The 72,089-nt window shown below is 43.6% G+C and overlaps 3 protein-coding genes across 3 annotated transcripts in view; 2 read left to right on the top strand and 1 right to left on the bottom strand.

Annotated features, from left to right (window-relative positions):
* Positions 1-24,128: 24,128 nt before the first annotated feature.
* Positions 24,129-30,238, top strand: LOC125511013. The gene is made up of 2 exons (XM_048676298.1): positions 24,129-24,844; positions 29,708-30,238. Exons 1-2 carry the CDS (start codon positions 24,339-24,341, stop codon positions 30,117-30,119), a joined length of 918 nt encoding a protein of 305 aa, XP_048532255.1. The 5' UTR covers positions 24,129-24,338; the 3' UTR covers positions 30,120-30,238.
* Positions 30,239-57,201: 26,963 nt separating this feature from the next.
* LOC125511011 (protein argonaute MEL1-like) lies at positions 57,202-65,942 on the top strand. Its single transcript, XM_048676296.1, has 22 exons — positions 57,202-58,005; positions 60,125-60,330; positions 60,424-60,573; positions 60,675-60,808; positions 60,906-61,015; positions 61,123-61,229; positions 61,597-61,735; positions 61,812-61,928; positions 62,104-62,211; positions 62,296-62,367; positions 62,678-62,797; positions 62,891-63,059; positions 63,147-63,268; positions 63,374-63,514; positions 63,659-63,801; positions 63,884-63,946; positions 64,025-64,088; positions 64,196-64,331; positions 64,440-64,513; positions 64,602-64,696; positions 64,779-64,810; positions 65,530-65,942. The coding sequence occupies exons 1-22, from the start codon at positions 57,316-57,318 to the stop codon at positions 65,715-65,717; spliced, it is 3,180 nt and encodes a 1,059-aa protein (XP_048532253.1). The 5' UTR covers positions 57,202-57,315; the 3' UTR covers positions 65,718-65,942.
* A 1,221-nt stretch (positions 65,943-67,163) lies between these two features.
* The window catches only part of LOC125511012 (cactin-like), a 7,781-nt gene continuing 2,855 nt past the window's right edge, over positions 67,164-72,089 (bottom strand). The window contains exons 4-13 of the mRNA XM_048676297.1: positions 71,988-72,059; positions 71,837-71,899; positions 71,607-71,747; positions 70,481-70,576; positions 69,833-70,111; positions 69,400-69,541; positions 69,161-69,312; positions 68,389-68,562; positions 67,710-67,976; positions 67,164-67,625 (exon numbers count right to left, since the gene is read on the bottom strand). Coding sequence (XP_048532254.1) covers positions 67,506-67,625; positions 67,710-67,976; positions 68,389-68,562; positions 69,161-69,312; positions 69,400-69,541; positions 69,833-70,111; positions 70,481-70,576; positions 71,607-71,747; positions 71,837-71,899; positions 71,988-72,059 — 1,506 coding nt within the window. The 3' untranslated portion in view covers positions 67,164-67,505. The remainder of the gene's footprint in view (positions 67,626-67,709; positions 67,977-68,388; positions 68,563-69,160; positions 69,313-69,399; positions 69,542-69,832; positions 70,112-70,480; positions 70,577-71,606; positions 71,748-71,836; positions 71,900-71,987; positions 72,060-72,089) is intronic.

The following is a 72,089-nucleotide window of genomic DNA, read 5'->3' as shown; positions in this document are numbered from 1 at the left end:
GGGCTCGCAGTGGTTTATAAGCGCTGTTGCGCCCACCCACTCGAGCTCCTCTCAACTGCAGGCTTACGGGCTTAATCTATGCACTGCTATGCCTGTTGGGCCTGCTGGGCCTTCTGCGGGCCTGAATCCTGGCCCATGGAAGGGTTTCTAGTCGTATTCAGGCCATGGAGGCCTAGTAGGTGGCATTTTTTGTTTTCTTCTTTTGTTTTCTTTTTTGCTTTTTATTTTTTTATTTGTACTAAATAGTTATAGTTTTTTAGTGATTTCTTTTTGCTTTTAGGTCACAAAAATTATAAACTTTCTATTAGTGCCATTAGTTTTAAAATTTGAATTTTTTTTGTTTTCTTCTTTTTTTTATTTTTTGCTTTTTCTTTTCTTATTTGTACTAAATACTTATAGTTTTTTAGTGATTTCTTTTTGCTTTTAGGTCACAAAAATTATAAACTTTCTGTTAGTGCATTTACTGATTTCATTTGTTATTTTCAACCCTTTCAACCCTTTCTGACTTCATTTGTTATTTTTCATGCATTTACTGATTTTTTTTGAGCTAAAAGACCCTGAAATTGAAAAGCATTTCAAATGAATTCCAAAAGAACTCCGAAAATTATAAACTTTCTATTAGTGCCATTAGTTTTAGAAAAATTATAAACTTTTTGTTAGTGCCATTAGTTTTCAAATTTGAATAGTTAAAATTTGAATTCTTTGAAATTTGTGTGAATCACAAGTTTGTGATTAACTTTACTAAAAAATGAACATAGATGCACCTATAAAGAAAATTCGACCTAAATTCATAGTTTTCAAATGAACTCTGAAAAGGTTGGCATAGCATACTCGTGTGTTACAAAGTTGGCATGGTATCATCATAATAGTTGCGGGAGAAAGTCTTCACTTTTTCTTCGCTTGTGTCATTTGCTTATTGCGCCGTAACCATGGATAATCTTCATCGTTTATCAGGATGCTTGGGTCAGCCTTGACATTGAAGGGAAGAATTTCATGAAACTTTTCATAATCTTCAGACATGTCTGTCTTGCCGTCCACTCCCAGGATGTCCCTTTTTCCTGAAAGAACTATGTGGCGCTTTGGCTCATCGTATGATGTATTCGCTTCCTTATCTTTTCTTTTTCTCGATTTGGTAGACATGTCCTTCACATAGATAACCTGTGCCACATCATTGGCTAGGACGAACGGTTCGTCAGTGTACCCAAGATTTTTCAGATCCACTGTTGTCATTCCGTACTGTGGGTCTACTTGTACCCCGCCGCCTGACAGATTGACCCATTTGCACTTAAACAAAGGGGCCTTAAAATCAGGTCCGTAGTCAAGTTCCCATATGTCCACTATGTAACCATAATATGTGTCCTTTCAGCTCCCGGTTGCTGCATCAAAGCGGACACCGCTGTTTTGGTTGGTGCTCTTTTGATCTTGGGCGATCGTGTAAAATGTATTCCCATTTATCTCGTATCCTTTGTAAGTCAATACAGTCAAAGATGGTCCCCTGGACAACAAGTACAACTCATCACAAACAGTGTTGTCACCTCTGAGACGTGTTTCCAACCAACTACTGAAAGTCCTGATGTGTTCACATGTAATCCAGTCGTCGCACTGCTCCGGGTGTTTGGAGCACAGACTGCTCTTGTGTTTATCGACATACGGGGTCACCAAGGTAGAGTTCTGTAGAACTGTGTAGTGTGCTTGAGACCAAGAATATCCGTCCCTGCATATTATTGAGTCACTTCCAAGAGTGCCTTTTCCAGTCAGTCTCCCCTCATACCGCGATTTAGGGAGACCTATCTACTTAAGGCCAGGAATGAAGTCAACACAAAACCCGATAACATCCTCTGTTTGATGGCCCATGGAGATGCTTCCTTCTGGCCTAGCGTGGTTACGAACATATTTCTTTAGGACTCCCATGAACCTCTCAAAGGGGAACATATTGTGTAGCAATACGGGCCCCAGGATGACAATCTCGTCGACTAGATGAACTAGGATGTGGGTCATGATATTGAAGAAGGATGGTGGGAACACCAGCTTGAAACTGACAAGACATTGCGCCACATCACTCCTTAGCCTTGGTACGATTTCTGGATCGATCACCTTCTGAGAGATTGCATTGAGGAATGCACATAGCTTCACAATGGCTAATCGGACGTTTTCCGGTAGAAGCCCCCTCAATGCAACCAAAAGCAGTTGCGTCATAATCACGTGGCAGTCATGAGACTTTAGGTTCTGAAACTTTTTCTCTGGCATATTTATTATTCCCTTTATATTCGACGAGAAGCCAGTCGTGACCTTCATACTGAGCAGGCATTCAAAGAAGATTTCTTTCTCTTCTTTCGTAAGAGCGTAGCTGGCAGGACCTTTATACTGCTTCGGAGGCATGCCGTCTTTTTCGTGCAAACGTTGCAGGTCCTCCCGTGCCTCAGGTGTATCTTTTGTCTTCCCATACACGCCCAAGAAGCCTAGCAGGTTCACGCAAAGGTTCTTCGTCACGTGCATCATGTCGATTGAAGAGCGGACCTCTAGGTCTTTCCAGTAGGGTAGGTCCCAAAATATAGATTTCTTCTTCCACATGGGTGTGTGTCCCTCAGCGTCATTCGGAACAGCTAGTCCACCGGGACCCTTTCCAAAGATTACGTGTAAATCATTGACCATAGCAAGTACGTGATCACCGGTACGCATGGCAGGCTTCTTCCGGTGATCTGCCTCGCCTTTGAAATGCTTGCCTTTCTTTCGACATTGATGGTTGGTCGGAAGAAATCGACGATGGCCCACGTACACATTCTTCCTGCATTTGTCCAGGTATATACTTTCAGTGTCATCTAAACAGTGCGTGCATGCGTGGTATCCTTTGTTTGTCTGTCCTGAAAGGTTACTAAGAGCGAGCCAATCGTTGATGGTCACGAACAGCAACGCCTTTAGGTTAAATTCCTCCTGTCTGTGCTCATCCCACGTACGTACACCGTTTCCATTCCACAGCTGTAAAAGTTCTTCAACTAATGGCCTTAGGTACACATCAATGTCGTTGCCGGGTTGCTTAGGGCCTTGGATGAGAACTGGCATCATAATGAACTTCCGCTTCATGCATATCCAAGGAGGAAGGTTATACATACATAGAGTCACGGGCCAGGTGCTGTGATTGCTGCTCTGCTCCCCGAAAGGATTAATGCCATCCGTGCTTAAAGCAAACCATACATTCCTTGGGTCCTTTGCAAACTCATCCCAGTACTTTCTCTCGATTTTTCTCCACTGTGACCCGTCAGCGGGTGCTCTCAACTTCCCATCTTTCTTTCGGTTCTCACTGTGCCATCGCATCAACTTGGCATGCTCTTCATTTCTGAACAGACGTTTCAACCGTGGTATTATAGGAGCATACCACATCACCTTCGTAGGAACCCTCTTCCTGGGGGGCTCGCCGTCAACATCACCAGGGTCATCTCGTCTGATCTTATACCGCAATGCACCGCATACCGGGCATGCGTTCAGATCCTTGTATGCACCGCGGTAGAGGATGCAGTCATTAGGGCATGCATGTATCTTCTCCACCTCCAATCCTAGAGGGCATACGACCTTCTTTGCTGCGTATGTACTGTCGGGCAATTCGTTATCCTTTGGAAGCTTCTTCTTCAATATTTTCAGTAGCTTCTCAAATCCTTTGTTAGCCACAGCAGTCTCTGCCTTCCACTGCAGCAATTCCAATACGGTACCGAGCTTTGTGTTGCCATCTTCGCAATTGGGATACAACCCTTTTTTGTGATCCTCTAACATGCGATCGAACATCAGCTTCTCCTTTTGACTTTCGCATTGCGTCCTTGCATCGACAATGACCCAGCGGAGATCATCATCATCGGGCCCATCGTCTGATTCCTCTTGATCTTCAGCAGCTTCACCCATTGCAGCATCATTGGGCACATCGTCTGGTTCCTCTTGATCTTCACCAGCTCCCCCCATTGCAGCATCACCGTATTCAGGGGGCACATAGTTGTCATCGTACTCTTCTTCTTCGTCGTCTTCCATCATAACCCCTATTTCTCCGTGCCTCGTCCAAACATTATAGTGTGGCATGAAACCCTTGTAAAGCAGGTGGGAGTGAAGGATTTTCCAGTTAGAGTAAGACCTTGTATTCCCACATTCAGTGCATGGACAACACATAAAACCATTCTGCTTGTTTGCCTCAGCCGCATCGAGAAACTCATGCACGCCCTTAATGTACTCGCAGGTGTGTCTGTCACCGTACATCCATTGCCGGTTCATCTGCGTGCATTATATATAATTAAGTGTCCAAATTAATAGAAGTTCATCATCACATTAAAACCAAAGTGCATACATAGTTCTCATCTAACAACATATAGCTCTCCACAGCATCTAATTAATTAAACCATACATTGAAACTATGTAAAACATTTCAATGCGAAAACAAATGCGATCATAATCGCAACCAAGGTAACAATTGATCCAACGGCATAATGATACCAAGCCTCGGTATGAATGGCATATTTTCTAATCTTTCTAATCTTCAAGCGCATTGTATCCATCTTGATCTTGTGATCATCGACGACATCCGCATATGCAACTCCAATATCATCTTCTCCTCCTCAATTTTTTTTATTTTTTCCTTCAACAACTTGTTTTCTTCTTCAACTAAATTTAACCTCTCGACAATAGTGTCGGTTGGCATTTCCGATTCACATACATCCTACATAAATAAAATCTATGTCATGTTGGTCGGCATAATTTTCATAAACAATAAATGAACCAATAGTTATAAAGATAATATATATACCACATCCGAATCATAGACAGGACAAGGACCGACGGGGGCGGATACCAAAACCATCGCACTATATAAGATGCAATAATAAAAGTAAGAAAATAATACAAGTATCTATGTAAACATACAAGTAAGAATATTTTTCCTTTCAGAAAGAAGATAAGAACAAGAGGCTCACCACGGTGGTGCCGGCGATGAGCTCGGCGCGGGTGATCGACGATGCTGAAGACGGGGACGGGGCGTGATGGACCGCTAAATCTAGACAAATATTGAGGAAAATGGAGCTTGGAGGTCGAGCTTGGAGTGGAGAAAGCTTAAGTAGTGTGGCTTGGGCATTCCATCGAACACCTTGTGTGCATAGGAGGTGAGCTAGAGCACCACCAAGCCCTCTCCCCCTCGGCCAGAAAAAAACAGAGCAGTGTGCTCTGCTCTTACGCGAGGGGGTATATATAGGCACCTCATTGGTCCCGGTTGGTGGCATGAACCGGGACTAAAGGGGAGCCTTTGGTCCCGGTTCAAGCCACCAACCGGGACCAATGGTGGTGGGCCAGGAGCGAGGCCCATTGGTCCCGGTTCGTCCCACCAACCGGGACCAAAAGGTCCAGATGAACCGGGACCAATGAGTTGGAAATATGCCCTAGAGGCAATCATAAATTGGTTATTATTATATTTCCTTGTTCATGATAATCGTTTATTATCCATGCTAGAATTGTATTGATAGGAAACTCAGATACATGTGTGGACACATAGACAACACCATGTCCCTAGTAAGCCTCTAGTTGACTAGCTCGTTGATCAATAGATGGTTACAGTTTCCTGACCATGGACATTGGATGTCGTTGATAACGGGATCACATCATTAGGAGAATGATGTGATGGACAAGACCCAATCCTAAGCCTAGCACAAAGATTGTGTAGTTCGTATGCTAAAGCTTTTCTAATGTCAAGTATCATTTCCTTAGACCATGAGATTGTGCAACTCCCGGATACCGTAGGAGTGCTTTGGGTGTGCCAAACGCCACAACGTAACTGGGTGGCTATAAAGGTACACTACAGGTATCTCCGAAAGTGTCTGTTGGGTTGGCACGAATCGAGACTGGGATTTGTCACTCCGTGTAAACGGAGAGGTATCTCTGGGCCTACTCGGTAGGACATCATCATAATGTGCACAGTGTGATCAAGGAGTTGATCACGGGATGATGTGTTACGGAACGAGTAAAGAGACTTGCCGGTAACGAGATTGAACAAGGTATCGGGATACCGACGATCGAATCTCGGGCAAGTATCGTACCGATGGACAAAGGGGAATTGTATACGGGATTGATTGAGTCCTTGAAATCGTGGTTCATCCGATGAGATCATCGTGGAGCATGTGGGAGCCAACATGGGTATCCAGATCCCGCTGTTGGTTATTGACCGGAGAGTTGTCTCGGTCATGTCTGCATGACTCCCGAACCCGTAGGGTCTACACACTTAAGGTTCGATGACGCTAGGGTTATAGGGAAAGTATGTACGCGGTTACCGAATGTTGTTCGGAGTCCCGGATGAGATCCGGGACATCACGAGGAGTTCCGGAATGGTCCGGAGGTAAAGATTTATATATGGGAAGTCATGTTTTGGTTACTGGAAAAGTTTCGGGGTGCTATCGGTAAGGTACCGGGACCACCGGGAGGGTCCCGGGGGTCCACCAGGTGGGGCTACCTGCCCCAAAGGGCTGCGTGGGCCAAGTGTGAGAGGGGACCAGCCCCAGGTGGGCTGGTGCGCCCTCCACCAAGGCCCAAGGCAAAGAGAGAAGAAAAAAGGGGGAAACCCTAGGCTCAGATGGGCCTAAGGCCCACCTAGTGGTGCGCCCCCCTCTCTCCCCCTTGGCCGCCCCCTAGATGGGATCTAGGGCTGGCCTCCACCCCTAGGGAGGGAACCCTAGGTGGGGGCGCAGCCCCTCCCCTCCCCCTATATATACTTGAGCAAAGGGGCAGCCCAACACACGATTCAATCTCCCTGTTGGCGCAGCCCTACCCCTCTCCCTCCTCGACTCTCGTAGTGCTTGGCGAAGCCCTGCTGGAATCCCGCGCTCCTCCACCACCACCACGCCGTCGTGATGCTGCTGGATGGAGTCTTCCCCAACCTCTCATTCTCCCCTTGCTGGATCAAGGCGTAGGAGACGTCACCGGGCTGTACGTGTGTTGAACGCGGAGGTGTCGTCCGTTCGGCACTAGGATCATCGGTGATTTGGATCACGACGAGTACGACTCCATCAACCCCATTCACTTGAACGCTTCCGCTTAGCAATCTACAAGGGTATGTAGATGCACTCTCCTTCCCTCGTTGCTAGATTACTCCACAGATTGATCTTGGTGATGCGTAGAAAATTTTAAAATTCTGCTATGTTCCCCAACACAATGGCCCACATGGCCCGGCCGGCCCCCTGGGCTCACGAACCGGGTCCAATGCCCCCATTGGTCCCGGTTCTGGACTGAACCGGGACTAATGGGCTGACCCGGCCTGGACCAAAGCCATGTTTTCTACTAGTGAACGGATTGATTGGAAAGAATAACTTTGAGGTGGTTTCATACCCTACCATAATCTCTTCGTTCGTTCTCCGCTATTAGTGACTTCGGAGTGACTCTTTGTTGCATGTTGAGGGATAGTTATGTGATCCAATTATGTTAGTATTGTTGAGGGAACTTACACTAGCGAAAGTATGAACCCTAGGCCTTGTTTACCATCATTGCAATACCGTTTACGCTCACTTTTATCACTTGCTACCTTGCTGTTTTTATAATTTTAGATTACAAATACCTTTATCTACTATCCATATACCACTTGTATCACCATCTCTTCGCCGAACTAGTGCACCTATACAATTTACCAATGTATTGGGTGTGTTGGGGACACAAGAGACTCTTTGTTATTTGGTTGCAGGGTTTCTTGAGAGAGACCATCTTCATCCTACGCCTCCTACGGATTGATAAACCTTAGGTCATCCACTTGAGGGAAATTTGCTACTGTCCCACAAACCTTTGCACTTGGAGGCCCAACAGCGCCTACAAGAAGAAGGTTGTAGTAGACATCAAGCTCCTTTCTGGCGCCGTTGCCGGGGAGGTGAGTGCTTGAAGGTATATCTTTAGATCTTGCAATCGAGTCTTTTAGTTTCTTGTTTTATCACTAGTTTAGTTTATAAAAGAAAACTACCAAAAAAATGGAATTGAGTTTGTCTCATACGCTTCACCTTTTTAATATCTTTCGTGAGTATGATGGAAAGGATAATTGTGCTCAAGTGCTAGAAGAAGAAATCTATAAACTGTTTGGCACTAAATATTTGAATGATGAGCATGATTGCAATGTTGTTAGTACGAATTCTTTGAATATCCATGATGCTAATGATGATTGCACTAGTTATGATGAAAATGCCTCCTATAAACATGTCAATTTTTGTGGAGTAGACTGGGTTTGCAAGTACACACCAAATAGGGAAGATAGATATTGCAAGAGGCATAAGTACTTAGAAACCAAACTATTGCAAGAAGAGCTAGATGAATGTGCTGAAAGATTCAATATTTTTCGTGCTCCTTGTGAACTTTGCAATGAACATGGTCATTTAAAGCTCCAATGCTATTTGTTTCATGATCAAGTCGTGTCCAAATATTGTGATTATTTGATTACCCTTGAGCATCATAAAGAGCTTAGCCTTCTTTTGGGTTATGAAGTGTAACATCCCAAATTTTCAATTTGGAATGTTATACATTAGATCATCATTGCATATCATAATTTATTTTCTTTTGGTTTTGATCCTAGAAATTCTACGCAACTCAAGGACCCACGGAGAGAGTTGGGGATTTCGTTATTTTCATATTTGAGTTTTCTCAAAGTTTTGGGGATTTCCGACGGTTTTGTTCATTTTTTTTAGTTTCGGTTTTTTTAAATAGATCGGTTTTTCCGATTTATTTAAATAGCGAGTGTTCGTTCGTTCGTTCGATCTAGCGAACGTTCATCCTTTTTTTCTTTTCTCGGAATAAATTCGTAATTTTTCTGATCGCGATTTGTGATCCGATTTTCGTTTTAGTATAACTTTTCGCTCGTTTATCGAAATCAGGCGATTCAAGCGCCTGGAGTTTCGTCTCGAAACCCTCTATCCGTTTAACCAACTTAAACAAGTTTTTGCCACTGTAAAAATTGCCCTAGATCCAGAATAGAAAATGAAGCTTGTTTCTTTTGCCATTTGACTTTCGTTGCTTCGTTTGATTTGATTCTTTTTGCAAACCGGAGTTCTTAAGTTGAACTTTCTGGTTAGATCTCTTATTTGAGTTTTACCTGTGCATTAGTTGAATACTTATTGTATGCTTGTTTGTTTGTCTGCGATAGAATACCCGGAATGCGCCGCCTGTTACTTCGAATCTCTAGGTTTCGCGGATCATCAGCAAGGCAAGTAACACTTTGATCATATCTCCTACTACCCAGTTTTATTGCATTAGATCAATCCTCAAACATTGCATGATTAGGATCTAATTAAATTGTGGGATGGGAAGTAGTTGAGGTAGTACCTATTACCTGTTGTATTATCAAACCTTTGGGAGTTACTTCTACGTTTGCCTATTATGCCATGCTATGCTAGTAGACGTGGATTGGGTGAGTGATATCCATGACAGATGTGAGTTTGTTAATTAATGGTTTATCTAAGGTGGCAACTTAAATACACATCTGGGTGGATTGAGGTACCTGGGTATTCCAGGATTGCCTGTTTTTCTTTATGGACCGCCACCCAGGCCCAAAGGGATCATGAAATTTTTCATACTAGAAACTTCCGTGTGCAGCCACAAGCTATTATGGGCTCTAGCATAGTTGATTAAGTCGTGCGAACTCTTACAGGGTAGACTAGCAGATGTAGGGGAAAGTAGGTGTAGCGGTCTATCCATCGTAAGGTGCTAGCGCTTCTGAAAGACTATATCTCGGTCATCCGTCTTCTCAAACACTAGGAAGTGCGAGAAACCAAACGGAGGCGATCGAGTCTTGTGGGGAAAAGTGCACAAACCTCTGCAGAGTGTATAAATTAATCATGGTTAGCCGTGTCCCCGGTTATGGACATCTTGAGTATCTAGTACTTGGATTATCATGTGAATCTCAACATGTTACTCTAAAATTTAATTTTGATGGGTTTTGTTTAAAGATGATGCTTAATTGGGATTGAGAATGCTGTCAACCATTCTCAATGTTTAACAACTACCATGATATTTAAATAAAATTTATTCCTTTGTAGTAGGGAAAAATTAGCTTTACGCAAAACTATAACCATAGAGCTTTCCACCAGCCAAATATGCATATAGTATAGCTATTTCATTCCATTACTCTTTATGTGTTACTTTGCCAGCATATTCCATGTGCTGGCCAGTTTCAGGCTGCAACGTTAATGTTGCAGACTTTTCAGACGACGATTAAGGAGGTTTAGGTCGTGGTTCTATATTCAGTGATGCTGTTGGAGTTGATGGACTCACTTATCTTCCAAGCCTTCCGCTGTTATCGTTATTAGATGGCCTTAAGCCATATTTATTGTAATAAGTTCTCTATTGAGACACTCGATGTAATAAGAGTGTGATTGCTACTCTGTTATAAATCCTTCAAGTATTGTGTGGTGTCGGCATTACTGATCCAGGGATGACACCTGAGCACAGAGATCAGACTGTTTGAGGTCTGGTCGCTACATGAAGAAATGAAACGTATAACTAAGGATATTCCAAAATTTGCCCTTGATAAAGTTCTTCGTTTTGATCTAGAGAATATTTATATGTATTGTGCGGTGAATTGCATTGAAAATCCTTATATTGCCAATTACATAAAGAAAAGAAAACAAATAGAAGATGAAGAGAATACTAACGAAAGGGAAGAGACTTCCCAATATCCTCCTATTATTTCTTATGATGAATCAGGTAACGAGGAGGAGCCTCCTATTCAACCAATCTCATTAATAAGGAGCTCCAAAAAGAGAATTGAACCCACGCATGATGTGGTGAAGAAGAAGAAAAGAAAAAGGAAGACAGGTAAAAAGATATCTCTCCCAAATAATGTTGCTCCTATCAATATTGTGCCTCATGAAAATATAATTGTGGAAGATAATGATACTTCTTATGATCTTGAAAATCTTTTTGGCACTTGCTTGGAAGAATATAATAATTGATATACTATTGGTGCTATCCATGCTATTAATGATGAGAGTGATTATGCTTATGATACGAAAAGGCCCAAGCTTGGGGAAGCTATGCTTGATGAGGATGACATATTTGAGAATATATTTACTGCAATTAATGTTTGTCCCAAGCTTGGGGATGCTACGCTTAATGAAGATTATATTTTTAGTCTACCAAATTTTGATATGAAAAGTGATTATGATGAGAACAAAGTTGCTACTTATGATGATTATTGTGATGAAACTTATGCTATAAAAAGTAGTGATGATTATATTTATAAAACTTGTCATGATTATGATTACCCTTTTTCTGAACATTACTCTTTTAATGTGGAAACAATTTATAATATTCAAATCTCTTATGATACTCCCACTATTATTCATGAGAAGAATTTTGCTTATGTGGAGAGTAGTAAAATTTCTATGCTTGTAGATCATGAAAAGAATGCTTTAGGTGCTGGTTATATTGTTGAATTCATTCATGATGCTGCTGAAAATTATTATGAGGGATTAATATATGCTTGTAGGAATTGCAATAATATCAAGTTTCCTCTCTATGTGCTTAAAGCTTTGAAGTTATGCTTGTTTTACCTTCCTATGCAAGTTGATTCTTGTTCCCACAAGTTGTTTGCTCACAAAATCCCTATGCATAGGAAGTATGTTAGACTAAAATGTGCTAGTCATATTCTTTATGATGCTCTCTTTATGTTTCAATTCTTATCTTTTTTGTGAGCATCATTGAAATCATCATGACTAGCTAGGGGCGTTAAACGATAGTGCTTGTTGGGAGGCAACCCAAGTTTATTTTTGTTCCTTGCTTTTTGTTCCTGTTTAGTAATAAATAATTCATCTAGCCTCTGTTTAGATGTGGTTTTATGTGTTTAATTAGTGTTTGTGCCAAGTAGAACCTTTGGGAAGACTTTGTGAAAGTCTTGTTGATCATGCTGTCAAAAACAGAAACTTTAGCGCTCACGAGAATTGCTGCCATTTTTATTTGGAGAGTGATATTTAGTTAATTATTTTTGCAGATTATTAATAGATAAATTCCTCAGGTCCAGCAATTTATTTGAGAATTTTATGAGTTCCAGAAGTATATGTTTGATCTAGATTACTACAGACTGTTCTATTTTTGACAGATTCTGTTTTCATTGTACTTATTTTAATGAATCTATGGCCCGTAAAATAGTTTATAAACCATAGAGAAGTTGGAATACAGTGGGTTTAACACCAATATAAATAAATAATTAGTTCATTACAGTATCTTGAAGTGGTGATTTACTTTCTTATACTAACGGAGCTTATGAGTCCTTGTTGAGTTTTGTGTGGATGAAGCTTTTGAGATTTAGGGAGACCGAGATATGAGAGGAATTAAGGAGACACAAAAGCTCAAGCTTGGGGATGCCCAAGGCACCCCAAGATAATATTTCAAGAAGTCTCAAGCGTCTAAGCTTGGGAATGCCCCGGTTGGCATCCCACCTTTCTTCGTCAACAACTATCGGTTAGTATCGGTTGATCCTAAGTTTTTGCTTCTTCACATGATGTTTGCCATTCTTAGATGTCATTTTATTTTGTTTTTCTTGCTGTTTGAATAGAATATCAAGATCTGAAATTATTAAATGTTAGAGAGTCTTCACATTGTTGCATAATTATTCGACTACTCATTGATCTTCACTTAAATCTTTCGGAGTAGTTTGTCATTTGCTCTAGTGCTTCACTTATATCTTTTAGAGCATGGTGATAGTTTTATTTTTGAAGAAATATATGAACTCTCATGCTTCACTTAGATTATTTTGAGAGTCTTAAATAGCATGGTAATTTGCTTAAAATCCTAATATGCTAGGTATTCAAGAATAATAAAATTCTCTTACGAGTGTTGAATACTATGAGAAGTTTGATACTTGATAATTGTTTTGGGATATGGAGATGGTGATATTAGGGTCATGCTAGTTGAATAGTTGTGAATTTGAGAAATAGTTGTGTTGAAGTTTTTGATTCCCGTAGCATGCACGTATGGTGAACCGTTATGTGACGAAGTCGGAGCATGATTTATTTATTGATTGTCTTCCTTATGAGTGGCGGTCGGGGACAAGCGATGGTCTTTTCCTACCAATCTGTCCCCCTAGGAGCATGTGTGTAGTACTTTGTTTCGATAACTTGTAGATTTTTGCAATAAGTATATGAGTTCTTTATGACTAATATTGAGTCCATGGATTATTATACCCACTCTCACCCTTCCACCTTTGCTAGCCTCTCTAATACCGCGCACCTTTCGTCGGTATCATACACCCACCATATACCTTCCTCAAAACAGCCACCATACCTACCTATTATGGCATTTCCATAGCCATTCCGAGATATATTGACATGCAACTTTCCACCGTTCCGTTATTATGAGACACTCCATCATTGTCATATTGCTTAGCATGATCATGTAGTTGACATCGTATTTGTGGCAAAGCCATCGTTCGTAATTCTTTCATACATGTCACTCATGAGTCATTGCACATCCCGGTACACCGCCGGAGGCATTCATATAGAGTCATATCTTGTTCTAAGTATCGAGTTGTAATTCTTGAGTTGTAAGTAAATAAAAGTGTGATGATCATCATTATTAGAGCATTGTCCCAGTGAGGAAAGGATGATGGAGACTATGATTCCCCCACAAGTCGGGATGAGACTCCGGACGAAAATAAATAATTAAATAAAAGAGGCCAAAAAAGCCCAAATAAAAAAAGAGAAAAGAGGCCATAAAAAGGAGAAAAGGCCCAAATAAAAAAACTAGAAAATGAGAGAAAAAAGAGAGAAGGGACAATGCTACTATCCTTTTACCACACTTGTGCTTCAAGGTAGCACCTTGATCTTCATGATAGAGAGTCTCCTATGTTGTCACTTTCATATACTAGTGGGAATCTTACATTATAGAACTTGGCTTGTATATTCCAACGATGGGCTTCCTCAAAATGCCCTAGGTCTTTATGAGCAAGCAAGTTGGATGCACACACACTTAGTTTCTTTTTGAGCTTTCATACATTTATAGCTCTAGTGCATCCGTTGCATGGCAATCCCTACTCACTCACATTCATATCTATTGATGGGCATCTCCATAGCCCATTGATACGCCTAGTTGATGTGAGACTATCTTCTCACTTTTTGTCTTCTCCACAACCACCATTCTATTCCACCTATAGTGCTATGTCCATGGCTCACGCTCATGTATTGCGTGAAGATTGAAAAAGTTTGAGAACATCAAAAGTATGAAACAATTGCTTGGCTTGTCATCGGGGTTGTGCATGATTTAAATATTTTGTGTGGTGAAGATGGAGCATAGCCAGACTATATGATTTTGTAGGGATAACTTTCTTTGGCCATGTTATTTTGAGAAGACATGATTGCTTAGTTAGTATGCTTGAAGTATTATTATTTTTATGTCAAAATGAACTTTTGTCTTGAATCTTATGGATCTGAATATTCATATCACAATTAAGAAGAATTACATTGAAATTATGCCAACTAGCATTCCACATCAAAAATTATCTTTTTTTATCATTTACCTACTCGAGGACGAGCAGGAATTAAGCTTGGGGATGCTTGATACGTCTCCAACGTATCTATAATTTTTGATTGCTCCATGCTATATTATCTACTGTTTTGGGCAATATTGGGATTTATTATCCACTTTTATATTACTTTTGGGACTAACCTATTAACCGGAGGCCCAGCCCAGATTTGTTGTTTTATGCCTATTTCAGTGTTTTGAAGAAAAGGAATATCAGACGTTGTCGAAACGGAACAAAATCAACTGGAGAAGTTATTTTTGGAAGGAAACACACCTGATGGACTTGGACCCCACGTTAGAAGATACGAGAGCTTCCCACGAGGGTGGGGGGCGCGCCCACCCCCCTAGGGCGCGCCCCCTGCCTCGTGGGGCCCTCGTGGCTCCCCTGACGTACCTCCTGCGCCTATATATCTCCATATACCCTAAAACTTCCAGAATGCAACATAGATCGGGAGTTCTGCCGCCAGAAGCCTCCGTAGCCACCAAAACCCAATCTAGACCCGTTCGGGCACCCTGCCGGAGGGGGCAATCCTTCTCCGGTGGCCATCTTCATCATCCCGGTGCTCTCCATGACGAGGAGCGAGTAGTTCTCCCTCGGGGCTGAGGGTATGTACCAGTAGCTATGTGTTTGATCTCTCTCTCTCGTGTTCTTGATTTGGCACGATCTTGATGTATCGCGAGATTTGCTATTATAGTTGGATCCTATGATGTTTCTTCCCCCCTCTACTCTCTTGTAATGAATTGAGTTTCCCCTTTGAAGTTATCTTATCAGATTGAGTCTTCAAAGATTTGAGAACACTTGATGTATGTCTTACCGTGGATATCTGTGGTGACAATGGGATATCACATGATTCACTTGATGTATGTTTTGGTGACCAACTTGCGGGTTCCGCCCATGAACCTATGCATAGGGGTTGGCACACGTTTTCGTCGTGATTCTCTGGTAGAAACTTTGGGGAACTCTTTGAGGTCCTTTGTGTTGGTTGAATAGATGAATCTGAGATTGTGTGATGCATATCGTATAATCATACCCACGGATACTTGAGGTGACATTGGAGTATCTAGGTGACATTAGGGTTTTGGTTGATTTGTGTCTTAAAGTGTTATTCTAGTACGAACTCTAGGGCTGTTTGTGACACTTATAGGAATAGCCCAACGGATTGATTGGAAAGAATAACTTTGAGGTGGTTTCGTACCCTACCATAATCTCTTCGTTCGTTCTCCGCTATAGTGACTTTGGAGTGACTCTTTGTTGCATGTTGAGGGATAGTTATGTGATCCAATTATGTTAGTATTGTTGAGGGAACTTACACTAGCGAAAGTATGAACCCTAGGCCTTGTTTACCATCATTGCAATACCGTTTACGCTCACTTTTATCACTTGCTACCTTGCTGTTTTTATAATTTCAGATTACAAATACATTTATCTACTATCCATATACCACTTGTATCACCATCTCTTCGCCGAACTAGTGCACCTATACAATTTACCATTGTATTGGGTGTGTTGGGACACAAGAGACTCTTTGTTATTTGGTTGCAGGGTTGCTTGAGAGAGACCATCTTCATCCTACGCCTCTTACGGATTGATAAACCTTAGGTCATCCACTTGAGGGAAATTTGCTATTGTCCTACAAACCTCTGCACTTGGAGGCCCAACAACGTCTACAAGAAGAAGATTGTAGTAGACATCACCCCCCCCCGGCGTGTATCGCCATTTCAGTTTTGAAAAAATCAAAAGAAAATGATAAAAACTTCAGAAAATAAAATGCTTCGAGAGGTAGTTATATTACTACACCTACTAGTTATGAAAAATTGAAAACTTAAATTTGTACACCTACTAGTTATGAAAATTTGAAAACTTAAATTTGGACATGTTTTGCAAAAAGTGTAGGGAAAATGTAAAACGGTTATAAGTTTTGCATACAATGTTGGAAAAACGTATAATATATCAAAAAATTCAGCACGAAAATCCGCATCCGATTTTGACAGCCTACGGCATGTTTGCAATTTTTTAGAATCCTCAAATTCCAAAAGGGAAAAAAGATATGCTCAAATTTCAGTTTTTTTAATTTTGGTCAAACTATGGTCAAACTACTTATTCAAGAAGTGTTAATGTTACTACATAATTATTCAAGAATATTAGTGTTACTAAATAATTATTTCATTTTTTGAATTTTGGTCAAATCTGGTCAAACTGTGGTCAAACTATGGTCAAACTTATTCAAGAAATATTAGTGTTACTGAATAATTACTGTTTTTTAGAATAATAGTTTCAAACTCAAATGGTGAAACGAGTGACCTAATGCTCAAGCTAAACTGCTGAGGGTTGATAGGGTTGACAGCTTACATTTGTCAGGAAAACAACAAGTGCAGACTTGGAAAGTAGGGGGAATAGAACTCCGAAGTTAAGCGTGCTCAGGCTGGGGGAGTGAGAGGATGGGTGACCGATCGGGAAGTTAGACGATTTGGAATGAGTGATCCATACTTGAGCAGTTAAGAGGGGTGATTAGAGACTAAATCATCAAATAATTCAATTCAGGAAATTGAAAATCAAAAAAAATCCCAAAAGTTTCAAAAAAAATCAAAAAAAACCTTTAGTACCGGTTGGTAACACCACGGCGCGAGCTCACGCCACGTGGTGGGCATTTAGTGGCGGTTCGTGCCGAACCGGTACTAAAGGGGGGGGGGCCTTTAGTGCCCACACTTTAGTGCCGGTTACAGAACCGGCACTAAAGGCCCTTACGAACCGGTTTTAAAGCTCCGCTTTCTACTAGTGAGAGGACACAGAAGCTCAAGAATTCCTCTCCTCTAAGCAACACATGTTGGAAGAAATCAAGGAAAACTTGCACAATGCGCAACATAGAATGAAGCACTATGCTGATATGAAAAGAGTGGAAAGAACATTTGAAGTGGGAGACCTGGTCTATCTAAAAATGGCACCATATATGTTAGCTGCATTTGGGTTCAGAGGAGCTCTCAAACTACAAAACAAGTTCTATGGGCCGTTCATGATCAGTCAGAAAATTGGCAAATATGCTTACAAGTTGCAATTTTCTGAGGAAGTAAAAATACATCCAGTTTTCCATGTGAGCCAACTCAAGAAGCATATTGGACCAAAATCAATTCCCAGCCCTTATCTCCCAATGGTCAATGAAGATGGCACTATAAAAATTGGGCCAGCTGAAGTTTTGCAAGTTAGGCAAGTGCCTGGACACAACATTCCAGTGGTTCAATGGTTAATTCAGTGGCAAAACTTATATTCAGCAGAAGCAACATGGGAAGATGCAGATTTCATCAAATATGCATTTCTGGAGTTCTCCAAGGAGACCACTCAAGCTTGGCGTGCTGCAGAGCGAACAACGTGAGGACACGTTGTGTCTCAAGGAGGGAGCAATGTCAGGCCCTGATATGTACCCGTCATAGTTCAGTAAGTCACCAGGACGATTCAGTTATCCAACGGCTAGGATCAAATCCGTGACGATAGGATCATCTAGACCGTTGAGCGTTATTACCGTTGTAACAGTAGTAACAGAGAGTTACTGTTCTTTCCGTTCGGGTTAAAACCCTTCCCTATAACTAGCCGGGTTGTGGCTGGATGGAATATGCATTTTCTAATGAATTCTTCTATCGCCGTCATGGCTAATACACTGGAACCCTAGCGTTCCTCTTACTCACACGAGATCCGTCCAATTTTCCTTTACAATTTCATAGATAGATCCCAAATTACTGTCTGGGTCCTAACACTACGTCCGGGCAATCGACAAGGACCTCGTCCTCTTCCACGTCTCCATCCCGAGCCGGACTCGGCACCGCATCGTCCCGCCGGATCTGTTCGTCTACACGGCCGCCGGTCCTTCCCCGTCGGTGCAGCAGCTCCCTCTGTACACCAAGGACAGGAGGCGGCGGGTCCTGATGAGTAACTTCACCACAGGCATCCTGCGGCGGCATGACGACCACTACATCGTTGCGGACCTCATCCTCTACAGGGAAAAAGAGGACACCGGCAGTTATTCCATGCGTGCCGAGCTCTGCGCCTTCAACTCCAAGTCACGAAAGTGGAGGGTCTTCCTCAAGGATGCCCCGCGGCCGCAGGACCAGAGCAACGGCGGCCGGCTCCCCACGCTCCGGGCAACCAACCATGTGCTCGCTTCAGAGGGCCGTTTCCTGTGCTGGGTTGACTACTTCAGCGGCGTCGTGCTGGCCGACTTCTCCGGCACGCGCCCGACCCCGGCGCTCCACTTCGTGCCTTTCCCCGGAGAAGAGGAGTACAGCCCGGAGGTACGGGCGGATAAGTGCTTCGGGGAGAGACACCGAAGCGTGTCCATCAGCCAAGGCAAGATGCGCCTCGTCCACATCGACAATGACCTGCACATCGGCTGGCAACGAGGGCAGCAGCCTCGCCAAAAAATCACCATTTGGACCTTGAACATGATGGATGGTGGTATTGGTGACTCCTCCGGGTTCAAGTGGGAGCCACATCGTGTGATCGACCTGGATCGTCTTTGGGTGAGTAATCCTGGTATACCTCGGTATCTTCCCGAGTACCCAATCCTCAGCGCCCATGACGCGGACGCTCTGTGCTGCCTGTTAAGGAAGCAGGCATTTCATGGCGAGGCCTCCATGATCATGGTTGACATGAACCATGCATCTCTGCGGTCATGTACTCCATATATCAATCGGCGGTCTGTGGATGTGAAAGACCACAAATGCGAGTTTTTCAATATGCCCCTGCTTCCAACCGTCTTCTCCAAATACTACCACTACCTTGAAAGGCCATCAGGTAATTAAGCTCTCTTAGTATGCACTTACTTATACACTGTATTACCAAAAAGGCTTGCACCCCGCTTACATACTGTATTACGCAGCAATGCAGCATGATTGCCTTTGCTTAGGTTTCTATTGGATATGGATGTATTTATTTTTTTGCCTTATTTATCCTACCTATATGATGCAGTACATATTCTATCTCGTTGGTTATATGATTTTGAAGGGTATCTAGTGCACGTACACTTCCTGCTCTTTGTTTTTGTTTTTTTGTAGCGTCCCTTCCCCCACTAATCAGCAAATTGTCCTAGACCCGTGACGCTCTATTGCCGATACTTTGACTTTGGACAAAAGTTATATGCAGACTAAAAACACCCGGAAGGAGTACATTTAGCCAATATACACGAAAATTTGCATGGCACGCGGGTGCGGAAGCACGCACCCGTCCAGCCCTGGCCGCCCGTCCGATTGTGTAGCGATTCGTGAAGTAGTTGGATCCCGCGTGAGAACACACGAGGGCATAATAAAATTTTCTACAACTGGTTGCAGAATAGCTATATATGCATCCATAACATGTTAATTGCTTGTCCCACAGTCAATAGATAAGCATCTTTTGGATGGGTATACCATCTAGGAGGTCACTAGTAAGCGTGCACGTGCAGTGCACGAATGAGCGTAAAAGTAAACTTTCTTGTACATCTTAGTCATGAAACAATTATTTAAATAAACACAGTTGTTAACTGGTCCATACCTAGATGCATCTTCTTAACTCATCTTTTTAGATTGATTTTGCAATGTTGTGCAGGATATAACGAAATATGAACGAATATGCATGGGAAGTGCATGGATGAACCCGGATACATATGAACCCTTTTTGAAAAACACATTTTAAAATGTCAAAATATTCAGAAAAAGGTGCGTGTGGACATCTTCATATTCTATGTGTGTGCAGCAAGTTTGACGGGAAGACAATTTTTTGTGGCTTGTGCAAAAAAGACAAAACATTGTGTCGCAAAACGCTATTTAGAAGCACTAAAATTTGTCTTTTTTGCTGGGATAAAATAAAAGTCTTTTTTTATAAAACTTTGTCCCGCGGACATATTTTTGCGAACATGTATGCACACAATTTTGTTTTAAATTTTTTGACATTACAAAATGTGTTTAAAGTACATTTTTGAAAAGCGGGTTCATATTTACCCATTTTCAAGATGTGCCGATTCGAATGTGCACAAGCTATACAATGGTAAAATAATATATAGTGATGTCAAAAGTTGGTTATAAAACCTGTCAAAAGTTGGTGATGTCAAAAACTGTCAAAAGAAGATCTTCATCAGGTGTTGGACTTATAAAAATATAGTGATGTCAAAAGTTGGAATGTCATAAACACTCATATGTCGAAATGAAACCTCCATGCTCGATCCTTATATACAAGAAAAATAGTAATTATATATTTTACAATGTTACTGCAAGAGAAAATCAACCATTTGCATGCATTAGCCAGGTTGAGACAAAGCACCTTCAGGCAAGGGCAGTTATCACTTCTCCACTTTCTCTTTACAGCAAGGTGTTTTTTCACATAAACAAAATATATATTTTGTTAGGGAAAAACTTCTTTTGCAACATTGAGTTCTAACATGCAACCATCAAGGAAAGCAAATCGACATGGGAGATGAACCCATGACATGGTTGTTCATAAGTACATCTATATACATCCATACCTACGACGAGTAATTCGGAACGGAGGGAGTAGGTAACTTGTACTATGGTGTCATTGTGGAGGTACCAGTTCAGTGGGAGATAGTGCAGATGCATTACATGGATGTACATCATGCTATAAGATGAAAACTTCCTAAGATTCACATATAAAAATGAAAATGTGGAAACCATAGAGCATTTTCATTTCATAGCAGGAGCCTAGCTATTTTCCTGCTTGGTATTGAAACTAAACATTTTCATTTTGTCAAATGTATTGTTCTGTTATTCACTCATGGGGCCCTGGTGTATGATAATTTATTCAATACTTCATTATCTGTAGCTGGATTAACTTCAGTTCAACAGCTATGGTACTCAAACCTCATATTCCACGGCAGGACTTTAAATTACATAACACAAAGAATTATAGTGGACAACAACTATGTTAGTATGGAAGAACAAATACCAGTAAATGAGAACATACCGTATCTTGTTATTATACAGTAATGACAATACCGTATCAACAACTCAGAGCACCGCTTCTTTTCAAATATGTTCATACGGGAAGGGGTGAGAAAGAAAATGCCATATCTTGCAACTAAAAAGAAGACTGGAAATTAGGTGAAAAATAAGAAAACAAGTTGCATGCAGCCAAAAAATCACATTTTCTATATCATCTGATTTCACACCCGATGCTAGCTGCAGAGCAACCCTGACTTCTCCTTCCATCTCTGCGTCAATGTGAATACGTTGGAGAGCATGACGTAGTTGGCCTCATGAGCAAGGTACTCTATAAATCTCAGTTTTGGCTGCCCAAATATAATCTGAACCTTGGTTTTATTAGACAAAGTTGAAAATATGTACACGGGCAGTGAAAGCATTTACAAAGTATTGCCTTCAAATAAAAATGCAGATAATACAAATGCACTTCACCATTAGCAATACTCCACTCTATAGTTGTGCAACTGAAACCTGACGTTTGTACCTAAAATGCACTTCACCATTGACTTCTCGACAGCACTGCTCCGCAGTCAGGCTGACTTCGTTCCTCAGCACCGCGCTCATGACGTAGCAACAACTACAAAATACAGTAGTGAAGTAGCAGCAGTCGGATGCGCACCTGTGTTCGTGTGCTTCACGCTGAGCTGGCCTGCGCACGACACACATGCTGTCGCCAAGTTTGCCGCCCGTGCGCGCTGGCCACCGCCCGCACACCGCCACCACTCGTCGGGCAGCTGCTGCTCCGCAAGGCACCCTGGCCATGTTGGCCGCGCGTGTCGCCACGACGCGCTGGTTCGCGTGTTGGCCGCTGTCGCCGGCACCGATGTCCGCCGCCGGTCTCTGGTTGAGCGCGCTGTCAGTTACCGCTGCCATGCGCCTGCGCAGGTGATGCGCCAAGCCCGGCCTCCTGGCCATACATATACGCGTTCCCGCCATCGCCCCAGCATCCCACCCGCTGCCCGTTGCGTCGCGCGAGGCATGCCCAGGACCCGTTGCCTTCATGGCCATGCCATGCCCGCAGTCCGCGGAGCCCGAGTTCCACCGTGAACCGCCTCAACCACCCTCATAAAAGGCCTGCCTCCCCGCGATGCCACACGCGCCGCCCGGCCCCGCAGGACGGAGCACGCCGCCGTCGCCTGCCATCGTCAACAACCATTAGTCGCCCGCCGTCGCCGCTCGGACGTTTATGAATAACACTAACACCGTCTTCGCTGGTTGACAAGGGCCACGCCGTCGCAGGCCGAGCTCCATGCGCTCCGGTTCATCACCAACACCGTGTCTCCACTCCCGCCCCCCGACGGCCCTCCTGAAGAAATTCATCTCAGGGGCGGTCGAGAATGAAGACTCCTCATCCTCTGGGTTGTTTCCTTGCTTGATGGCCGCTAGTTTCTTTTCCTTGTTTGTTGCCTAACGTGCGTGATTGTAGGGGTGGAGGACTCAGGCGTGAAGTTTGTTACGCGGTGGATTGAGTGGAGAGGTGAGCGCTAATCACGGAAGAGAGGTTGCGGACGCGGGGTGAAGTACGGTCAGTCAAGGTAAATTGCTAAATGCACATAGTAAACGGATTAGATCAAGGCTAGCGGTTGGATTAAGTTTAATGACCCGAATCCTGCGGTGGTAATGTGTTTATGTATATTTATGAGGTGCGTTTAAAGAAGCTTATGCTTGATTGTTTATTAGTAGTAGAGATAGAGAAGAGATGCTGCTGGGTGAAAGGAGAACCTTTTCCCCTCGTGGAGCTTTGTTTGATTTCTTCCAGTATTTTGCTCTGCAAAAAAAAACTATCCGTGGTAGAGCTTGTGGTTGATGTCAGCTGGTTGCATAAAAATCAAAAAATCATCCCGGAGACCCACAAGCTCTACCACGGGAGTGTGGTTGTCCCAGGATTAGAATGATGTTTGCTTTCAAAAAAAAAATTATTAGCTCTCTCTTAGGTCATCGACAGGCTTGCTGTTTAGCCGATTTCGTGGTTTGGATGGATAGTTGGGGATAGCTTGACTGGGTCCATATTCAAATCATGCATTCGTTTATTTCTTTCGTCTTGATGGTGGTAGCTTGTTTTAGGGAAGACATTATGGCTTCTGTTAATGGAAATCGGAAAGGAAGCGCTTCTTCTTGGAAAAATAATCTAGGAGGTCATTACCATCGGTACAATATCACCTTTGAGATTGAAGATTTTATCGCGAGTGGCGACACCTTTGAGCTTTCAGCTTCTCCCACCTGGTTTCAGTTGTGAGCTTCCACTCATGCTTTCCTTCCTTGACTAGTGTCAGTCTCCAATTTCAATGTAAGCTCACCATGTGGTTCCTCCTGGCCGTATGCCTCGTCAACAGTGCGTCGCCGATGTGGAAGAAGAGCAGAGGCACTTTATTCCAAAGCCGCAACAATGTCCTCACCACCGAAACGACACCCCAAGAACAAACTTGACCAACCTTCCGACCAGCGGGAGCAGCATCTCCGGAGCGGCGGGCGAGGACCCGAAGCCTTGGCAATGGAACCGTGAGGAGCGAAGCAGTTTGTGCGGGAGAAGTAAAAGGCGCGAGGATCCAGAAGGACGAACCGGTCAACGCAATCCCGGACGCACGCGTGGCTTCAATCCAGCGGCAGGTTTATTTACAAGAGATTTTTTTCTTTTTAATATATTTTGCGTTAAAACAATCCTCGGCTTCCGCTCGCGACCCACTTCCCAGTTCCCACTCCCACCCGGCTCTCCTCTCGTCGCGTCCTGTGGTATGGCGCCGCAGCGGCCTCGGGCGCTCCTCCGACGACCCCGCCCCTCCTCGTAACCACCGTCCGTGCCGATCCAAACCCCGCGGACCACCACGGCCGCCACGGCAAGCCTAAAAGAGCAGCCTCTCTCCTCCACCCGGACAGCCATGGCGGCCGCACTTCTCGCCGCCGCGCCCTCGCCTCTCCCGCCGGCATCCTGGAGACGGAGGCCTCTCCTCGCGGCCCCGCCGCCCGCTCTCCGCTGCCTCAGGGCTCCAGCCTCCGCTCCTCCCGGAATCTCCCCGACTCCCCGCAAGGCTCTCGCCCCCGTCGCCAGAGCCGCGCGCGCGGCGGCGCCGGCGCGAGGCGGGGCTGACGAGACGGCGGAGCGCGATTGGGGCGCGCTTGCGGGGCGGCTGGCGCTGGGCGCGCTCCTGGGGTCCGCCGCCCTGCTCGGCTGCCGCGGCGCGGCACTCGCGGCGGCCGAGGACTCCATCAAGGCCTCCGGGTTCGGGCTGCGGGTCGCGGCGTCGCTGCGGAGCGTCGGCTGGCCCGACGACGCCGTCGTGTTCACGCTGGCCACATTGCCGGTGCTCGAGCTGCGCGGAGCGATTCCGGCCGGGTATTGGATGCGCCTTCACCCCGTCCGGCTGACGGTCCTGGCAGTTTTGGGGTATATTTCTTATCTCAGTGTCAATGCTTCATTTAGTACATTTTTTAGTGTCAGTTCCTCAAGGTGTTCGACAGTTCTAAATAATGTTGAACTGGATTGACTTTGTAGCATTTTATTTTTGCTTGTTGAAATAAATCACATTTTGTACTAAACCTGAAGAATTAGAACAGCCCCAAAGAAAGGGCAACACGGTAAATCAATTTGTGTTTCTGCCCTTTGACACACAAGTTTAAATGGCAGATAAGTTGTCTGTTGCAAGACGATATCTATCCTAAGATGCAAACTAAGTGAATATTAATATAGAGTATGAATCATTTTAATTAGTGCGTGGAACTGAGGTTGCTACTTAACTGACGGCCATCTCCAACACAACTTAGCTATTGTCTGTTTTCGCTCAGGTTATTGGTATTAGTTCTCTAGTTGTGCATTGCTAAGGTTTAGAGATAGTGACACTTTATTACCGCTTACTAGTTACTGCAGATTTGCTGTTCCTACATGGTATTAGAGCTTATTCTGAGGAGAGCACATTATGATCAAGGGGCTGAAATTAGAAAGCTAGCAACTATAATTGAATGGAAAAGGTTACGTTCTGACCCTAACTTATATGATATGCTCACTTTATCACATAAACAAATTTTCACCCTTAGTCCCCCCAAAGATAGTTACCTCTTTCCCTGCCTGTTTCTCTACGGGAACATCAGGAGCCCTGCTTTGAATTAAAGAAGGGGGAAGTCTGTACATAGCTCAAAACCAGCTAAAAACCAAATAATTATACATGCCTATTAATCTCAATCAAGCTGGCCTATACACGGAAAGTCAGCATGAATTAAACACATGCCCTTATCAGAGGAGGCCTGGGCATTTTTGGTAGATCCCACTTCTCCTTCCTTCCACAGGGGACAGGCTACATAAATCGCCATGGACAACATCTTCTGGCATTGGGGATTTTTGACTCCATGTGAAGGTTGTCTCCACCGGACAGCGACGGAAGACCTCAGGGCATTGGCAGAAGCTCTAGGATGAGAGGAGGAGAAGGCAAACCAAATTTGCTTACCGAAAGAGCAACCCAGCCTCTCACATACAGCCTGCCCGCAGTGTACAGTCTGTTCTGCAGGAGAAGCCAGTGTTAAAACTGCACTTCTCCTTCAGCTTAAACACTCCAAATCTTCAGGTCATTACAATGAATTTGCCGAATAACTGCCCATCATACGCAAACACCATCGAGTAAGAGTTGCAGGCTGTGAGCTTGTAAGATACGCAGTCTGGGTTTTCAGATAGCTGCAACATGTCATGTCAATTTCGTCCTCCAAGTTAATCCTTTGAAGGCTCTTTCTCCACTTTCCTCCCCTGATCCCATCACAAACAGAGATACTTTTCCTAGAGACCAACCGGAATAAGCTGGGCGCCATATCTTTCAGAGGGACTCCATCAAGCCAACCATCGAACCAGAATGAGGCCTTAATGAGGCCTTTTCCCCATTCCCAATGTGAATCGAAGTGCAGGTCGCAAAGAGCTGCTGATCAGTCCTTTCAATAGTCTGTCCAGTCCCAGTTGAACAATAGCCATCTTCACCGCAATGCCCTGCTAAAGTGCTCCAAATATTTCACTCCTAATCCTCTACAGTATATAGACGAGCACAGTTTCACCCAGCTTACGAAACACTTGCCCCTGTGCACCTCTTATCCAATGTTCAGGATGTTGGTAACTGGTACCATATCGGTCAGGTGATGAGTAGGGATTAATTGGCAAATCGGCCATTTAGCTGAATTTATCGGTAACCCATTTACCGCGAGGTTAACTATGGCCATATCTATATATCCTAGGCTATATAGCAACAAGCAATGCACTAAGTGTCTAAAGATGCAATCCTAGGCTACATAGCAACAAGGAAAATTGTTGCCTTGATGTTCTGATGATGTGGCATCTGATCTGGAAGGCCATAAACCTGCACACTGAAAAGTAGGGAGGGAACAGGCCAGTTTTGCGCTGAAAATGCCTAGCAGTTAATTGGCCAGCCGATAATTTGTCCTGACAGCTGATAAATAGGCTTGTCAGACAAATTAACTGGACCTACCAGTTAATGGCTTGAACAGCATGTTCTCGTATCGGGAGTGGTCCGAATAGCAGTTAACTGACCATATCGGCAGTTGACTGACCGATATGGAACTGTGCTCTTATCCACACCAGAGAAAACTTCTCCGGATCTTGTCTATCTTTTTGATAATCCACTTGGACGGTGGAAAAGCAGTGAAGAAATAGGTTGTGAGCGCTGTCAGCAGAGAATTGATAAGCATTAGATGCCCCTTTCTGGACATGAGTTTTCCCGTTCCATGGCTTCAACCTCCCAGCAATTCTGTCCAAAAGAGGTTGGCAGTCAATTGCTGGAGAAAAGAATCCCAGTTAAGCCCCACAAGGTCTCTGGCAAGCCTCTACGAGCAGGGAATTGAAGTGATGCAGTAGCACCTGAGCTTTAGCATCATGGTCAGACGTCTCTTCACCCTTCAGATTTTTCAGAACAGGAATGTGATTCTTCCTCCTCCAGGTCATTCGGTTTAACGCGAAAAACTTTTGTGGTTGCATCTCCAGATTTGATCCAAATAATACAAGATCTCTGACGCCATCTCACTCTGTCAAGCGCTGCAAAGCCAAGCAGCTTCAATTTCAAGAGAAACGTAGGTTTCATTCCTTAGCAAATAGCTCACGTTCCTCCTGATGAAGGTCCAGCTGGAAAATCACATCATTGGCTACCTCCTTTCTGAATCTCACTTCCTTCTTTTATCTTGTATATCACAGTTTCAGACCATGAGCAGTTCTTGACAGCTTGGTGTGCAGAATCTTTACAGCATCCTTATGCTCTTAAGCTCGTTAAGAAAAAGAATCTTATCACTGCCCTCCGGAGGCCCATACACAGCAGCAATATTGGTCAGATCAGTAGTAGTACAAGTAGGCATTCTAGTCGAAGGAAATAGCACAATCATCTCTGCTGGCAACCAGGATCCCACCTCTTGTATCAACAGCAGTTTTGAAGACGAAGTCCTCAGAAAATCTGCTTCCCAGGACCTCAGCACCATACTTTTATCAACATCAACCAATTTAGTTTCTTGAAGGCGTACAATGTTGCACTGGTTTGCTGAGAAAAATTTCTGTAGCGACCTCCTCCAAGCCAGGTTGTTCAACTCTCATGTTCAACAACGCGGTGAACAAACAAGAAGATTGTATTGAGCATCCACCAACTGGATTCAGCAACCAGAGGCGACATAACCAGCACAGCTGGAGACAGAGGGCCACAAGGCACAATACTCCCCGCCTGGTTTTGGCAACGGCTTTAATTGCGTGGTTGATGGTTTTGCTCGAGTGGCATGCACCTCACCTTGGTTTTGCACACGGGTGGTATTTCAACTTCCTCTTCCTCTTCCCTCCTGACTCTGTCCTCCCTCCCCTCCGCCTCATCCTATCATCAGTGACCTATCCCGGAATCCAATCCTGTGTCACTCACACCTTGAATAAGTCGGCTGCATAGCACGCCTACCAGTGAGAGCTCTCCGTCGCCTCCTTCTCACCGACTTTGCCTATCACCTCTGAATAGCAGTGAGACGATTGCATCCCCTCTCCTTTTGTTTTGCTCGTTTGAGGAATTCTGGGGATCATCAATCCATTATAGATCCGTGCATTAGCGATTAATTCTTGGTTGGAAGCAATGTGCTATGGGGATTGCATGAATGCAGTACAACTTATACGGTACCAGTGACTTGTTTCTTCTTTTGAATTGACATCAATAAGATAAATGCACCACACTGGTACCATTTTCAGGAGAATTGGTTGTGCAATATGGACAAGCCATAGGAGTCCCCTTCCCATGAGAGAAACTAGGACATGGTACTGATATTGGAGTACAGGTATTCAGTTTGTAAGAGGATGAGATGAACATATCGATCATCCTATCAAGCTCTTCCCTCTTAAGCTCCAACCACCCGACTCAACTGCTGCCCACCTTTCACTACTACAAAGGTCAGCGTCACCTCTATCTGAAACGTCTTTGACAACTCCCTGCAGAATTCCAATACATTTTTTTTTCAAGGATACATTCCAGCGGATGTGTCAGTATCATAGAAGAAGCAAAGTCAAAGTGACCAGTACAACACTGGAAACCAGTTACAACACCTCCAGCCAGCCGGAGGCCCAAGGTTCCCGAATCAACTACTCACTAACAGCCCACCCCACATCTAACTCCATCGGAAGAGCAGAGCTCAGTAGCTTTGCCGACTTCCAGTCCCTCTGCCTCGTCACAAACCTTCTGAAGAACCACACGCGTGGACGAAGTCACGCTGTTGAAGACTATGTCAATGAGCAAGACCGCCGTTCGAGTATCCCTGGCACTCTGCCCCTCGGTCACTCGCGAGCTCCACCAGTCAACCAAATCTGTACTTAGGTCAGGTATCCAGTCTATCTTCCCCCAAGCCGTCAGAACCGCTGCCCAAACCTCACGAGAGAAGACACATCCCAGCAGAAGAATTCCGATACATCAACATTCGGAGAAAATCTGCACTTCCATTTCTGTAGTGTGCAGAAGACAGAAGAGAGGGAGAGAGGAGGGTGTAGGCAGGAAGAAGGTGATGTGGCATCCACGTGCATAAAATCCGGATGATGTGGAAGCCAAGTGCTATTCAGCGTCGGTGTTAGTAGTTTTTGATACTGGTGATTGATATATAGGGCCGTGATGATGTTTTACTGTCATTTACAATTTGCCGACTAAAATGTAAATTGCTAGTTGTCACTCTAGTGTCAGCAACTTGTCATCTCTCTTCAGAAAATGTTTCATGCTATATATGCACAGAACTTGATATCTACTATTTGTTTCTCCAGGAACATGGTGCCTGTGCCATTCATCATCCTCTACCTGAAGAAACTCGCAACCTTCCTCTCGCAGAGAAGCGCTTGGGCGACCCGGATAATGGACCTCCTCTTCAAGCGGGCGCGACGGAAGGCTGCGCCCGTCGAGGAGTTCCAGTGGCTCGGGCTGATGCTGTTCGTCGCCGTCCCGTTCCCAGGCACCGGAGCATGGACCGGTGCCATCATCGCGTCCGTCCTGGGCATGCCGTTCTGGTCAGGCCTGTCCGCCAACTTCGTGGGAGTCGTCCTCGCAGGTTTGCTGGTAAACTTGCTCATGAACCTCGGTCTGAAGTACGCCATTGGCACCGGCGTGCTTCTCTTCATTGTATCAACTGTCATGTGGAGTGCCCTTCGGGGTGTGAAGAAGTCATTGAATACGAAATGATGCTCTAGCTGAATGAATCCACACTGAAATTTTTTGCGGTCCGTTGAAAGGAGTTTATTTATAATAACCCTTGCGAGGCCTGTTTGATGAGTTGCAAAGACCATTTATGCTCTGCTTTCCCTCCGTGCAGTAAACTGTCAGCTCATAGTCTTTTGCTTGCAGTTATTCGTCAAAGATTATGAACAACTGAAGTAGTGAACAGATGTTGTGTTTGGCTGAATCCCTTGGGTTTGTAGCAACAGTGGATGGTTGAGATCCAAGTCGTAAGATGGTTATCAAGATGGAAGTCTGTAACTAGGATTTGATGCCACAAACTTGTCGTTGTGGTAACTACAAGATGGAAGTTTCACTGGCGTAAGATATGTAGTAGAGGTCCATGTTATGAAACTACAATGGGGATACACAGTAGAGTAGGTAGTTTGTAACAAGATTTGATAAGAAGCTGTGTTTCGAAGGAAGAAAAAAATCATTGCACAGAAATCACCGAGCGGATCGGCAAGGTAAGATGACAGTAAAACAAAAGGTGGCAGCACTGTGAAAACTTTGGTGGCTGGAAAAGAAAGAAGATGGATGCATGCTTTTGCACATGGCCACCCCACACTTGATCCCACTCCCTCCCTCCCTCCCTCCCTCCCCTGGTCATGGTCATGGTCATGGGCGTGTCGTGTGGGTTCTGGGGCCACCATGCATGCATGCATTGGGATATCCTCTAATCAGCTTTGCAGGGCCGACATGGAGATCGCCGGAGCCCAGCCCCAGAGCTGCGTCGCGATTCTGCCCTGCCCACCACCCCCGTCCTCTGTCGCCTGCGTCTGTGTGTCCCCCCAATCCCAATCCCAATGGAAGAAAGCAAGGGAAAAGAGATGGTGGGGGAGGAGCGAAAGGGCTGCACGACAACGCCCATCGCCAATGGCAGGCCGAGAAGGGATGCATGCAGGTGGTCACAGCTGAGAGGACGAGATCATCTGGTGCATGCATGCATGCAATGCGCTGCCGAGCGAGCAAGTCTGGGTCTGGCTGAACTGGAGTTTGGTGGGTCTCCACGCCAGCCGGCGACTCCCTCCCTCCGGCCTCCGGCCGTTGCGGTGTGCCTTTCTTGGCCGGGAAGACACCTGCCCCTTCCATTCATTGTCCTCTTTCTCCCTCCCTCTGTCCCCACTGCATAGGATGCCAACCACAGTCCGGTCCGCTGCTTTTGGCCGTGCCGTTTTGAACCTTGGATCCGTGGCACCGATCCGCCCAGCCACCTAGGCAGGTCCGGCACGGTGCATGAGCCGGCGGACGTGCATGCGGTACGTACGCGCGCGTGCCGACCGTTGCGTCCCACCGTTGTCGTTGTACACGACCAGATCCCTCTAGAACCAACCATCCACCGGCTCGCCATCACAAGTCACACGCGCGCGGCTCGATCTCCACCTCCACGGACGCCCTGCCACGCGCGCATCCATCCACCCACCCCTCCCGGCGCCAGATCAACCACCACCCCCGCGCAGCGCGTACGACCCACGCCACCTCCCTCCCTCCCTCCCTGGCCGCGCCGCGCGCGCAGGAACGTACGCACGTCACAACGCACCTCACCGCGCGGCTTTCGCTTTGCTTTTGCCCGGCCGGCGCAGCGGCGGGCAGCCGGATCAGCTAGCAGAGCAGAGCAAGGCTTGGATGGTAGTGGCCAGGCGCCAGGCCGTGCATGTCCCCCCGCGCGCCCGCCCACGTCCCTTTCCTACCCAACCCACCCACCCACACACCCCTCTTTCTCTCGCCCAGCACCGGAACGGCAACTGCGCGCGCGCCGTGCGTGCGTGCGTGCGTGCATCGGCCGTACGTCGCACCGTGGGTTTTTCAATTTTCAAACGCTCGCGCGCGCTCGTGTGTGTATATGGCCGCACCGTTTCTCTCTTCCGCTCCGTCGCTCGGATCACGTGCCCGTACGTCCCTCTCGCTCCGATCACGTATCGGCCTGAGAGCTCGTGCATGCAAGCATGCATGCATGACCGTACCGTATGCTCGGCCACCGGATCACCGACCACGTGCATCCGCGTTCTAGACTGACAAGGTTTGAAACCCAATTAACATACTACTCCTGCCTAGTGGCACTCTGCGCCCAACGACCGCTAAAACCCAGCTTCACCATACCTAAGCCCACCCTACAATCTACATGCTCATACATGCCTTCATCATACCACTCAAAAAAAAATTTCCTTCATCATGTCGAGTTTCGGCGGATGGCTTTTTGTGCATCGCACGTCTCCGCGTGGTACGTCCCGCCATGAGATTGCTTGTTTATTGGCAGGGGCGGTTTTCCGGCGATCGAAGACACACCAGATCGTCCTCCTCGACGACGAGGGGTTTGTGGTGGACTCGTGGGCGTGTTGAGAGGAAGAAATTTTGGCTTCGTGTACCATGGCGCAGTTTCCGTGTCACGTTGCACATCTATGTGAGCCATGTCGACACGAGCAAGGGTGGAGCCAGCCTTTCGGCCCGCCCCGGGCCGCCTTCATATAGAATAGCAGTAATATATAGTAAAATGCTACAGTGTACAAGGAAATGCATGGGCCTCACGCCCCAGGCCTAGGCCTGTCTCCGCCACTGGACACGAGGAGGTCTCCTCGATCTGCGGGCATGGCAGAGGGTGAGCGAGTAAATGGAGCATCTACTTCCCACCCCCAGCCCCGACAAGGTACGTCGTTTCAAGATATCATTCATTTCGAGCTTCTAACCCCTTGCGTTCTCAGCGACATCCCCCCCCCCCCAATTTGTGTGCTGAGTTCTCTGGTGCCGGTGATGGCGGAGATGGTTGTCAGTGACGAGAAGCTGGGGAGGTTCGCGGCAGGGGATGCATGCAAACTCTTAAGGTCGTGCGCCGCTCATGGTTCAGTCAAGGGATGAGATGAAGATGGAGGCGCATGCGGTGGTGGATTCGGTGTTAGAGGAGAAGGAGGCACGGTTCTTTCCGGTGGACGAACCGGAGAACATGTTGGAGATCCTCCTTTGGGCCATGGACAAGGCGAATTCGGGGATTCTTGCGAAGCAATTCAAATGGGGGTCCCTCATGTCGCTCACAACCACGCCAATGGCTCCCCTTCTGGTGGTCATGGCACTGCCTGCGCTAGGATCCAGGTGAAGGAAATATGCCCTAGAGGCAATAATAAAGTTATTATTTATTTCCTTATTTCATGATAAATGTTTATTATTCATGCTAGAATTGTATTAACCGGAAACATAATACATGTGTGAATACATAGACAAACAGAGTGTCACTAGTATGCCTCTACTTGACTAGCTCGTTAATCAAAGATGGTTATGTTTCCTAACCATAGACAAAGAGTTGTTATTTGATTAACGGATCACATCATTAGGAGAATGATGTGATTAACTTGACCCATTCCGTTAGCTTAGCACTCGATCGTTTAGTATGTTGCTATTGCTTTCTTCATGACTTATACATGTTCCTATGACTATGAGATTATGCAACTCCCGTTTACCGGAAAAACACTTTGTGTGCTACCAAACGTCACAACGTAACTGGGTGATTATAAAGGAGCTCTACAGGTGTCTCCAAAGGTACATGTTGGGTTGGCGTATTTCGAGATTAGGATTTGTCACTCCGATTGTCGGAGAGGTATCTCTGGGCCCTCTCGGTAATGCACATCACATAAGCCTTGCAAGCATTGCAACTAATGAGTTAGTTGCGAGATGATGTATTACGGAACGAGTAAAGAGACTTGCCGGTAACGAGATTGAACTAGGTATTGAGATACCGACGATCGAATCTCGGGCAAGTAACATACCGATGACAAAGGGAACAACGTATGTTGTTATGCGGTCTGACCGATAAAGATCTTCTTAGAATATATAGGAGCCAATATGAGCATCCAGGTTCCGCTATTGGTTATTGACCGGAGATGTGTCTCGGTCATGTCTACATTGTTCTCGAACCCGTAGGGTCCGCACGCTTAAGGTTTCGATGACAGTTATATTATGAGTTTATGAGTTTTGATGTACCGAACGAGTTCGGAGTCCCGGATGAGATCGGGGACATGACGAGGAGTCTCGAAATGGTCGAGACGTAAAGATCGATATATTGGACGACTATATTCGGACATCGGAAAGGTTCCGAGTGGTTCGGGTATTTTTCGGAGTACCGGGGAGTTACGGGAATACGGGAGAAGAAGTATATGGGCCTTATTGGGCTTTAGGGGAGAGGGAGAGGCAGGCCCCCCCCCCCAAGGCCTAGTCCGAATTGGACTAGGGGGAGGGGCTGCGCCCCCTCCTTCCTTCTCTTCCCTCTTCCCCTTCCTTGTCTCCTACTCCTACTACATGGAAGGACTCCTAGTTGGACTAGGAAAGGGGGGATCCTACTCCCGGTGGGAGTAGGACTCCCCTAGGGCGCGCCATAGAGAGGGCCGGCCCTCCCCTCCTCCACTCCTTTATATACAGGGGCAGGGGGCACCCCATAGACACACAAGTTGATCCACGTGATCATATTCTTAGCCGTGTGCGGTGCCCCCTTCCACCATAATCCTCGATAATATTGTAGCGGTGCTTAGGCGAAGCCCTGCGACGGTAGTACATCAAGATCATCACCACGCCGTCGTGCTGACGGAACTCTTCCCCGACACTTTGCTGGATCGGAGTCCGGGGATCGTCATCGAGCTGAACGTGTGCCAAGAACTCGGAGGTGCCGGAGTAACGGTGCTTGGATCGGTTGGACCGGGAAGACGTACGACTACTTCCTCTATGTTGCGTCAACGCTTCCGCTTCGGTCTACGAGGGTACGTAGACAACACTCTCCCCTCTCGTTGCTATGCATCACCATGATCTTGCGTGTGCGTAGGAAATTTTTGAAATTACTACGTTCCCCAACACCAGGTTCTCCCCGGCCGCGATCGGCGATGTAGAGGGGGAGGCAGGTCTTGGCGGGCGACGGTTCGCGTTCACCCAGGAGGAGGGCCTGCGATTCCACCTGATCAATCTTCACATCTGGCGCCGACACCGACGGTTCGCCGCTTCGTTGAATGAGCAAGCAAGTTGGATGGACACCCACTTAGTTGCATTAGGAGAGCTTTCATACACTTATAGCTCTGGTGCATCCATTGAGTGGAAATTATGATTCCTCACATCAATATCGATCGTACGACCTCTCCATTGCCTAACAATCTACTGCATTGATGTGGGACTTTCTTACTTGTTGTCTTCTTATAAATCCCCATCATTATTCTATTTGTCATCTAAAGTACTAAGACCAAGGCTTGTAAATTGAGCATTAAGCAAAGTACTAGGTAGTTGAAAAGGGTTCGTCATTGATTTGATTATTTAACCAAAGATCTAGGTTGTTTTATAATAAAATATTTGAATATGATAAAGCCTTGAGTGATGGGGACATGAATATGACATATGAGTATTGATTGGTATTACATGAAAACATTAATCCATGAAAAGCAATAGTAATTTTTGTTTACATAATTTGATGTTACTTGCTTGTTATCAACTATAGATTATTGCTTTGAATCACTTTTGTCTTGAGTTTACACCATGTTACATCATTTGATCAAGATTATGATGAGTAGCATTCAACACCAAAAATTATCTTTGTAAATCATTTACATACTCGAGGATGAGCAGGAATTAAGCTTGGGGATGCTGACACGTCTCAAACATATCTATATTTTTTATTATCCCATGCTATTTATTATCCTTTTTATATACTTTTTATAGCATTTTATATTATTTTTTGGACTAACCTATTAGTTTAGTGTCTAGTGCCAGTGCCAGTTCCTGTTTTCTGCTTGTTTCTGGTTTAGTAGGAAATCAATATGTACAGAGGTTAAAATCACTTGCCAATTTAATACGGTTTTTTGGGCAACAAGGGACCCTAGAAGCTTCAGGAGAGTGTGAGAGGAGCTGCAGGGAGCCCAAACGGTCACCCCACGCGCCCAAGGAGGTAGGTGCTACTTGTGAGTTGCGTTGGGATTTCCTCGAAAAGGAGAGGATGATGCAACACAGTAGAGATAAGTATTTCCCTCCGTTAAGAACCAATGTTATCAATCCAATAAAAGATCTAGGTTGTGTTATAATAAAATGTTTGAATATGATAAAGCCTTGAGTGATGGGGATGTGAATATGGCATATGAGTATTAATTGGTATTACATGAAAACATTAGTCCATGAAAAGCAATAGTAATTTTTGTTTACACAATTTAATGTTACTTGCTTGTTATCAACTATAGATTATTGCTTTGAATCACTTTTGTCTCGAGTTTACACCATGTTACATCATTCGATCAAGATTATGATGAGTAGCATTCAACACCAAAAATTGTCTTTGTAAATCATTTACATACTCGAGGACGAGCAGGAATTAAGCTTGGGGATGCTGATACGTCTCAAATGCATCTATAATTTTTTATTGTTCCATGCTATTTATTATCATTTTTATATACTTTTTTATAGCAATTTATATTATTTTCTGGACTAACATATTAATTTAGTGTCTGATACGTCTCCAACGTATCTATAATTTTTGATTGCTCCATGCTATATTATCTATTGTTTTGGGCAATATTGGGCTTTATTATCCACTTTTATATTATTTTTGGGACTAACCTATTAACCGGAGGCCCAGCCCAGATTTGCTGTTTTATGCCTATTTCAGTGTTTTGAAGAAAAGGAATATCAGACGGAGTGTAAACGGAACGAAATCAACTAGAGAGGTTATTTTTGGAACGAAAGCCACCCGATGGAATTGGACCCCACGTCAAGGAAGGAAGGAGGAGCTCACGAGGGTAGGGGCGCGCCCACTCCCCTGGGGCACGCCCCCTGCCTCGTGGGGCCCTCGTGGCTCCCCTGACGTGCTTCTTCTGCCTATATAACTCCATATACCCTAAAACTTCCGGAATAGAGATTAGATCGGGAGTTCCGCCGCCAGAAGCCTCCGTAGCCATCGAAAACCAATCTAGACCCGTTCCGGCACCCTGCCGGAGGGGGCAATCCCTCTCCGGTGGCCATCTTCATCATCCCGGTGCTCTCCATGACGAGGAGGGAGTAGTTCTCCCTCGGGGCTGAGGGTATGTACCAGTAGCTATGTGTTTGATCTCTCTCTCTCTCTCTCTCGTGTTCTTGAGATGATACGATCTTGATGTATCGCGAGCTTTGCTATTATAGTTGGATCTTATGTTTCTCCTCCCCCTCTTCTCTCTTGTAATGAATTGAGTTTTCCCTTTGAAGTTATCTTATCAGATTGAGTCTTTATAGATTTGAGAACACTTGATGTACGTCTTGCCGTGGATATCTGTGATGACAATGGGATACCACGTGCCACTTGATGTATGTTTTGGTGACCAACTTGCGGGTTCCGCCCATGAACCTATGCATAGGGGTTGGCACACGTTTTCGTCGTGATTCTCCGGTAGAAACTTTGGGGCACTCTTTGAGGTTCTATGTGTTGGTTGAATAGATGAATTGAGATTGTGTGATGCATATCGTATAATCATGCCCACGGATACTTGAGGTGACAATGGAGTATCTAGGTGACATTAGGGTTTTGGTTGATTTGTGTCTTAAGGTGTTATTCTGGTACGAACTCTAGGGTTGTTTGTGACACTTATAGGAATAGCCCAACAGATTGATTGGAAAGAATAACTTTGAGGTGGTTTCGTACCCTACCATAATCTCTTCGTTCGTTCTTCGCTATTAGTGACTTTGGAGTGACTCTTTGTTGCATGTTGAGGGATAGTTATGTGATCCAATTATGTTAGTATTGTTGAGGGAACTTGCACTAGCGAAAGTATGAACCCTAGGCCTTATTTCCACACATTGCAATACCGTTTACGCTCACTTTTATCACTTGTTACCTTGCTGTTTTATAATTTCAGATTACAAATACGTTTATCTACTATCCATATACCACTTGTATCACCATCTCTTCGCCGAACTAGTGCACCTATACAATTTACCATTGTATTGGGTGTGTTGGGGACACAAGAGACTCTTTGTTATTTGGTTGCAGGGTTGCTTGAGAGAGACCATCTTCATCCTACGCCTCCTACGGATTAATAAACCTTAGGTCATCCACTTGAGGGAAATTTGCTACTGTCCTACAAACCTCTGCACTTGGAGGCCCAACAACGTCTACAAAAAGAAGGTTGTGTAGTAGACATCAAGCTCTTTTCTGGCGCTGTTGTCGGGGAGGTTAGCACTTGAAGGTATATCTTTAGATCTTGCAATGGAGTCTTTTAGTTTCTTGTTTTATCACTAGTTTAGTTTATAAAAGAAAACTACAAAAAAATGGAATTGAGTTTGTCTCATACGCTTCATCTTTTTAATATCTTTCGTGAGTATGATGGAAAGGATAATTGTGCTCAAGTGCTAGAAGAAGAGATCTCTAAAATGTTTGGCACTAAATATTTGAATGATGAGCATGATTGCAATGTTTTTAGTATGAATTCTTTGAATATCCATGATGCTAATGATGATTGCACTAGTTATGATGAAAATGCCTCCTATAAACATGTCAATTTTTGTGGAGTAGACTGGGTTTGCAAGTACACACCAAATAGGGAAGATAGATATTGCAAGAGGCATAAGTACTTAGAAACCAAATTGTTGCAAGAAAGTCTTGATGATTGTGCTGAAAAATTCAATATTTTTCGCGCCCCTTGTGAACTTTGCAATGAACATGGTCATTTAAAGCTCCAATGCTATTTGTTTCATGATCAAGTCGTGTCCAAACATTGTGATAATTTGATTACCCTTGAGCATCATAAAGAGCTTAGCCTTCTTTTGGGTTATGAAGAAATGAAACGTATAACTGAGGGTATTCCAAAATTTCATCTTGATAGAGTTCTTCATTTTGATCTAGAGAAAATTTATATGTATTGCGCGGTGAATTGCATTGAAAATCCTTATATTGCCAACTACATAAAGAAAAGAAAACAAATAGAAGATGAAGAGAATACTAATAAAAGGGAAGAGACTTCCCAATACCCTCCTATTATTTCTTATGATGAATCAGGTAACGAGGAAGAGCCTCCTATTCAACCAATCTCATTAATAAGGAGCTCCAAAAAGAGGATTGAACCCACACATGATGTGGTGAAGAAGAAGAAAAGAAAAAGGAAGAGAGGTAAAAAGATATCTCTCCCAAATAATGCTGCTCCTATTATTATTGTGCCTCAGGAAAATATAATTGTGGAAGATAATGATACTTCTTATGATCTTGAAAATCTTTTTGGCACTTTCTTGGAAGAATATAATAATTGCTATACTATCGGTGCTATCTATACTATTAATGATGAGAGTGATTATGATTATGATATGAAAAGGCCCAAGCTTGGGGAAGCTATTTTTGATGAGGATGACATATTTGAGAATATATTTGCTGCAATTAATTTTTTTCCCAAGCTTGGGGAAGCTATGGTTAATGAAGATGATATTTTTAGTCTCCCAAGTTTTGATATGCAAGTTTATAATGATGATAGCATGCCTCCTACTTATGATGATTATTGTGATGATACTTATGCTATAAAAAGTAGAGATTATATTTATAAAACTTGTCATGGTTATGATTACCCCTTCTCTGAACATTACTCTTTTAATGTGGAAATAATTTATAGTATTCAAGTTTCCTATGATACTCCCACTATTCTGAATAAGAAGAATTTTGCTTATGTGGAGAGTAATAAAATTTCTATGCTTGTAGATCATGAAAAGAATGCTTTAGGTGCTGGTTATATTGTTGAATTCATTCATGATGCTACTGAAAATTATTATGAGGGAGGAATATATGCATGTAGGAATTGCAATAATATCAAGTTTCCTCTCTATGTGTTTAAATTTTTGAAGTTATGCTTGTTTTACCTTCCTATGCAAGTTGATTATTGTTCCCATAAGTTGTTTGCTCACAAAATCCCTATGCATAGGAAGCATTTTAGACTTAAATGTGCTAGTCATATTCTTCATGATTCTCTCTTTATGTTTCAATTCTTATCCTTTATGTGAGCATCATTGAAATCATCATGCCTAGCTAGGGGCGTCAAATGATAGCGCTTGTTGGGAGGCAACCCAACTTTATTTTTGTTCCTTACTTTTTGCTCCTGTTTAGTAATAAATAATCCATCTAGACTCTGTTTAGATGTGGTTTTATGTGTTTAATTAGTGTTTGTGCCAAGTAGAGCCGTTGGGGAGACTTGGGGAGAGTCTTGTTGATCATGCTGTAAAAAACAGAAACTTTAGCGCTCACGAGAACTGCTGTCATTTTTATTTGGAGAGTGCTATTTAGTTAATTCTTTTTGAAGATGATTAATAGATAAATTACTCAGGTCCAGCAATTTATTTGAGAATTTTATGAGTTCCAGAAGTATACGTTTGATCCAGATTACTACAGACTGTTCTGTTTTTGACAGATTCTGATTTTCATGTGTTGTTTAATTATTTTGATGAATCTATGGTGAGTAAAATAGTTTATAAACCATAGAGAAGTTGGAATACAGTATGTTTAATACCAATATAAATAAATAATGAGTTCATTACGGTACCTTGAAGTGGTCTTTTGTTTTCTTATACTACCGGAGCTTGCGAGTTTTTTTGTTAAGTTTTGTGTTGTGAAGTTTTCAAGTTTTGGGTAAGGATTCGATGGACTATGGAACAAGGAGTGGTAAGAGCCTAATCTTGGGTATGCCCAAGGCACCCCAAGGTAATATTCAAGGACAACCAAGAGCCTAATCTTGGGGATGCCCCGGAAGGCATCCCCTCCTTCGTCTTCGTTCATCGGTAACTTTACTTGAAGCTATATTTTTATTCGCCACATGATATGTGTTTTGCTTGGAGTGTCAATTTATTTTGCTTTGCTTGCTGTTTGAATAGAATACCAAGATCTGAAATATTAAATGTTAGAGAGTCTTCACATAGTTGCATAATTATTCGACTACTCATTGATCTTCACTTATATCTTTCGGAGTAGTTTGTCATTTGCTCTAGTGCTTCACTTATATCTTTTAGAGCATGGTGGTAGTTTTATTTTGAAGAAATAGATGAACTCTCATGCTTCACTTAGATTATTTTGAGAGTCTTAAATAGCATGGTAATTTGCTTAAAATCTTAATATGCTAGGTATTCAAGAATAATAAAATTCTCTTATGAGTGTGTTGAATACTAAGAGAAGTTTGATACTTGATGATTGTTTTGAGAAATGAGGATGGTAATATTAGAGTCATGCTAGTTGAATAGTTGTGAATTTGAGAAATAGTTGTGTTGAAGTTTGTGATTCCCGTAGCATGCACGTATGGTGAACCGTTATGTGATGAAGTCGGAGCATGATTTATTTATTGATTGCCTTCCTTATGAGTGGCGGTCGGGGACGAGCGATGGTCTTTTCCTACCAATCTATCCCCCTAGGAGCATGCGCGTAGTACTTTTTTTTGATAACTAATAGATTTTTGCAATAAGTATGTGAGTTCTTTATGACTAATGTTGAGTCCATGGATTATACGCACTCTCACCCTTCCACCATTGCTAGCCTCTCTAGTGCCGCGTAACTTTCACCGGTACCATAAACCCACCATATACCTTCCTCAAAACAGCCACCATACCTACCTATTATGGCATTTCCATAGCCATTCCGAGATATATTGCCATGCAACTTTCCACTGTTCCGTTTATTATGACACACTCCATCATTTTCATATTGCTTAGCATGATCATGTAGTTGACATCGTATTTGTGGCAAAGCCACCATTCATAATTCTTTCATACATGTCACTCATGAGTCATTGCACATCCCGGTACACCGCCGGAGGCATTCATATAGAGTCATATCTTGTTCTAAGTATCGAGTTGTAATTCTTGAGTTGTAAGTAAATAAAAGTGTGATGATCAGCATTATTAGAGCATTGTCCCAGTGAGGAAAGGATGATGGAGACTATGATTTCCCCACAAGTCGGGATGAGACTCCGGACGAAAAATAAATAAAAGAGACCAAAGAAGCCCAAAAAAAGAGGCCATAAAAAGGAGAAAAGGCCCAAATAAAAAAATAAAAAAAATGAGAGAAAAAGAGAGAAGGGACAATGCTCTATCCTTTTACCACACTTGTGCTTCAAAGTAGCACCATGATCTTCATGATAGAGAGTCTCCTATGTTGTCACTTTCATATACTAGTGGGAACCTTTCATTATAGAACTTGGCTTGTATATTCCAACGATGGGCTTCCTCAAAATGCCCTAGGTCTTTATGAGCAAGCAAGTTGGATGCACACACACTTAGTTTCTTTTTGAGCTTTCATACATTTATAGCTCTAGTGCATCCGTTGCATGGCAATCCCTACTCACTCACATTGATATCTATTGATGGGCATCTCCATAGCCCATTGATACGCCTAGTTGATGTGAGACTATCTTCTCACTTTTTGTCTTCTCCACAACCACCATTCTATTCCACCTATAGTGTTATATCCATGGCTCACGCTCATATATTGCGTGAAGATTGAAAAAGTTTGAGAACATCAAAAGTATGAAACAATTGCTTGGCTTGTCATCGGGGTTGTGCATGATTTAAATATTTTGTGTGGTGAAGATAGAGCATAGCCAGACTATATGATTTTGTAGGGATAACTTTCTTTGGCCATGTTATTTTGAAGAGACATAATTGCTTAGTTAGTATGCTTGAAGTATTATTATTTTTATGTCAATATTAAACTTTTGTCTTGAATCTTATGGATCTAAATATTCATATCACAAGTAGGAAGAATTACATTAAAATTATGCCAACTAGCATTCCACATCAAAAATTATCTTTTTATCATTTACCTACTCGAGGACGAGCAGGAATTAATTGGGGATGCTTGATACGTCTCCAACGTATCTATAATTTTTGATTGCTCCATGCTATATTATCTACTATTTTGGGCAATATTGGGCTTTATTATCCACTTTTATATTATTTTTGGGACTAACCTATTAACCGGAGGCCCAGCCCAGATTTGCTATTTTATGCCTATTTCAGTGTTTTGAAGAAAAGGAATATCAGACGGAGTCGAAACGGAACGAAATCAACTAGAGAAGTTATTTTTGAAACGAAAGTCACCCGATGGACTTGGTGAAGGAAATATGCCCTAGAGGCAATAATAAAGTTATTATTTATTTCCTTATATCATGATAAATGTTTATTATTCATGCTAGAATTGTATTAACCGGAAACATAATACATGTGTGAATACATAGACAAACAGAGTGTCACTAGTATGCCTCTACTTGACTAGCTCGTTAATCAAAGATGGTTATGTTTCCTAACCATGGACAAAACAATTGTTATTTGATTAACGAGATCACATCATTAGTTGAATGATCTGATTGACATGACCCATTCCATTAGCTTAGCACCCGATCATTTAATATGTTGCTATTGCTTTCTTCATGACTTATACATGTTCCTATGACTATGAGATTATGCAACTCCCGTTTGCCGGAGGAACACTTTGGGTGCTACCAAACATCACAACGTAACTGGGTCATTATAAAGGAGCACTACAGGTGTCTCCAAAGGTACATGTTGGGTTGGCGTATTTCGAGATTAGGATTTGTCACTCCGATTGTCGGAGAGGTATCTCTGGGCCCTCTCGGTAATGCACATCACATAAGCCTTGCAAGCATTGCAACTAATAAGTTAGTTGTGAGATGATGTATTACAGAACGAGTAAAGAGACTTGCCAGTAACGAGAATGAACTAGGTATTGGATACCGACGATCGAATCTCGGGCAAGTAGCATACCGATGACAAAGGGAACAACGTATGTTGTTATGCGGTCTGACCGATAAAGATCTTCGTAGAATATGTAGGAGCCAATATGGGCATCCAGGTCCCGCTATTGGTTATTGACCGGAGAAGTGTCTCAGTCATGTCTACATTGTTCTCGAACCGTAGGGTCCGCACGCTTAACGTTACGATGACAGTTATTATGAGTTTATGCATTTTGATGTACCGAAGGTTGTTCGGAGTCCCGGATGTGATCACGGACATGACGAGGAGTCTCGAAAGGGTTGAGACATAAAGATTGATATATTGGAAGCCTATGTTTGGATATCGGAAGTGTTCCGGGTGAAATCGGGATTTTACCGGAGTACCGGGAGGTTACCGGAACCCCCCGGGAGCTAAATGGGCCTTAGTGGGCTTTAGTGGAAAGGAGAAAGGGGCAGCCCAAGGTGGCCGCGCGCCTCCCCCCTCCCCTAGTCCTATTAGGACTAGGAGAGGTGGCCGGCCCCCCTCTCTCTCTTTCCCCCCCTTGAGGATTCCTATTCCAACTAGGATTGGGGGGGAATCCTACTCCCAGAGGGAGTAGGACTCCTCCTGGCGCGCCCCAAGGCATGCCGCACCTCTCCCCCCTTGCTCCTTTATATACAGGGGCAGGGGGCACCTCTAGACACACAATTGATCCCCGTGATCGTTCCATAGCCGTGTGCGGTGCCCCCTGCCACCATATTCCACCTCGATCATATTGTAGCAGTGCTTAGGCGAAGCCCTGCGATGGTAGAACATCAAGATCGTCACCACGCCGTCGTGCTGACGGAACTCTTCCCCGACGCTTTGCTGGATCAGAGCCCGGGGATCGTCATCGAGTTGTACGTGTGCTAAGAACTCGGAGGTGCCGGAGTAACGGTGCTTGGATCGGTCGGATCGGGAAAACGTACAACTACTTCCTCTACGTTGTGTGATCGCTTCCGCAGTCGGTCTACATTGGTACGTAGACAACACTCTCCCCTCTCGTTGCTTTGCATCACCATGATCTTGCGTGTGCGTAGGAATTTTTTTGAAATTACTACGTTCCCCAACACTTGGACCCCACGTCAAGGAAGGAAGGAGAAGCTCACGAGGGTAGGGGCGCGCCCACCCCCCTGGGGCACGCCCCCTGCCTCGTGGGGCCCTCGTGGCTCCCCTGATGTGCTTCTTCTGCCTATATAACTCCATATACCCTAAAACTTCCGGAATAGAGATTAGATCGGGAGTTCCGCCGCCAGAAGCCTCCGTAGCCACCGAAAACCAATCTAGACCCATTCCGGCACCCTGCCGGAGGGGGCAATCCCTCTCTGGTGGCCATCTTCATCATCCCGGTGCTCTCCATGACGAGGAGGGAGTAGTTCTCCCTCGGGGCTGAGGGTATGTACCAGTAGCTATGTGTTTGATCTCTCTCTCTCTCTCTCTCTCGTGTTCTTGAGATGATACGATCTTGATGTATCGCGAGCTTTGCTATTATAGTCGGATATTATGTTTCTCCTCCCCCTCTTCTCTCTTGTAATGAATTGAGTTTCCCCTTTGAAGTTATCTTATCGGATTGAGTCTTTATAGTTTTGAGAACACTTGATGTATGTCTTGCCGTGGATATCTGTGGTTACCATGGGATACCATGTGCCACTTGATGTATGTTTTGGTGACCAACTTGCGGGTTCCGCCCATGAACCTATGCATAGGGGTTGGCACACGTTTTCGTCGTGATTCTCCGGTAGAAACTTTGGGGCACTCTTTGAGGTTCTATGTGTTGGTTGAATAGATGAATTGAGATTGTGTGATGCATATCGTATAATCATGCCCACGGATACTTGAGGTGATAATGGAGTATCTAGGTGACATTAGGGTTTTGGTTGATTTGTGTCTTAAGGTGTTATTCTGGTACGAACTCTAGGGCTGTTTGTGACACTTATAGGAATAGCCCAACGGATTGATTGGAAAGAATAACTTTGAGGTGGTTTCGTACCCTACCATAATCTCTTCGTTCGTTCTCTGCTATTAGTGACTTTGGAGTGACTCTTTGTTGCATGTTGAGGGATAGTTATGTGATCCAATTATGTTAGTATTGTTGAGGGAACTTGCACTAGCGAAAGTATGAACCCTAGGCCTTATTTCCACACATTGCAATACCGTTTACTCTCACTTTTATCACTTGTTACCTTGCTGTTTTTATAATTTCAGATTACAAATACCTTTATCTACTATCCATATACCACTTGTATCACCATCTCTTCGCCGAACTAGTGCACTTATACAATTTACCATTGTATTGGGTGTGTTGGGGACACAAGAGACTCTTCGTTATTTGGTTGCAGGGTTGCTTGAGAGAGACCATCTTCATCCTACGCCTACTACGGATTGATAAATCTTAGGTCATCCACTTGAGGGAAATTTGCTACTGTCCTACAAACCTCTGCACTTGGAGGCCCAACAACATCTACAAGAAGAAGGTTGTGTAGTAGACATCAGTGTCCAGCGCCAGTTCCTGTTTTCTGCTTGTTTTTGGCTTTGTAGGACATCAATATATACCGAGGTCAAAATCACGTACTAATTTAATACGTTTTTTGGGCAACAAGGGACCCTAGAAGCTTCAGCAGAGTGCGGGAGGAGCTACGAGGAGCCCAAACGCCCACCGCACGCCCCCAGGGAGGTAGGTGCTACTTGTGAGCAGCATTGGATTTCCTCGAAGAGGAGAGAATGATGCAGTACAGTAGAGATAAGTATTTCTCTCAGTTAAGAATCAAGGTTATCAATCCAGTAGGCGAACCACACAGAACCTTGTTAGCAGCACCTACACACACAAAGGCAAATACTTGCACCCAACGCAAACAAAAGGGTTCTCAATCCCCTTGACGGTTATTGCTAGGATTAAATCTCGTAGTGGTACATAGATAAAATAAAATACTAGACAAAATAAAGGAAATAAAATTGCAACGATGTATTTTTAGATTTTTATATATGATAAAAGTAGACTCGGGCCATAGTTTTCACTAGACTTCTCTCTCAAACACATAGCATACGGTGGGTAAACAAATTACTGTTGGCAATTTATAGAAAAACGCATAGTTATGACAATATTCATGGCAATGATCATGTATATAGGCATCACATCTGAGACAAGTAGACTGACCGCTATACAGCATGCATCTAGGGTATTAAGTATAAAACAGAGTAACGCCTTAAGCAAGATGACATGATATAGATAAAGTAAATCCAAGCAATATGAATAAAGCCCATCATTTTATCCTTAATGGCAACAATACAAATACATGTTTGTTCTTTTTCTGTCACTGGGATAGAGCACCGCAAGATTGAACCCATCACAAAGCATCTCTCCCATTGCAAGATAAATCAATCTAGTTGACCAAACTAAATGGATAGATCGGAGAGAAATACAAAGGTATAACAATCATGCATAATAAAGTTTAGAAAAGACTCCATTAATATTCATAAATATTCAGATCATAAACCCACAATTCATTGGATCCCAACAAACACACTGCAAAAGAGAATTACATCGGATAGAACTCTAAGAAGGTCGAGGAGAACATGGTATTGAAGATCAAAGAGAGAGAAGAAGCCATCTAGATACTAGCTATGGACTCGTATGTCTGTGGTGAATGATACGTCTCCAACATATCTATAATTTTTGATTGTTCCATGTTGTTATATTATCAATCTTGGATATTTTATAATTATTTTATAGTCATTTTATATCATTTTTTGGTACTAACCTATTGACATAGTGCCAAGTGTGAGTTACTGTTTTTTCCATGTTTTACATCGCAGAAAATCAATATCAGACAGAGTCCAAATGCCATGAAACTTTATGGAGAATTTTTATGGGTCAAAAGGAACACAACGTATAGCTCGCATTCTTCCCGGTGAGCCTGCGCACTCAAGGACAGCTTGCACGCCTGCGCACCGGATGGCGCTCGCACGCCTCCCGTTCAGTCAAGGTCAAGCAGCTGTCCGCACAGCACCTCCTACAGCCATTAAAACCAAGACACGTGGCGTCATGTGAATGGTTAACATAATTTTGGATTTACTAGAATTTAAAAACCAGGCATCTCAATATTTTTCTGGCAATCAACGGTGCCCCGGTGTTTGAAATTCATTCCCATTTCTTGCATGGGACCTAAGCATGCACCCAAGGACACATATTTGATTTTTCAACCAATTCATATGCACTAGAGCATGTGCATGTAGTTTAAATTTGAATTATGCACATAAATGCATTGAAAACTTAGTTAATGCATAAATATCCAAACGAACCCCGAAAAATCACAAAAATTCACACAACACTCCTGTTGTTCTATGTTGACACGAGAAAAAAATTTGAAAGCAATAAGAGGCAATGGATATCTTTTCGTCCACAAAGGTGGAACGTTCCCTACCGAAAACCATCATGCTTGTTGTGAGAATCTCCGGTTTGTGAGAAGCATATACCCAAACCTGCCCCAAATGAGACAAAATTTGTACCACGGCATGTTGATGCCGCTCCATGATAGCATGCCAAGTTTCATGAATTTCAGACGAGTTTTGGATTTACTAGAATTTAAAAACCATGCATCTCAGTGTTTTGCCGGCAATCAACGGTGCCCCGGTGTTTGAAATTCATTCTCATTTCTTGCATGAGAGCCAAGCATGCACCCAAGGACACATATTTGATTTTTCAACCAATTTATATGCACTGGAGCATGTGCATGTAGTTCAAATTTGAATTATGCACATAAATGCATTGAAAACTCAGTTAATGCATAAAAATGTCCAAACGAACCCTGAAAAATCACAAAAAATCACACAACACTCCTGTTGTTCTATGTTGACACGAGAAAAAAAATTGAAAGCAATAAGAGGCAATGGATATCGTTTCGTCCATAAAGGTGAGATGTTCCCTACCGAAAACCATCATGCTTGTTGTGAGAAGCTTCGGTTTGTCAGAAGCATATACCCAAAACCTGCCCCAAATGGGACAAAATTTGTACCACGGCATGTTGATGCTGCTCCATGATAGCATGCCAAGTTTCATGAATTTCAAATGAGTTTTGGATTTACTATAATTTAAAAACCATGCATCTCAATGTTTTGCCGGCAATCAACGGTGCCCCGGTGTTTGAAATTCATTCACATTTCTTGCATGGGACCTAAGCATGCACCCAAGGACACATATTTGATTTTTCAACCAATTTATATGCACTGGAGCATGTGCATGTAGTTCAAATTTGAATTATGCACATAAATGCATTGAAAACTCAGTTAATGCATAAAATGTCCAAACGAACCCCGAAAAATCAGAAAAATTCACACAACACTCCTGATGTTTTATGTTGACACGAGAAAAAAAATTGAAAGCAATAAGGGGCAATGGATATCGTTTCGTCCACAAAGGTGAGGCGTTCCCTACTGAAAACCATCATGCTTGTTGTGAGAAGCTCCGGTTTGTGAGAAGCATATACCCAAACCTGCCTCAAATGGGACAAAATTTGTACCACGGCATGTTGATGCCGCTCCATGATAGCATGCCAAGTTTCATGAATTTCAGACGAGTTTTGGATTACTAGAATTTAAAAACCATGCATCTCAATGTTTTGCTGGCAATCAACGGTGCCCCAGTGTTTCAAATTCATTCCCATTTATTGCATGGGACCTAAGGATGCATCCAAGGACACAGATTTGATTTTTCAACCAATTTATATGCACTGGAGCATGTGCATGTAGTTCAAATTTGAATTATGCACATAAAATGCATTGAAAACTCAGTTAATGCATAAAAATGTCCAAAGGAACCCTGAAAATCACAAAAAATCACGCAACACTCCTGTTGTTCTATGTTGACACGAGAAAAAAAATTAAAAGCAATAAGAGGCAATGGATATCGTTTCGTCCATAAAGGTGGGATGTTCCCTACCGAAAACCATCATGCTTGTTGTGAGAAGCTCCGGTTTATGAGAAGTATATACCCAAACCTGCCCCAAATGGGACAAAATTTGTAGAACGGCATGTTGATGGCGCCTCATGATAGCATGCCAAGTTTCATGAATTTCAGACGAGTTTTGAATTTATTAGAATTTAAAAACTACGCATCTCAATGTTTTGCCGGCAATCAACGGTGCCCCGGTGTTTGAAATTCATTCCCATTTCTTGCATGGGACCTAAGCATGCACCCAAGGACACAGATTTGATTTTTCAACCAATTTATATGCACTAGAGCATGTGCATGTAGTTCAAATTTGAATTATGCACATAAAATGTATTGAAAACTCAGTTAATGCATAAAAATGTCCAAACGAACCCTGAAAAATCACAAAAAATCACACAACACTCCTGTTGTTCTATGTTGACACGAGAAAAAAAACTGAAAGCAATAAGAGGCAATGGATATCGTTTCGTACCCAAAGGTGGGACGTTTCCTACCGAAAACCATAATGCTTGTTGTGAGAAGCTCCGGTTTGTGAGAAGCATATACCCAAACCTGCTCCAAATGGGACAAAATTTGTACCACAGCATGTTGATGCCGCTCCATGATAGCATGCCGCTCCATAGCATGTCCATTTTTTTATTGTTTCATGCTACCATATTATTACTTTCGTATACTTTTTATGCCAATTTTTATTATTTTTCTGGACTAATCTATTAATTTAGTGTCTGGTCTCAGTTGTTGTTTTCTAGAGAAAATCAATATCTATGGAGGTCAAAAACTTCTAAGAATTTAATACGGGGTTTTCAGGGCACGGAGGTTCCAGAAAAGCACCGGAGGGGCACGAGAGGAGCCATAGGGGCCCCACGCGGCCTGGTGGTGTGACCAGGGCCTTGGCCAATGACTATTCCATCACCACGGTGGCAACCAAAGGCAGGCACCCACCCTACAACTACAAGCGAATACACCTCCTTCCTCCCCCACTTCGGCTGATAACATCGATGAAGGAGAGAGGAAAGGGGGTGGTGGTGGTTGAATTTAACGGCCCTGGGCCGAACTTCGGTGGAGATAGGAAAGGGGGTGGTGGTGGTTGAATTTAACGGCCCTAGGCCGAACTTCGGTGGAGATAGGAAAGGGGGAAAAGAGAGAGCAAGTCGGTAGTTTGTAGTTTGTTGATGCAGAGTGGGTTGGCTAGCTATCCAGACCGGTTGTGAGATAGTTTGATCCAAGAAACCATCTCAACATTTGTTGTATTCATAGGTTAGATATTAGTGAACTGATAAAGGTTAATTGAAGAAATCTACCCAGATCAGATGTAACTTGACACATTTCTCGAATAAGTTCTATTTGTGATGATGTTGCCATTTCTAAATCAATCTCGTGTGGGAGAAGTCTATTTATCATGTAGACATATGTGTAGAAATCTCACTTGATAACGAAAAGACCGAGGAGAGACGCATACTTACTCTTTAATTGGTTTTACCAATGCATCAGAATTGATTTAAATGTTTTTACACGCATACGTACTCTTAAATTAAATGCACCAAATAAAACCGAAGATCGACAAAGTGCATGTACGTACCAAAAATCAAAGATTTCTCACCCGTTGGCAGCTCAATCATTCTCCGTCGATCGGAACCGCAGCAGCGGCCACAATTTGAATCGAAATTCGAGAACCCCCCGTGTAGATGAGGATTGCTTCCTGCAGACTTATTCCACTACCAGCAACATGGACGGCTTGAGAGCAAGCTAGGAAAGTGGCTGGCGACATGCCGGTGAATGGCGAGATGCCGGAGATTAGTGTGGTGATGTGCTTCCTTTTTGCTTGATCTCTCTTTCCCTATCTACCTCCTCTCCTGATCTAATCGTTTCCATAATTTTTCCACTCCAGTTCTTCCCTTCCTTCGCGTATTTTTCATCTGGTGCTCTGTTCTTGCGTAGATCCTAATCTCATCCGCTCTTCTTAATCTTCCATCCTTCTTGTCTAACCATCAATCCAAATATTCAATCCCTCACTCCTCTTATCCCAGCCTTCTTCTCACCGCCCAAACTTGCTCGCTCAAGTTCCTATGGATCTAAATAACCTCCCAGCCATTCATAGAGGAGGAAGAGAATAACTTAAACCTGCTGGGCGACTTCCGGCAAATGTCCGACGACTGGCGTGATGCCGTCTTCTTCCTCCTCGGTGCAGTTCCCCTTCCTCCTCTATCTCCTTTCTCCCCCTTCCTCCTCTATCTCCTTTCTCCATCCCTTGTTTCCCCTGAACTCCATCTGCTTCACCTCTCTTGCCCATAGCTGTTGCCTCTCCCAGATCCCCTTTTCTCGTTTCCTTTCTTCAACGAGATTCTTGGCTGGCAGCAAGCCGGCCTTGCCGTCCGCCTTCGACACCTCTGTCTCCGCCTGCCTCAGCAGTAGCGGGGCTGAACCACCGCCTGCCGTGACCCGCCTGTATTGCCGCCTCTGTTAAGGCCCGTGGTCTCGCCTCGCTCTCCACCTAAATCCTAGCGGGGCTTGCTGCTGGCTCTCCCCAACCTCTGATGCTTGTCTGATTTTTCTAGTTTACTCCATCAATCAACCCTTATCATCAATTTGAGTGGATCTCATGGGGGGTCAGTTGGGAGAGGAGATGAAATTTGATGCTGAAACAAACATGAGTATGGCAGATTCTTTTTAGCCTCGGATGCCATGAAAGCGATAGCTTGGAATTGTCGGGGTATGGGTCGGGGTCTCGGCAATGATCGTATGCTTTTTCTGGCTAATTTGATACGTTCTACTAGAGCCCAGGTAACCTTTGTTTCTGAGATCAAATCTTCTAAGGTTCGATCAATTGATCTTGTTAATAGGTTTGATGTTGCTAATAGCTTTGTTGTTCCTTCTAGAGGTGCTTCCGGTGGGCTGTGGCTTATGTGGAATGATGAACTCAAAGTTTCTGTTCATAGTGCCTCCTTTCACTATATTCTTGCTAATGTAGTTCATCTAGCTTCAGGTGTCCACTTTTGCTTGATTTGTATATATGGTGACCCCTATCATAGGCAGACTAGTACTATCTGGAGTCAAGTTGCTGCTTTTGTGTATGATAACCTGGGGAAGCCCATGATGTGTATGGGTGACCTTAATGACATTTTGTATGAAACGGATGGTTGTAATGGTAGTATTAATTATTATCGTTTGTCTGCTTTTCGTTTTCTTGTTAAAAATTGTGGTTTTTTTGATATTGGTTTCAGTGGTCCTGCGTACACTTGGCGTAACAAACAACATACAGCTAATCCTATTTATAGACGCCTAGATCGATGCCTGGTTAACTCTGAGTGGTGTATGCATTATCCTAATACTAAAGTGCTTAATCTTCCTATTATTCTCAGTGATCATGCTCCCATTCTTGTCTCCACTGATGGTAATTTTGTTAAGCCTAAGCAAACATTTAAATTTGAAAACTGGTGGTTACTTGAGAAAGATTTTAGCAACTTTGCTAAATCTGCCTGGAATAATTGTACATCTCACTCCTTTGCAACAAAGTCTTCTTCTTTGGCAGGTTCGTTGAAAAAGTGGTGCAAGAAGAAAAAGCCTCTTCAGCAAGAACTTTTGGAACTTGAATCAAGTATCAATCAGATACAGCAGCTTCCTTTGCAGCAGCAAAATCATACTTTGGAAGGTTCTCTCACTCTTAGGTATGAGCAAACTCTTTCCAAACTTAATCAGTTTTACAAACAAAGAAGTACAAAGGGTTGGGCCACGGCTGGTGATCGCAATACTAAATTTTTTCATCAGGCCGTGATCAAAAGAAGAAAAAGGAATACTGTTTGTTCTGTTAAGGATGAGAATGATGTGATTCATTTTAAGCCTAGTGCTATCACTAATACTTTTGTCAACTATTTTAGGTACATCTTCTCCTCGCCTAACAATGACATTGGAAGACCTTTTCTCAATACTCACTTGCCTGTCAACTCTTTGGATCCTACTTATTTTCTTCCTGATAAAAATGAACTTTTGCAGATTCTTAAAGAAATGAAGTTGAATGCTTCTCCAGGTCCAGATGGTTTTAATGTGGAATTTTATTTGGCTGCTTGGGATTGGATAGGGGAGGAGGTCACTCAACTTGTGATTAACTTTTATCAAACTGGTATTTTACCTCCCCACATTAATGATACTAATATTGCTCTAATCCCAAAGAAGTTAGTTCCTCAGGTTCCTATGGATTATCGTCCCATTAGCCTTTGTAATGTTGTCTATAAAATCATTGCAAAATCGCTAGCTAATAGAATTAAGCCACATCTTCCGAACTATATTGATCCTGCTCAGCAAGCCTTTATTGAGGGTAGAAGAATTAGTGACAACATTATTATTGCTCAAGAGATTACTCACTCTTTCTCTCTTGCTTCATGGAATCATCATGCTTTCATGCTAAAAATAGATCTGGCTAAAGCTTTTGATCGTTTAGAGTGGAACTTCATTGTGTCTGCGCTTGCACGTAAAGGGTTGCATCGTCATTTCATTAATTTGGTGTATTCGTGCATTTCTTCTCCTACTTTCTCTGTGCTTGTTAATGGGCAGCCTTCACATAAATTTAGAAGTTTCAGAGGCATTCGTCAAGGCTGTCCCATGTCGCCTTATTTGTTTGTTATTGCTATCAATGAATTGTCTATTGCTCTCAATGAAGCTCTTGCTGCTCAAAATCTTCAAGGAATTTCGCTTGGACCAAATTGCCCTTCTATTCATTCTCTGTTGTTTGCAGATGATTTGTTGGTTTGTGGGCAAGCCACTATTCAGGAAGCCACTACTATGGCTCAGCTCATTCACCACTTTTGTTCTATTTCAGGTCAAACTCCAAACTGGGCTAAATCTGCCATTCTCTTTAGTTCTCGAGTTAGTCAACCTACTAGACAGGAGATTAAGCAAGTTTTTCCTGTTTCCTCCATGGATACCAATTTCACTCATCTTGGTCATCCGCTTATTCTTCCTGCTAAAAATAGAACTGCCGCCTATAACTTTGTTCTTGATAAATTTATGAATAAATTGCCTGCTTACAAAGCCAATATGCTTTCTCATGCTGCGAGGCTTGAATTAATTCGCTCTATTTTCTCTGCTATTCCTGTTTATTATATGTCTAACATCCTGTTCACAAAGAAGTTTATTGCAAAGCTCACTGCTGTCATTAGAAATTTCTGGTGGACAGGTGTTAGGGAGAATGATTCTTCAAGGAGTCTTTGTATTCGTGCATGGAAAGACATATGCAATTCTAAAAAAGAAGGTGGAGTGGGCATAAGAAATTTGAAGGCAATCAATGAGAGTCTTGTTCTTGCAGCTGCTTGGAGAATTGCTAAATCCCCTTTTTCTCAGCTATATTTAGTTCTTAAGGCTAAATATTTTCATGACTCCTCCATCTGGGTTGCTCATTCTTCTGCTCCTAAATCTGCTTTTTGGGCTTCGGTTTTAAAAATGATTCCTAAATTGAAAGCTCATTCTTTTTACCAATTAACTCAAGGTAATATCTCTATTTGGAGCACACCTTGGTGCTCCCTTTGGACTTCCATTCATGAACATCTCATTATTCAAGAACCGGGATTTAGATATCCTTCTTTAGTTAAGGATCTTTGGCTCCCTGGACAAAAAATTTGGAATAATGAGCTTGTTCATTTACTTTTCCAGCAACCTATGGCCTCAATTATTCTCCAAACTGATATTATCAATGATGATGGTCCAGACTTGCTTTGTTGGGATCTCACTCCGAATGGCATTTGTTCTTCCAAATCTGCTTATAAGCTTTGTTTGCAGGACATTCATGCAGTAACCAGAAATGCTCCTTCTGTTCTTTCTTTGGAATTGAAGAATCTTCTCAAAATGGTTTGGAAACAAAAATAGGTTTTGCCTAGGGTACAAACTTTTGCGTGGAGGGTTCTTAGAAGGGCATTGCCTACAGGTTTGCGAGCTAGTCGATTCTCTGTTCATATATCTAAAAACTGTTGTAGGTGTGGCCATCAGGAGGATGAATCCCATTTATTTTTTCTTTGTCCCTTTGCTCGTGCTGCTTGGTTTGACTATCCTTGGTTTATTAGGTCTGATGTTTTAATCCAAGGTCATACTTCCATGCATTCTATCCTTATTGCCTTGCTTCAAATGGGACATCCTAATGGTTCTATCTCTAACATTCTTAATTTCTTATGGTGTCTTTGGAAGGCTAGAAATGATTTTCTTTTTGACAGGAAAAACGCTCTACCTCATCATGTGCACATTGCTACTATGGCCTTGTCCTCTGATTCTTATAAGGACTTGCCTCATTTCTCTAAGATGCAGGTGATGCCAAAAGTTCTTTGTCCTCCTGATCATCTTCCTACGCAGGGTCGAACTCTTAAATCGGATTTGCTCATTACGGGGACCAAAATATTTTCTGACGCTACTTTCAGAAGTTCAAAAGTTCCTGGTCTATTACAGGGAGCAGTTGCTACTGAAATAGGGGTCTATCTTGTTTTGCCTCAAGATCGTTTTGAAATCAATGTGCAAATTCAAGCATCAGCTCCTCCCACTACTTCTCCTCTACATGCAGAAGCTCTGGCTCTTTCTTTTGCAGCTCAAGTGGCTAATAAGCTCAATATTCTTCAGCCAACCTTTCTCATGGATTGCCTCTCTTTATCTTCGGTGGCTGCTATCGGCAAGATTGTGGAATCTACCACCCCTTGGAGCATCAGGAAGCCTTTGGCTGATTTCTTCAAGCATGCTAATAGCTTGCAACCTCGAGTGTTTCACATTTCTAGGGAAATTAATGGCATAGCACACAATGTAGCTCATCAGGTTCTTCATTCTAAGGTTGAACCTCAAGTTTGTTGCTTCGCTTCAGCTCATAGACATAGTTCCTGTCCTGTGGTGTCTCTTCTCTCAAATTTTCAGGTACAGGAGTTTGTAATTCACGCTGTACACTGTTTCTGAGCTGAAATGAATTTGGCGCTTCGAGCGCCTTTTCTTGTTCAAAAAAAAAAGAAAAAAAAGAACCCCCCGTGTACAGCACCGTTTGCAGCTGACCCAAACCCAAACCCAACCGTGGTTACCATCCCACCTGACCCAAACCGCTCTACCATGGTTACTTTACCAAAGCAAACCAGGTGCGGACAGCCGCACAGTTTGCAGAAAAGCCCCTCGCGCCGCAGCGCATTCCCGAGGACGCCCCCCCGCGCGCGCGTTCTGATCCGCGCACCCGAAGCGAACCCAGATATTTCTCCTCTGTACGACGGCATTTTACACGCCGGTCCTGACGGAATCGCGTAATTCGGGCCACATCCCCCTCCCTCTCCCACGTACGGACCACGCCATGCGCTCACCACCCCGCTGGGCTAGGGTTTCGCCCACTCGCTCACCACCCCGCTCCGCCTATAAAAGCCGCCTCGTCCGCGCCGATCCTCCCACCAACTCACCGCCGTCCTCATCCACTCGCTCCTTTCTTCCTCTCCAATCCACCGCCGCCGCCACCCTAGCCTAGCCCTCCCACCACCACCACCGCTCTCCCTCTCTCCCGCCATGGCCTACCGCGGAGGCGGAGGCCGGGGAGGCCGCGGCGACCAGCAGTACGGCGGAGGCCGGGGCGGTGCGCCGGCTGGAGGAGGGCGCGGGGGCGGCCGCGGCCCCACGGGCTTCGTATGGCCGCCTCCGGGCGCTCCGTCGGCGCCGCGTCCCGCCGCGCCGGCGCAGTACGCGCCGGCCGTCGCTATCTACCACAACCCCAACGCCACGGGGCCGCACCAGGGCGCCTACCAGCACGGCGTCGTCGTCCGCAACCCCGCCCCGGCACCCTACGTCACCGTCCGCGCGCCTTCGCCCCCGGTCACCATCCGCGCGCCCTCGCCCACGCCGGCTACCATCCGCGCTCCTGCTCCGACGCCCTCGCCGGCCGCGGCCCCGTTCCAGCCGGCCCGCGTCTCCGCCCCCGCTCCCGCTCCGCCGACCCCCGCGTCCGTCGCCAAGGAGCTCGAGCAGAAGCTCTTCGTCACGGAGACCGCGCTGGCGCCGCCCGCCGCGGCGGCCGCGGCGGCGATCGCGGCGACGCAGCCCGAGGAGGAGAAGGCCCCCGACGTGGACCTCGCGCCGGTGTCCAAGAAGGGGCTCGCCCACCCGGCGCGGCCCGGCGCCGGCACCGTGGGCAAGAAGGTGATGATCCGCGCCAACCACTTCCTCGTCAACGTCGCCGACAACAACCTCTTCCACTACGATGTGAGCTGAACCCCATCCCGCTCCCTTACGTACCATCTCCGTTCACGTACTAGCTAGTTCTTGTTCGGATCTGGCGTTCCATGCATGTTGTCGTATCGTACGTCGTTTTTACGTTGTCCGCGCTAGCTTGCTCGTAGATCTACCAGTATACGATTGTGATGGTGCAGTTTTCTCCCGCTCTGCTTTCGTTTTTCTCCATGCGACGTGCGTCTCCGACCCCATCCATCCATCCATGGATGCTTGGTCGAGCGCTGTCGCTACACGTAGTGACGCCTCGGTGCTTCTCTCTTTTGCCGTTATAAAATCTTTGCGTTTTCTCCCGCTACATGCATGGATGGTTTTCTCCTGTTCTCATGCATGAACAGTGAGTTCTTGGAATGCAAAAGCCATCCTGCAGACAGTAGCTATCGCTTCTTGTTTCGTCGCTGTCGTTGTTATCTTGGAAACTAGCAGCAGTAGATGTAGACATTATTTCGGCAACTTTGCGGTCAAGGCTGCAGATTCTTGGGATCCGTTTTGGCTATAGACGGCAGGGGGTCGCCGTGAGATCCCGTCCCATGCAAAGCCACGTACCTTTTTCTTTCTTTGATTCATCTCCTGTGTCTTTTCCCGGCGTTCTTCTTTTGTGAAAGTGTTTTCGGGGATGGTCTTGGTCTTGTGGTTTCCGTCTGGTCCTTGTCCTCGTTCGGGGACAGAAGGGCAAAGCAACGAACGTACCATCCGTCCGTTGGGACATGGCAGACGCATCCGTCCGTCCGTGTACGTGTCTTTCATACATTTTGGGCAAAGCAGGAGGCCTGTTGGTGTTGTTGCCCTTGCCACCTTTGTTTGTGATTCCTCTGGCTCTGCCCTGCCTGCATGCATGAGGTCCCGCGGCAGCTTTTGGTTTTGTCTTTGGTTCAAAGCATGCAACGCCGAGGCCGTGCTCGGATCTCCTGTGTCGCGCACCTCGAGCGCAATTCCGTGTGGCTCTCTGTGTTTGCATCTAGTCCGTCAACTTTCTTTTTTGGGAGAGATTCTTTTCCCCCTCTCGGTCCAGCCTTGGACGTTTCCTCTTTGTGTATGTATGTGGGTGGAACAACAGTGGTGGATCTGTTTTTTTTTCGCTGAATGGTCGACACGTACGGGGATTTAAATATTAGTACTGTTTTTGACGTGAGGTTTAATATTATTGTTTTTCAGCTTTTTACAGTGAGCTCTATTTTGCTTTAAAATCTCATTCTTCTGCTCATACATGTATGCGTACCTCCTTTGTTGCCAAACTATTTTATATTCCAAATGCAAAAAAACTACTTTATATTCGTCTAGTCCATTTATAAATGGTGAATTGGCGGCGAATTATTTTGCTACTCCTCGTAACAAGTACTCCTATCTGGTATACAGTCCGTAGTTCCTTTTTTAAAGTACAAACAGCACGCAGGTCCTTTTTTTTACTAGACGCAGTACGCAGGTCCTTTTTTCTATACTATACACACGGTACACAGGTCCGCTTATTGTATTCTGTACCGCATGATTGCACCAAGATTCGTGCCCTCGCACCCACCCCCACCATGCCGTCGCAGCCTCCCACTCAACCCCTCCTCACCCGGACGGAGCGCCGCCGCCCCTTCTCCGCCTCCGGCCTGCTCGCCCGCGGCCCGTCAGGAACCCTAGCATGGCCGTGCCAGAAAATTACTCTACTGTGCTGTGCCCCCTTGAGTATTGGGAGTTCGATTTGGGATCCAGACTTCTTCCCCCACTTGATTGACTCTATACTACAGGGCTTCTTCCGTTTCAACTGGATTTTTTTCTGGTCTCTGTAAGTCGAAATGGAGGCCGGCACATGGTATGTCTTGCCGTTTGCCTGCTACATTTCCAGTCCTGCGATGCCACTAGCAGCTAATTTGTTTATTGCCTAATTTTGGTTTACTGGTTTCTTAAGATCCGCTAGTTTTTCTTTTCCCTCACAGATTGAATGAAGTATAGCATAAGTACTGAGAATTAAAATATTTCATTTGATTTTTTTTAAATTCATTGGACACTAATCAGAGGGCTAATCGTCTCTATTCTGTGTACTGAATGTAGAACAGAGTCTCTCTTGTTTGTGCATACATACTGATGTTGAAATGTGTTGCTGTAGGTCTCCATTAACCCGGAGTCAAAATCAAGGGCTGTGAACAGGGAGGTACTCAGTGAGCTAATCAAGTTGCACGGCAAGACATCCCTTGGGGGCAAATTGCCTGCCTACGATGGAAGAAAGAGTCTTTACACTGCAGGCTCACTCCCTTTTGAGTCTGAGGAGTTTTCTGTTACACTGGTTGATCCCGAAAAGAAAGACAAAGAAAAGTATGATTGGATTCTTTACCTTCAATCTTGTCCAACTTGATTACCCATTGTATTTGTTTTTTAGCTACTGACTTGTTCCCTCTTCATTTGCAGGGCTGAAAGGGAGTACAAGATCACCATTCGGATTGCTGGGAGGACAGACCTGTACCACCTCCAGCAGTTCCTCAAAGGAAGACAGAGGGATATGCCTCAAGAAACCATCCAAGTTCTTGATGTTGTCCTCAGGGAGTCACCATCCTGGAAGTATGACATCCACTTTCCAGCAGTTTATTGCCATCAGTTTTTCTTGATCATACTAACTAGTTCTCTAGAGCCCTAACACTATTGCACTTTTTTCATTGCAGCTATGTCACAGTGTCCAGATCCTTCTTCTCCACCACCTTTGGTCACAGAGGAGACATTGGTGAAGGATTAGAGTGCTGGAGAGGTTACTACCAGAGCTTACGTCCAACCCAGATGGGGCTGTCACTCAATATAGGTACTCCCCTCCCCTCCCCTGTCTGTTACTGTTACTGTTTTCCGATTGCAGTGTGTCCTAGCCTTGTTTATCTGATGATCTGCACTTCATTTTTCAGACATATCTGCGACATCCTTCTTCAAGCCTGTGACAGTGGTCCAGTTTGTGCTAGAGTTCCTCAACTTACGTGATGCCTCGCGGCCTCTGACAGACAGGGACCGTGTTAAGGTACTATTCGTCTATGCTAAGCTAGTTTTAGAATTCATGTTCTGTAGATTGCACCATGTTATTGTCTTGAAATAGTTGACTAATCTCATTGTATGCACTGTATGCAGATAAAGAAAGCACTCCGTGGGGTGCGTGTCGAAACAAACCACCAGGAAGACCAAATCCGAAGATACAAGATAACAGGGATTACTCCTGTTCCCATGAGCCAGCTCATGTAAATAACTTCCCTCAAATGCTATAATATTTTCCATTATGTATTTTCTCTCTATGTTCTGGTCCAACTAATCAGGGTTGCTGGAATATTAAAAAGATGTGTAGTTGTATAGATTTTTGGCTTATTGCATCTTCATTGATGTTGGTGTGTCAGGAACTGGTTAGGGGATTAATTTTGTTTACAACATTCTTCCTGTGGCATATGCTTTTGATTTCTGCAGCATAGCAAGATCTGTTTGTGCCAAATTGTTTCCTGTTCACAGTTTTCCTTAGGAATGTCTAGACCACAGTTAACTTTTTAGCATCTATCCATGATTGTTATTCCCTTTCTAATAGCACTCTACTCATGTTGTTTTGTTTGTTGTTAGATTTCCTGTTGATGAGAGAGGAACAAGAATGTCAGTTGTTCAGTACTTCATGCAAAGATACAAATACAATCTGCAGTATACTTCTTGGCCCTGCTTGCAGTCTGGAAGTGATGCTCGGCCTGTGTATCTGCCTATGGAGGTATTGTGTCCATGCCTGCTTCGTCATATTTGAATTATGCATTGTTTGCTCATGGTTCTCTACAAATTGATTGTAGGCGTGCAAGATTGTTGAAGGGCAAAGGTACTCTAAGAAATTGAATGACAAGCAGGTCACCAACATACTTAGAGCTACCTGTCAACGTCCCCAGCAGAGGGAGCAAAGCATTCGTGAGGTATGTACCTGTTGTCAACTGCATTCTGGAAATACCTGCCCATGTCTTCTCGCATGTGGTAGTTCATTCCAATCTGTTCGAACTCATGTAGTTAGGAATGTCCTTTTCAAGGCATATTTGTCATGTTTGCCTGTAATGTGTAGTCTTTCTCATGACACTCTTTTTCACACTGTAGATGGTTCTGCACAACAAGTATGCTGAGGACAAGTTTGCTCAGGAGTTCGGGATCAATGTCTGCAGTGACCTTGTCTCTGTTCCAGCCCGTGTGCTGCCTCCCCCCATGGTAAGAATGCTGTATTTCCCTCCTTTCTCTGAGCTGCTTCACTAGAAGGATTTGTAGTAATCACATCCTTTCTATGTGTTTCAGTTGAGATATCATGATTCTGGAAAGGAGAAAACTTGTGCGCCAAGTGTTGGACAGTGGAACATGATTAACAAGGTATTTCCCTGTTCATTGTCTTCACTCCCAATTTTACTATGCATTACTTTTTCTTGGAACTAAATACATGGAGAACCTGTTGTGTTTCTTCTTTGTTTGTTGTTAATGTCTTGGACAGGTCATTATTTTGTACTGTATGTAGCAACTCAAATTATTTTGCTTGATTGCATTTTATTGATCATGTAGTTTTCACACTAGTTACTTAAATTGAGAAACAGTTGAGCTTGTCTGTGACTTTGCTCGTCATTTTGTATGTAGTATATCGATGATGGTACAAATGATAGGTCTCATTTGAGTTTTTTTACTGCAGAAAATGATCAATGGAGGAATCATAGACAACTGGGCCTGTGTGAGTTTTTCACGCATGCGTCCTGAGGAGGTATACAGGTTCTGTTGTGATCTGATTCAGATGTGCAATATGACTGGAATGGTAAAAGGCTTGCATTTCTTTCCTGTTTCTCAGGCATTTATTATTTATGTGTGTATGTTATAGCTGACTGACTTGTGTTTTCCAACCCTGTAGTCTGTCAATCCAAGGCCACTTGTAGACAACCGATCAGCTAGCCCCAACCACATCGAGAATGCCTTGAGGGATGTATACAGGAGGACCACCGAAATGCTTGGAAAACAGGGAAGCGAAAAACAGCTACAACTGTTAATTGTAATCCTACCTGAAGTCAGTGGTTCTTATGGTATGCATATGGCTCCTCTGGTTAATCCCCTTCCACCTTCTCTTGGATTTCTGTAGATTTATGTGTGTGCCACATTTAATTTTGCAGGGAAAATCAAGAAGGTTTGTGAGACTGACCTTGGGATCGTGTCTCAGTGTTGCCTGCCAAGGCATGCTTCCAGACCGAACAAGCAATATTTGGAGAATGTTGCACTCAAAATCAATGTGAAGGTAACATAACCACCTGGTCTATGTTTTACATTCAGTTTCCATGGAATGTTGATTCATTGTCTACTTCGGTTTCTGTTGAATGTGATAATTCTGTGTCTTGACTAGGTCGGAGGACGCAACACAGTTCTGGAGAGAGCTTTTGTGCGAAATGGCATACCGTTTGTGTCCGAAGTCCCAACAATCATCTTTGGTGCTGATGTTACACACCCCCCACCTGGAGAGGACTCTGCATCATCAATTGCTGCGGTTAGTTCTTCCCCGTAGCTAACAGTTTGTCAACTCGTTATTTGTTTCTTTCTGATTTTATCTTTCAAATGGAATTATCATCTTGATGCACATACCTGTTGAGTACAAATAGGCTTAACCGTTTCTTATATTGGATTGATGTAGGTGGTGGCATCAATGGACTGGCCAGAGATCACCAAGTACAGAGGTCTTGTCTCTGCCCAACCACACAGGCAGGAGATAATCGAAGACCTCTTCAGTGTCACCAAAGATCCGCAGAGGGGTAATGTCAATGGTGGCATGATCAGGTGAGTTTTGTGATTAGTCAGAGACGATTGCTAGCAATTGCCCTGTGGATCAACTGCGAACCTGACATAATTTTCTCTACAGGGAGTTGCTGATTGCCTTCCGCAGGAAGACAGGCCTTAGGCCTGAGAGGATACTCTTCTACAGGTGTGTGCACAAATTCATGACACTCTTTTCATCCTGTCCATTCAATGAAACTGCCTGACGGATCATTCTCATGTACAGGGATGGCGTAAGTGAAGGCCAATTCAGCCATGTTCTGCTTCATGAAATGGACGCAATCAGGAAGGTAAGCCTGCAGCATATGATAACGTGCAAATATCTGTTTTGTCTACCTCTTCTGATGTTATCCTTGGCTTTTCTCATTCTGATGGTTCTTAATTTTGCTGTTGCAAGGCCTGCGCCTCGTTAGAGGAGGGGTATATGCCCCCAGTCACCTTTGTGGTTGTCCAGAAAAGGCATCACACCAGGCTATTCCCTGAGGTTCATGGGAGGCGTGATATGACCGACAAGAGTGGGAACATACTTCCAGGTTAGCAAATACACTGGTATTTCAATGTCACTGATTTACACCTATCTGCTACTTGTTGAAACATTGCTGACTGTGATTGGGTGCATTTCTGTTTCTGTTGTCCTGCAGGAACTGTGGTTGACCTCATGATTTGCCACCCTACGGAGTTTGATTTCTACTTGTGCAGCCATGCTGGCATTCAGGTAGACACTTTGTCCACATGTCCATTTGTTCCTATGCAGCTTATCTTCAGTGCTTGCATACTGAGTGTGTTTGCAAAATGCTCCTCAGGGAACTAGCAGGCCAACACACTACCATGTTCTTTATGATGAGAATCACTTCACAGCCGATGCGCTTCAGTCACTGACCAACAATCTCTGCTACACGTAATCCCCTCTCTTCCGCTCTCTCTTAATCTCTCTGTTGTGTTATGACTCTGATGATGGTTTAATTATGATCCATATGCAGCTATGCTCGTTGCACTCGTGCGGTCTCTGTTGGTGAGTTCCCTTTTTCAGTTTTCTGCCTTGATTTGCTTCAACTTTCATCTGTACTTTTTCTCTCCAAGTAGAGCATTCTTCTGTGGGCATTAATACTAGTAGACTAGGGGCATCATCTGCCTTATGCCTCTGCTATTAAATTATTATGTTTTGCTTATCCTGATAGTCCTAGCAGCTGCAGACTTGTACTGTATTTGGCATTAGTATTACCTTGTACCCGCCTGTGTGTGCCACTGTGCCTTCTCTGATGCAAGTTAGCAATCCAACCACACTGGTTTCTTTAACTCCTTAATGGATCTGTGCTTGAGGGCCTTTGGTCTAAAACTCTAAATAAGCATGTACTCCTGACAAAATGAACCTGAGTTTATAGATGAATACACCGAGTAGTTTCATTCCTTTGCTAGTTTATTGATGAATACACTGAGTAGTTTGCATTCCTCTGCTAGTTTATTGATGAACACACTGAGTAGTTTCATTCCTTTGTTCTGTGTCATCTATATATGTTTACATTGAAATCAACCCTCTGCTAGTTTATTGATGAACACACTGAGTAGTTTCCATTCCTTCGTTCTGTGTCATCTATGTTTACATTGAAATGAACAACACAGCATCTTTCCCCCTTGCTGTTTTAAGACTTGGTAACCTAGCTGTTGTTCTATTTATACAACCTGTGGCATTTACTTCCAGAAGAAGCTAACTTGGCTGAACTTGCTATGCAGTCCCACCGGCCTACTACGCCCATCTTGCCGCATTCCGTGCGCGCTACTACGTGGAAGGGGACAGCTCGGACGGCGGATCGACCCCCGGAAGCAGCGGTCAGGCGGCGATTGCGCGTGAGGGCCCTGTGGAGGTGCGCCAGCTCCCAAAGATCAAGGACAACGTCAAGGACGTCATGTTCTACTGCTGAGCTCCTGTGGAGCCCTGCCCTACCCTACCCTACCCTGAGTTGTGTGTGAGAGAAGCCTGAGATGGCGATTACCCTGTTTTGCCGTGGAGCCTGTTGCTCGTAGTTATCTTGTTCAGTTCGTAGTAGCCAGGAGGATATCTATGACTGTATTTGTTACCTTCAACTCTACTTGAGACCTATCCTATGCAAGTGGTTTAAGTTAACAAGTGGTTTTGCTAGTTGCCATATTGTTCTGTGCTATTCTTATCTTTGGGTTCTTTAAGTTTGATTCTTCTTAGCTTTGTGGCTGGGATCTGGTGAACTATTTTGGTTCTGGATTTTGGGTTTGTAACAGGTGCAAGTCAGAGGAGCAACTTGTTTGAGTTTCTCTTGGCTTGCACTCGGGCTTGTCCAGAATCCAAAACCAAGCTGGTTTCCACAGCCGAATTGGCCTTTGAACAATTGATCTTTGATTTCACTACTGCAGAAGAGTTTCCAGAGTCATCTGCATAGTCTTGTTCCATTTGGAATTTTTAACACTAGATTTCTCAAAGAGAGTTTGCTTCCAAGGACAACTTTTTACAAGTGCCAGTCTGCATCTTCTTTTGCCCAATGAAAGAAGGCGGGATTTTTAGTTACCACTGTGCCAACTTTTCACAAGTGCCAACCTATCATAGTTAGTATGAATTTCATGGAGTTTGTGGTTACAAGACACTGGCTGTGTGTCCTTCTAAACTTGTTCCTATTGAGGCTGTTTGAGTTGCTCAGCTTGAAGTTTCACATCCAAATTGGTCAGCCAGGAATTGGCGTTTGCATAATACATCTTTGGTCTTATTGCACAGAAGTCTTGTAGACAGAGTTCCATGTTGTGTCGTCATAGACAAGTTCTGATAGCACAAGTTCCATGTTGCTTCGAAGGAGTAAAACTTCTCAAAAGCATCAGACTGCACCTTTCTTTTTCCTATGAATGAACTTCAAAAGGCAAGATTTTACTCCCAACAATGAATTACACACTCCCTCTGTTCACAAATATAAATTGTTTTGGAAATTTCAATATGGGCTCCATAGACTGAAATCATGTCTGTATACATCCGATTCTGAAAATAGTTAGAAAATCTTATACTTTTTGAACGGAGGGAGTAGTTAGTAGGCATACAACCGATCGCAAAAGCCTAACCGCTGTGTCACAAGATTCACAGCACACTTTACTGTGTGCCGTTCTAAACTTGTTCCTTTCTGGAAGCTTCAGGCTCTACTTTTGCATCAAGGGTGAATGAAATCTCTGTCAAAAATCAAAAAGGTTCACAACACAGATAAGATACAAAGATGACAAGCTTCACAACACAGATATAAGCTACAAAAATGAAGTGGTTTACCACTTTATTTTTCTCATCCACTTTGAAGATGTATACCTGGCTAACAGCCTGAAATTTGTGCGAGCCTATGTTTCTTCTAACAATAATTAGCTCAAACTACACATAATATATCTGTCTCTTTTGTTGATTTCAAAAATATCCATCCCGCATGAAGGGCATAAGAATGCATAGCATACATATACAGATGCTTTGAATTTGTGCTACACCGTTATCTCCATTGAAATCAAGGTAGCAAGTGCCACAAAAACTTGATACAAACTATCCAATTGTTTGGTATGTTCATATTTTGGTACAGGAACTAATTCGAGCATGCTGACTCGGATGACTTCTGTGATGCGGGAGCTAGCCTGTAAGAACACACTATAAGCGAGAAACAGAGAACCAACTTCTAATAGCCCAATCAATGGTCCAGTTCTTTCTGCTGTGTGGGTATCTATCGCCTGTAGCGGTATCGCTTGAAGTTGAAATACAGATGAAGAATCCCACGCTCAAATGTGCACTTGAAGCCCTTCTTGTGTGAGTACTCCCACTCCTTGTTCACGATGCGGAAAGACTGCCAAGGAAAACCAGAGTAGGTAAGTGGATCTTCCATGGAAACTGCGACAGCAAAACTGAAAAGGTGAGGCAAAAGGCTTACAATATCCTCGTATGGAGGGCCAGCATGAAACCTTATATGGCATGTCTCCCCAGCGCTTCCATCTTTCTCTATAGTATATATTGGTGCTTTTGATTTATCCACAAGATCAGGGTAAAATATGTTGAACTTGTAGCCCTGGACGATTTTAGGAGGCGGGTTGTCGTGATCATAATGAGTTTGATTGTATTTGTTCCACTCATATCCAGTATGCACACGATTGAAGTACTTTGGTTTCCTTGGTCGGTACTTGTCATGCCACCAGTAAACCTGTGAGCACATTAAGCAAGTATGTGAGAATCCAGCTGAGAGCTTGAGAGAGAATGGAGGTTCACTAGCAATAGCTTGATGCGTCAAACTTGCTAGAATTTTCTAGCATGTAAAAGCATATTATCATCCAAATTGCTAAGTAGATGATATCAAATATAGCTTCAGAATAATATAAATATCCAACTCAAAAAAGTAATATTAATATATACACAACTTCAAATTCAATGAAATTTGCAATCCTTGGTTCCTGACTACAAGTGAATCCAGCATATCAGCATAATGCTGGAAATTACGGGTATGCATATAGTGATATATGTTTAGGAAGAATAATGATATGGTAGCACTCCTACATTCCTCAGATAATAAAGAAGACTGTAGTATTCTTTGTGTCCAGAAGGTAAGTGAGTCTAACCTGTGAATCCAGGTTCACTTCAGCACCTGAACCAAACACAGCGTCCCCTTCCTCCATTGCTCCCATCGCTTTCATTGCCTTCAGCTCCAACTCATCTGGTTTTTTTGCCTTAGCTGTCATGACCTCCTTAACTTTCCTTTGATGCTCGGTAACTACAGCTTCACGTTGCCGATCCTGGAGAATATTTCAAAGGACAGAGCACATGTGTGAGACTGGCCAGCCAACCTCATTTCAAATTTGTAATGAACACATGAAATGTACCTACTCATGCAACAAATTGAGAGAGAAAAAAGCCCCCCTCCCCAGGGAAAGAAAATCGTTTTAAGTGTTCCAAAATAACCTTAGAACTAGGTTTTAGCTGGTTTCTCTTATTAACCGCTCAAAAATTTCTACTTAATGAAGAGGCAGAGCTCCAGCTGGTTGCTAAAAGAAGTCTGTGGTCCTAGGATGCATTAGCATTACCATCAGAAGTTACCCATAAATGAAACTAAGCTTTTTTCAGGGTAAACATGCATGAAGGCCTAGAACTGCTCGAAAGATTATCCTAAGATCTTGGTGGAATGTTGCCCTATCGCAACTTTACAATTATTTCTATCATAGGCTGTTGATTTAACTTGCTAGTGGCACAACAAGGTGTACTCAATTGCTATCGAGTAGTATATAATAATCTAATTAATAACAAGATAGTTTTGACTGCATACATAACCATTACTATACGGGCCAGCATTCTATTACTGTAAAAAGCACAATGTTACTGAGAGTGACTCTGTACCAGTTCTGCCTTGTCCTCATCAGGATCAATTGCATCTTCATCTTCATTGCCATGCATTAGCTCAGGCGAGAAGGAGCCATCTTCCTCATCCAAATGGCTCTCTGTTGCTTCAGCTATATGTTCTATAGGTTCTGGTGAATATCGTTTATCATCTGCACATGGAGAAGGTATCAGAAAGACAGACAACCATAGTTATCTAAAAGAAAGGGGGTGTTAACTGATCATAAGTAAATTTAAACCTTCTTCCTCGTCGTGCATCACATCCTCCTCTTTAGTGTCTAATTCTTCATCAGCTTCTACAGCCTGTTCAGGAGCGCCAGCATTCTCTAGACGATGCAGATGCTTACGTAAGAGAGAAGCATGGATTTCCCTCAGGCAAGCCTGTGATACAAATAAGAAATAAGCCACTCTTTTATATGAGAGGTAACGTTGATCAACTGTATGTTCAGATAGTTAGAGAACGCAGCTCCACATGACGAACCAGACTGCAAATCATGTGGCTTCGAAGATAATGTTACAGAAACAAGGTCAGATTAAGGTAGTTGTGCACCATTATGCTTGTGTTGTACAAATAAAACAAAGAATCTATAATGGTATAACCAGAAACCACATTTGCTTTGGTCAAATTAAGAGCTATTATCACAAAAACTGCGAACTACAAACATGACATACCTTTGCTTTGTATATATGAAGGCGTTTCAAAATGGCCTCCCAGTATTCAACAACTTTTGCAGTTCCAGAGCGCATCTGGGACTCAATTTGATTTTGCATCTCTTCTAGCTCTGTGGAAGTCTTACCCTCCAAGAGATTTTTTACATCCCCCTCAATACTTGCATGCAAGCCTCTCTCTTCAACCTCACGGGGTGGTTCCTCACCACGGACCCTAGCCCGGTCCACGGCATCTCTTTTCCGAGCCTCGCCTAGCTCCCAATCACACACTACCATGAGTGCCTGATGAGTTCCAAATTAAATTGTGTCAACACATATAAACATTATCGATAAACATACAGCCATGAAACGAAATAAACTTAATATTAGCGAGATTTCTTGCCATATTACAAACTCACTCTCAAGTTTGGTTTCGTTTCAGTGAGAAATTAAGGGTTAGATTGTATATACCAAAGCTAAAGAACATGTCCTGACATACCATACGAAAATAGAAAATGACAGAACAAAATACCAAATACTGTCAGCTGAGGCTGCCAACTACTATTTAGCTCATTCAGCAGTAATACGGTGTGTATCATTGGAATAGATGACTCAGGATTGCTATGGGACAAACAATATTCAGGAAGGTGTGCAAAGACATTAGACATGTACCTCCCAGTACTTGACATTTACTTGGCTTTCCCTGTCCAGATCGAGATGCATCTTAATGTCATCATGTAACTCTTCCATCTCCTTCACTGTTAATCCCTGCAATTTAGCAAATTACATATGCTTCAGTAATTGTCGAAGAAAGATGGATCCCCTTAAAATGTGGGCTTGTTCTATGAAGGTAGTGGGGCCACATGGCACAGCTATGTTTTAATACATTGAAAGAACTATAAACAGGGAGATCCATTTTCTCTCGTTTTGCACACTAATTGCTGATGGATTGTTACTTGCCAGTGCAATGGCCTAATGCAGACGCAAGCTTGAACTTGTGCAACAATTTGTTCAATACTTGGTGACCAATGAGATCTCAAATCTGTCAAGTTTGGAATTGATTGTACTGCACTTGCATGCCAACATGTCTGGCCTTCAATTTAATATAATACTCATGGCTGGCAGACAATTTTGTGAGTGAAAATAAAGAGAAACAAGATATGTATGAATGGATTTTAGTTTTAGAGCTTGATAAGATACCTATGAATCCCATAGATGGGAATAAACCAATACTTCTATGATGGAGAAATTCAAGAGAAGAAGATTACTTAATTAAGTTTAGTACTGCATATTCTCCTAGGGAGCATACAACGTGGAAACATGAACGCTCATAAAGAAAAAATAACAATCTCATTTGTCCAAAACATAACAAAAACTTACAAAAGCCTAAGCCCTAATGAGCAGAAAAACAACAAAAAGTGTTGGTGTAGTTTCAGTGGAACAAGGACTTACTCCCCCGTTGCCGAATAAATTTCAGAAAAAAAAACATACTGCAAACTAACGGCACACAGAATGGATGGAGTGATATAACTTAAATGTTAATCATTATAAGAAAATCAATTCACTGGTAAATACACGGAGTAGTGAGAATTTGGCAGCCCAGAGGACTGAACCATCACCGTAAGTATACATTATTCCATTGTCAAGGCTGAATAGGTCTGAAAATATGATGTGCTTGAGTGCAGCACTTAAAATGTAGAACGAATAATGAAACTTATTTTGAGGTTTCTTTTAAGTGCAAGCATACAGCAACCCTTTCGTGAATGGTATCAAACAAGGATGAAGAATAGGTATATACCTTGAACACCAAGTAGGGCTCATTTAACTCAACATCAAATTCGTCCGCAAAGTTAAGATTCTTCAGGAGAACATCAATAGGCTTTGTACGTCCCTCCCGTAACCTGATCTCAGACCTAAATTTGCTTTGATCAAAATGAAACTGCATTCCAACATACAAAACTGTTTAATAATGGACACATGTTAGTTCAACAAAAGTTATATCCTATTTTCAGGATGTGAAGTACGAACCTCTTCCTCTTTCTTCTCCCAATCTTGAAACTCAGCACGTGCTCTTTCTCTGGCTAACAATGCCTACAAAATACAAAGTAGGTATTTAGTTGCACAAGCAATATTACTTGAAACCAGATATGACTTATGAAAATCAGGGATATATACTGACCATTTCCTCCTCATGCTGTGCTTTTTCAATTGCTCTTTCCTCCCTTCTTTTCTTAACCTTCTCTATTTCAGCCTAAATTTAAAGTGCAAGAAAAGGTATTAG

Source organism: Triticum urartu, chromosome 5 (genome assembly GCF_003073215.2).
Source record: "Triticum urartu cultivar G1812 chromosome 5, Tu2.1, whole genome shotgun sequence".
In the NCBI taxonomy this organism is placed as follows: domain Eukaryota; kingdom Viridiplantae; phylum Streptophyta; class Magnoliopsida; order Poales; family Poaceae; genus Triticum; species Triticum urartu.
This window is presented reverse-complemented; position numbering and strand designations above follow the sequence as displayed.

Excerpts from the sequence above, each read along its gene's own strand:
- LOC125511013 (XM_048676298.1), top strand. The coding sequence starts at position 24,339 with ATGGCGGCCGCACTTCTCGCCGCCGCGCCCTCGCCTCTCCCGCCGGCA. Across the intron at positions 24,845-29,707 it reads ACGGTCCTGGCAGTTTTGGG|GAACATGGTGCCTGTGCCAT; the intron begins GTATATTTCTTA and ends TTGTTTCTCCAG.
- LOC125511011 (XM_048676296.1), top strand. The coding sequence starts at position 57,316 with ATGGCCTACCGCGGAGGCGGAGGCCGGGGAGGCCGCGGCGACCAGCAG. Across the intron at positions 60,331-60,423 it reads GAAAAGAAAGACAAAGAAAA|GGCTGAAAGGGAGTACAAGA; the intron begins GTATGATTGGAT and ends CTTCATTTGCAG. Across the intron at positions 63,515-63,658 it reads CTGCATCATCAATTGCTGCG|GTGGTGGCATCAATGGACTG; the intron begins GTTAGTTCTTCC and ends GGATTGATGTAG.